General features: G+C 61.7%; 3 protein-coding genes across 12 annotated transcripts in view; 2 read left to right on the top strand and 1 right to left on the bottom strand.

The window, feature by feature from the left end:
* The first annotated feature begins 13,185 nt into the window (after positions 1 to 13,185).
* DPP9 (dipeptidyl peptidase 9) lies at positions 13,186 to 46,387 on the top strand. Of its 4 annotated transcripts, none has more exons than XR_013759938.1 (22): positions 13,216 to 13,353; positions 14,189 to 14,241; positions 16,018 to 16,104; positions 19,403 to 19,656; positions 25,350 to 25,462; positions 26,525 to 26,698; positions 26,777 to 26,945; positions 27,406 to 27,519; positions 28,386 to 28,514; positions 30,002 to 30,063; positions 31,429 to 31,529; positions 32,537 to 32,714; positions 32,820 to 32,982; positions 33,931 to 34,010; positions 36,690 to 36,842; positions 37,249 to 37,384; positions 39,246 to 39,391; positions 39,487 to 39,633; positions 42,544 to 42,696; positions 42,822 to 42,951; positions 43,257 to 43,399; positions 44,912 to 45,023. XR_013759938.1 is itself a non-coding variant. In XM_079115280.1 (22 exons), exons 3-22 carry the CDS (start codon positions 16,049 to 16,051, stop codon positions 46,365 to 46,367), a joined length of 2,676 nt encoding a protein of 891 aa, XP_078971406.1. In that variant the 5' UTR covers positions 13,216 to 13,353; positions 14,189 to 14,241; positions 16,018 to 16,048; the 3' UTR covers positions 46,368 to 46,387. The 4 variants fall into 4 exon arrangements, 3 of the variants coding, with proteins under 3 accessions (XP_078971408.1, XP_078971406.1, XP_078971407.1); XM_079115280.1 differs by lacking the exon at positions 42,822 to 42,951 and adding an exon at positions 46,275 to 46,387; XM_079115282.1 differs by lacking the exons at positions 14,189 to 14,241; positions 42,822 to 42,951 and adding an exon at positions 46,275 to 46,387 and having other exon boundaries at positions 13,186 to 13,353.
* Positions 46,388 to 51,275: 4,888 nt separating this feature from the next.
* On the top strand, positions 51,276 to 61,015 carry MYDGF (myeloid derived growth factor). The gene is made up of 7 exons (XM_079115297.1): positions 51,276 to 51,499; positions 52,176 to 52,226; positions 56,327 to 56,388; positions 58,506 to 58,587; positions 59,308 to 59,380; positions 60,397 to 60,571; positions 60,604 to 61,015. The coding sequence occupies exons 1-6, from the start codon at positions 51,329 to 51,331 to the stop codon at positions 60,474 to 60,476; spliced, it is 519 nt and encodes a 172-aa protein (XP_078971423.1). The 5' UTR covers positions 51,276 to 51,328; the 3' UTR covers positions 60,477 to 60,571; positions 60,604 to 61,015.
* Positions 61,016 to 62,521: 1,506 nt separating this feature from the next.
* TNFAIP8L1 (TNF alpha induced protein 8 like 1) overlaps positions 62,522 to 67,165 on the bottom strand; it is a 7,983-nt gene continuing 3,339 nt past the window's right edge. For 5 of the 7 annotated variants that reach the window (XM_079114029.1, XM_079114034.1, XM_079114035.1 and 2 more), the window contains exon 2: positions 62,522 to 63,120. In XM_079114029.1, coding sequence (XP_078970155.1) covers positions 62,556 to 63,116 — 561 coding nt within the window. In that variant the 5' untranslated portion in view covers positions 63,117 to 63,120 and the 3' untranslated portion in view covers positions 62,522 to 62,555. Of the gene's footprint in view, positions 63,121 to 63,718; positions 63,884 to 65,480; positions 65,797 to 67,165 lie in introns of those variants that run through there. The other 2 variants (XM_079114030.1, XM_079114033.1) reach the window with 2 other exon arrangements.

Raw genomic sequence — 67,165 nt, 5'->3', positions numbered from 1 at the left:
AAGTCCTGTACCCATGACAGTCACCCTGTCCCCTCCCCAGCCCTGCACTAAGAGGTCCACATCCTGCCTCTGGATGTCTCTTGCCTCTGGGTCACACACTGTGTCCTGTGCGTCTGGCTCTCACTGAGGGTGAGGTCCTCAGGCCCATCCACACTGTGACTGTGTCACCTGCTTCTGCTGGTGGCCGAGGAATGCTCCTGCATGAAGGTGGGGCACGTGTGTCCACTCATCTGTCCAGGGTCCCTTGACTGTCCCACTGTTGGCCATCTGAGTCCCACTGTGGTGAGCACTGCGTGTGGCTGTCTGTCTGCGCTTGCCTCCCCTGGCGTGGACCTGGGTCTCGTGGTGGCCCTGTGGGCACCGTGTTAGAAGGGACAGCTGAGTCCCTGCTGAGGTCACCATGCCGTGCTCTCCATTGCTGGGGTGGCGGCTGGCCTCCCCTCCCCTCCGCAGGGCAGGGTTTGCCTAGCTTCTCACTGCCAAATCCCAGGGTCTGGCCTGGAGCCTGGTGCACACAGGCTCAGCTGGAAACCACTGAGCTCCTCCGTCCTCCCTCCTCTTTCTTCTTCTCTCCTGTAACCCCCCCCCCCACCTCCCCACCTCTCTGTCCTGCTGTGCCAGGTGTCTCTCCCTGGATCCAGAACCAGAGAGGCCCACACCCAAGACACCACCAGCTCAACCACACATGGGGACAGACACACTCATGTGCCCATGAATGCGCACGGCCATAGACTCGTGGTTGCAAGTCCACGTGCACCCGCACCAGTGTGGCTCCACACACTGACCGTCCCGTCAGCACACACAAGGAGACCAGGTCCAAAGAGCCCTCACACAGAACATCCCAGCAACCTGGGCAGCGCACACAGCAGGGTGATGCTCCAGAGGGAGCCACCCTCAGAAGGAGCTCACTGTGGCACACAGGGCCCCGCACGGCCCACACACCCACATGGCCGGAGAGGCACCTGCAATCCCTGGGCAGCACCGTGCGCATGTGTGTACACATGGCACACCCACCAAGACACGCCCATCAGGTCACACAGAGAAGTAGACACAGACCACCACCAGGGACATGAGTAGCCACTGCCCACCTCCACATGGTCACCTGTCACCAGGGAGGACAGAACCCAGCAAGGCCAAGTGGGCCAGTGTTTTCCCAGGAAAGCTGATCATTTGGGATAAAATAGTAGTGGGCGTACTGGTTTCCCAGGGCTGCAGTATCAAGCTATCACAAACCAACCGGTGGCTTAAAAAACTAGGACCTTACTGTCGTTTTGCAAATGAGAACTCCCCAAGCCAGGAGCCCTGGGCTGGGGCTGCGTCCTGCCTCTCTCCTGGCTTCTGCGCCCCAGGCACTTCTGGCAAGCACATGCCTCCTCCAGTCTCGGCCTCCCTCTCCCCTTCCTTACGCTCTGGGGCTCCTGTGTCCTCATATGAACAGCAGGGCCAGGGCCTGGGACTCAGGGCAGGGGACCAGAGTCAGGGAAAGACAGTCAGAGAGGAAGAAGGAACCAGACAGACAGACGTGAATGGACCAAGAGGCTACGGAAGGGAAGTGCCTCAAGACATGCCCACCCGTCTCCTGGCGGGAGTGATCCACACAGACTCCAAAGACTCCAGCCCAGGACCATGTGTCCGAGAAGAGGTGAGCGGGTGGGTGCCCTGGGTGCTGTGCATCTGTCGGTCTGTGCTTCCTCATGATTCTGTGTGTGGGCAACCCCAGGGTATGCACCGTTTGGATCTGGAAAATCCCCCAGAGGCCCCAGGCCTGATCCCCAGGCTGGTGAGTTTGGGAGGTAGGGACCTTCAGGAGGTGACTTCAAAGGGATGGTGGAGCCCTGCCCACGCCCTCTGCCCTCTCTTTGGCCACCTGGGCAGGAGGTTAGGGGTTCGCTCCACCAGCTCCTGGGATGTGGGCCTCCTCAGGGGCCCAGAGCCGGGGCCAACTGGTGCGGGATGATACCCTCCAGACTGAACCGGAATAAGGAGAAAGAGGCAGGAAGGTGGGGGAGTAGCAGCGAGGTCTGCTCCCCCTCCTGTCTCTGCCCCACCCGGGGCCCCAGCTCCTGTCCACGCCGTCTTCCTGAGCCCCTGTCGACCTCCCCTCCGGGTCCTCCGCAGCAGCGCCGTGAGCAGAGGGGCGCGTGTGCATTGCTCTCGGGAGCCGGAGCGGGAGCGGGTCCCCATGACAGCGCTGGCTGCTCATACTGGGGCTGGGGGCGCGGAACCCCGGATGCACCCACGCGGCAGCAGCGGGGTCGATGTGGTCCACACGACGCCCACCTCGTCTCACCCCAGACCCGCCCCACCCTCTGACGCTGCCACCGCAAGCCCTTCCCTCGGACCCTGAGAAGAAGGGATGGACAGTAGCCCCTACCCCCGTGAAACCCCAAAACCTAGATGGGGAGAATCGCGCCCCTCCAGCAGGTCCGCCGCGGGGGAGGGGGAGGGGCGGAGGGTGGGGAGGAGCTGGGACGCCTGCTGAGAGGGGACTTCTGGGGTCTGACCTCAGGGGTAGGTCGCAGGGCGGCTCAGCGAGGGGGGCTGGGGAAGGGAGGAGGTCTCAGCTGGGACTGGAAGCCAAGGGGCTCCAGAGCGGGGCGCGGGGGAGGGGGCGGAGGAGGGAGGGAGGGAGGGAGGGCCCGAGGGAGGGGCGATCCCCAGCGAGGGGCCAGGGACGGCCCTGGCAGGGGGGCCCCCCACGTGTCCCTCCTCCGGAAGTGGGCCCCAGGGGCAGCGCTGACAGAGACCAACCAGCTGACCCTTGCTGAGCAGAGGCGCGGGAGTGTGTGGGTGCTTCCCAGGATCGTGGGGTCCCCTTCTTCCTAATCAGGCCCGGGGAGGAGGCAGGGGCGGGCCTGGGGAGACGCCGAGGAGTCCACGATGCCCCAGGGCGGGTCCGCGGAGTGGGGGTCCGTGCCGGCGTCCCCTGCACCAGGTCCCCGGGGCCCCTCCCCCTTCCCGCCGTCCTCCCCTCCCCCGCACGGTCCACCGCCCCCTGCGGTCTTATTGGCTTTCCGGGAGCCAGACTCTGACAGCAGGGGGGTTCGGGCCCGAGCGCCCGCCTCCGCCTGGCTCCCCGGGGCGCCGCCGGCAGGAGCCCCTCCCGCCCCCGCCGCCGCCCCGCTCGATCGCAGACAATGCGGGGGCCCGCCGTCCTTAAGGGCCGGCTGCTGCAATTTGGTCTAATTCAGCCCCGAGAAGAGACAGCGAGGCAGCGAGGGAGCAGAGCCCTAGCGAGCTGTCTCCCCCGCCCCCGCCTGCCACCCGGTCCCCGCCTCCCGCTCCGAGAGCCCCCTCCCCCCAGCCTGGGCAAGGGAGGACGCAACACAGGGGCCCCCGGGGCTCGGCTTTGCTGTCCAGGGAGTGGTCCCCAGGATGGGCATCCAGCTGCAGCTGGGGCTGCGCGTGGCTGCCTCAAATCGCCCTTCAGCCTCCCGGCACTAGAGACCCTCTGCTGTCTCCTTGACGTAGGGTGACAGGAAGACAGGGACCCAGGAAGGACCAGGGCTGTCGGTCAGAACTTGCCTTTCCAGGCCTGTCACCCGGATTCCTGGGAAATCCGTCACTCTACCTGTGCACTGCTGATCAGCCCCAGCAAACAGAAGAGGCAGAGAGGATGTTTTAAGAAATCTATAATTTAGGGGACTTTCCAGTACTATCTATGGATCAGATAACAGAGACCACATCAGCTCAGGATCCTCAGAATGACACCTTTCTGTCCCCACCGCTCCCCAGGTGTCCTTTGGAGAAGAGCCAGGGTCCTCAAAGCTGATCTCTCCCCCGAGATGGCCACATTCTCCCTGGAGGGTGTGTCTGCTTCTGACAAGCCTCCCCAAGCGCCTGACTGGCACGTGTGGTGCGGACATTCTCTTGTCACTTGAGTCAAGGACCCCTGGGCCTGAGCCAAGTTCCTGCTCTCTGCAGGAACTCCACCCTCCTCCTGGGACACCTCTTCTCCTCCACACGCTGGCTCTGTCTCTTCACTCTTCCTCAAATTTCACCGTTGGGGTTGGGGACAGTGATGAGGACTGGGATTGTTCAGGGTGGTGAGCCAGGGTCTTGGCAGTTGGCCTGCTCCAAACAGGACTCTGGACCTGCAGGGGGGTGAGGGAACCCAGGAGAGGCCCCTGTGAGCCCCCAACATGGGGCCCTCGATCCACGGTGGGTCCTGGGGGGAAGCAGGTGGAAACTAGGAGATAGCCACTCCACCGGCTCAGTCCGCCTCAGGTCTGGGGACACTGGGGCCACAGTGTTCTCAGCACCCAGCATCCATCCCACCCACCCTGAAGTCAGCCTCCACACCCAGCCTGGCAGGTTAGGGGAGCAGAGTGGGGCCTGGCCCGGCTGAGACTCCCTGTGTGGAGTGATCGTGGGCGTGAGCGCGGCCCCGGAGAGAGCTGTCTTTCAACTCCCGTGGACTCTCTGGAGCGACGTGAGGCCGAGTTTTCTCACCAGTGAACGGGGCATGAGCAGCGTCGTGCTTGCCGTGTGATTGCTGTGAGAGCCAAATGAACAAAGGCACGTGAGGTCCTGAGCACAGCTCACGGGGACACACGCTCCTGAGGTGGCGGCTGTTTCACCACAGTGGATTGTGCTCCCCATGTGTGTGGACAGGTGCTCAGCAAGGGAGGAGTCTGAACAGTGTGTGGGGCGGTGTCCATCCCATTTGGATGGCCCCAGGTGAGCCGTGGTGGGACACCAGGAGGAGCAGGTCCTCTATCCTCCTGAGTCCCTTCTGCCTTTCCTTGTGTGTCATCCAGGCTGGGGTTTCTCAGCCTCAGCACAGTGGACACATGAGAGCAGGTCCTTCACCGTGGTGGGGGTGCCAGTGCGCTCCGAGCACCCCTGGTCTCTGCCCAGCAGATCGGTGCTTGTGGCCTGTCCTTGTTTCCAGGTTTGACAGCCGCAGTGTCCACAGTGTCTCCCAGTGTTCCCCAGGGACCCTCTGAGGCTGGGGTGCCACTTGGTGGTAGAGGGGGTCCCGCATGCGCAAAGCCTTGGGTTCCAGCCCCAGAGAGGGAAGAAGGAGAGAAGAGCCACGGCTTCAGGGAGGAGCTGAGCTGAGAGCCTGGGGCGGGGCTGCGAGCGGGACAGGCAGCTCCCTGTGGCCAGGTCCAGCTGTGCCGCCAGCCCCGCAGCCCGCTTTCCAGGAGGCACGACTGGTTTCGGTGCCATTTACAGATGAGGAAACCGGCCTGCAGACCCAGCAGGTGCCCACGGCGTGGCTGTTCTGTTGGAGCCCAGCGCTGCAGGGGTGGGGCGCAGGCTGGGCACAGGGAGCTGCGGCTCAAGAATGTCAGCTCAAGATTCACCACGGGGCTCAGGACAGAGGCCAGGTAGTCGGGGCAGATTCTTCCTCACAGGGGCCTGGGGTGGGCGTGGGAGGCTCCCCGTGTGTGTCCCTGAGACACGTCCAGTCAGGGGCAGGACTCACTCCAGCGTCCCCCCCCACAGGGGTAGGTCTTGGGACCAAATGCTCGTCACCCTGGATATTCCATGTCAGGCACTGTTGTGGTTTGCAATGCCCCCAAAGGCTCCTGTGTTGAAGGCCTGTCCCCCAGTGCATCAGCGTCCAGAGGGGGGCTTTGGGGACGGAGTTGGATCACGGGGCTTCCAGCCTCATCAGTGGACTGGTCCACTTGTGGCCGACTGGACCTCTGGAGTGACAGGAGCCCAGGGCTGGGGGCCGCAGCTGGAGGAAGGGCCGCGGGAGGCGTGCCCTCAGCCTGTGTCTGTACCTGTCCCCAGCTGAGCGGCTTCCGGGCTGAGGCGTCCAGAGGCTGTGGTGTTCTGTTCTGCCTCACCTCAGGCCCCCGAGCCAGAGTCCAGTGAGCATGGACGGAGACCGGTGAGGCCTGAGCCCACAGAAAGCAGCACCGGGGCCCTGGGAGGAGGTGTCCCACCACCTCCTCTGGGTGGTGGTTCTCGGGCGTTTGTGGGGGTGACGGAGAGCTGAGGAGCACAGGCGCCTGCTGTGCGTTAACCCTCAGAGAGGGAGACTCATCTGCCCCACGGCACACAGCAAGGATGCACTTAACACAGTACCCGAGAGGGAGAGGGAGAGGGAGGGAAAGAGAGAAACCCCGTGCAAGGAAATCTCCAGCAGATTCCACAGCGGGTGGGCAGACATGGGGGCTCAGAAGAGAATCCTCGCGACCCATCTCTGCTACATTTAGTCTCTGCATGGGTGGCTGTTTGTGCAGAGCTAAGAATATCCCTGAAGCTCGCGACGTGGCCTTGAGATGCAGGGAGGTGAGGGGTACCAGAGGAGGCGACGGAGGAGGGAAGTCCCGCCGCACTCCGGCCCCTCCCTCCCTCAGCCACTGTACGGCCAAAATAAGAAGCCCACCTCCAGGCGTCATGGGGAGGGCCGCTTCTATATTTGCAGGCACCACTCGGCTCTGGGGAGAGACTGCTCCCCACTCCGTTCCGCGCAGGAGGCTGTCTGCAGATAGTAACGCACCCTGTGCTTCCAACGCAGGAGCGAGGGCGAGGAACATTCCACCATACAGAAATAACAGATGCTGGCGGGACAGTCCGTCTGACCTAACCTCGCGCGGAGCATACGTGCGCTGAAACGTCACATGGCAATTTTTATGTTTTTATGCAGCAGTTAAAAAATAAATCCAGGGCTGGGGTGCAGCTCAGTGGCAGAGTCTGGAATGGCCCGCGGGAGGCCTGGGTTCCTCCCAGCACCTCTCGCATACGCACATTGATTACATTTAAAAAAGAACAAAAAGCACAAACACGCCCTGGAGGAATGCAGGGTTGAAGCCCCACTCCCTGGACCAAGTCTCTGGCCTCAACTTTCCCGTCTGTAAAATGCTTAATCGCCGCACCTCAGAGGGATGGGGCAAGAGGACACAGCGCGGGGCAGGGCTGCCCTCGACCTGCAGCTGCGGGTGGACTTAGTGACCCGAAGGCAGGGAGCAGGGGAGGGTGCCGGCATGGCTGCAGACAGCGGCCATTTCATGAGCCACAGAAAGCAGCACAGGGCCCTGGGAGGAGGTGCCCGCAGGGACTTCAGACCTCCCCCTAGCTGCCCGTCCCAGAACTGCTGCGGTGGATCCAGAATAAACAGGACCTTCGCGGTTACCAGGCTGAGGGTCACACCGTTCATATAAAAGTATCTGTCCAAATGCGGTGGCCCAGGCTCTAATCCCAGCGCCTAAGGAGGCTGAGGCAGGAGGATTGCAAATTTGAGGCCAGCCTCAGTAACTTGGCAGGACTCTGACTCAAAACAAAACAAAACAGAAGAGGGGGACTGGTTAAGCACCCTGGGTTCAATCCCCAGCACCAATAAATAAAGGACTCGGCACCCCACACTTCCTTGTTGTTGACAAGGTGCTGCTGCAGGGGCGAGAGGCAGGAAGGCACTTCTCTCTTCCGCGTCCTCGCTCCCGCCTCCCTCCCCCTCCTGCAGAACACAGCTCGGGGCCATCATCCCACCACTGGTTACCAGTGGCTAACTCTCATATTTTCTTTCTTGTGACTGACTTCTGATTGCCGATTCAGTGTCACTTCACAGAAGACGTGGGGACGTAAGACGCGGGCGTAACTCTGAAGCCACAGTTGGGCTCCGCAAAGTCCAGCGCCTGGCGAGGATGAGCCCTGGAACACGAGGCTCCCTCTGCCTCATCCCTGTTCCCAGTGCTGCCTTGGTGCCATCCTAGCAGGTCCACACTGGGCCAGCCCGGGACCGCGCGGCCACCTCCGGCTACCTGACCCGCCTGGGGGAGGAAAGAGGTTCAACGTACAGAAAGGACAGGCCGCCTCCCAGGCTCCAGCCGTCCCCGGCTTCCCGCTCCACGGTCCCCTCCAGAGACGGTTGTGCACAGGCCCAGGTCCCGTGGGGACTGGGACGGGGCCATGCTACACACCCCACACTATTCCTGCAAGCAGGATGCGAAGACGCCCTGTGGGCTGTGGTCCCTCGAGCCTCGGACTTCGCCTGCACCCTTGGCTGATTCCCTTCTGCCCACAAAGCTGCCGGCTGCTGTGTCCTGCAGTACAGGGACCTGTGAGGGTCCAGGCTGGGTCTTCGAAAGGCTGCTTCAGACTCCACCGTCCTGCATTTCATCGTTACCTTGAACTTCAGTCCAGCCCAACCACAGACTTGGGCAGAACCTCTGTCTTTGAATCCTGGTTCTGCTGTTTGTGAGCTGTGTGACCTTGGGCAAGTCACCCACCCTGGCTGAGTCTCCTTGACCAAGCTACCTTCTCCCTGCGGGGATCTCCCCGCCCCTGGAAGGAGGAGGACGCTGCTGAGAGGCGGGCATGCTGGGGAGACGAAGTGACACACACGCTTCTGTCCTCAGACACAAAAGGGGACGGGGCGCTAGCGTTTGCGAGGACTGTTCCCTAGTCTGGAAACGTGGGCTCCCGCGTGCTGCCCTCCTCGGCTGGCTCCCTTCTCCCTAGACCCTTGCTGCAGGCTCCTGGGATGGTGACACCAGGAGGAGCAGCCCGCTGACCCTGCCCGCATGTCTTGGGGGAGGGAATGCTGGCTCTGGCATGGGGGCTGGGAGGAGGGAATGTGAGGAGGGGCGGCTGCACTGTCCCCTGCTGACACCTGCTGGAAAGACAGAACCTTGTCCCTTTCCGCGAGGCAGCTCCGCAGGCCGTGGCCTCCCCAGAACACCCACCTGACCAACCTCGGGCAGGCTCAGGGGGATGGAGCACCCGCGGACCACAGCGTGCGTTCCCCAGGGGTCCGGGAAGCCCTGGGGCGGCCGGGGAGGAAGCCTGCTGCAGCCCAGCGGCCATCCGCACCCCAAGGGCCATTTTGAAGGAGTGTTGTTGTTTTTGTTTGTTGGCAGCTAAGTGAGCCCCGGGTGGCTCCCAGGGAGTAGCATCAGCTCTCCTCCTTCCTGGAGAAGCCCACCGGCCTCCCCGCCCAGGCCTGGCCTCCTCTGGACCACGTTCACTGATCACTTACGGAGGCAACAGGGACGAAACAGGCTCAGCAAACAACAACGAAAAGCGTGTATTCCCGGAACCCACAGCCTGCGGAGCAACCGGAGGAAACATTCGTCAACGAAATGACTCCTTTGATTGTTTCAAAGATCAGTGACCCCTTAAAGCAATCCGGGGAACGTGACAGGGATAGAGAATGGGTGCCAAGGTGGGGAAGAGAGGTTCAAAGGTAATCGGGCTCAAGGAAGGTCCCTCTAAGGTAACAGTGAAACCAAGACTTGAAGGAGGAGAGGAAGAAGCCAGCCTTGGAAAGACCTGACAGAAACCAGAGGGTGCAGCTGTGCAAAGGCCCTGGGGCAGGACAGAGCCCAGAGTGGTGGAGGAGCAGCAAGGAGCATGTGTGGCTGGAGCAGAGTTGGGAGGCAGGGAGGAGGGAGTGGGCCACAGCAGGACCTGGGTTTTGACCCAGGGGAGGTGGGAGTCACCCGCTGTGGGCAGAGAAGGGAGCAGACCTGCAGGGGAAGCTGGACGCTGAGTCTGGAGCTGGGAGAGGCCAGGGCAGCGCGAGTCTCCTGGTCCCTCCAAAGAGCCTCGCCACCGGCCCCCACGCTGCAAAGCGCCATCGCAGGTGCGTGGCTGTCTGAGCACCGCCATGCCTGCTCCCTGGGCTCCCCGCATCCTCGTGTCTCCAGTCTCAGGACTGTCCAGACGCCCTTCCCACGCTGGCCCCCGGGGCCACTTTCTGCTCCATGACCCACCTGGCTGCTCGGCCCTCGGCTCCCGGCTTCCCGGGGTTTTATGTCCCCAGGGGCCTCAGATGCAGGGACCCCAAACCCTCGCTTCCCTGCAGCCTGCACGCCAGGACCTCGCCCCAGACCCGGCCTCCTTCCCCAGGCCAGCGCCAGCCCCTGGGCATTCCCGAAGGGCTTCACGGTGACATCCCGCACACGCGGGCCGTTTGCCCACAGGCAGAAGTTAGCTGGACTGCATAGATTCTCGGCGCTCAGGGGTGCCCACAGCCACCAAGAAACCTGTCCCAGGTCGGACGCAGCCATGCCTGGAACCCCCGCGGCTCGGGAGTCTGAGGGAGGAGGACCACGAGTTCAAGGCCAGCCTCAGCAATTTCGCCAGGCCCTGAGCAACTCAGCAAGACCCTGTCTCGAAATGAAGCATAAAAAGGGCTGGGACGTGGCCCAGAGGTGAAGCGCCCCGGGCTGGATCCGCAGTACCAGGATAGAAAAGGGAAGAAGGAGAAAGCAAAAGAAAAGAAGCCCTTGCCAGTAGCGCTGGCCCCCCGCCCCCGCCGCCCCAGCCACCAGATCCCCTCGGGTTTGCCTCTTCCAGATTCCTTGCAAGGCGTGTGCGATCTTTACGCCGGGCTCCTCACCTGTGCACAGTGAGTGGTTTCCAGCTCCGTGCGGTGGCGGGACCTGCGGTGCCCCTGGGGCTGCTCCAGAGTTCAAGGACAGCCTGAGCAACAAGCAAGACGCCCTCAAAGCCGTGTTCCCAGGCTGGCCCCCCTCGGGGGCTGCAGCGTGGCAGCCCCACCCGGGCTCTGCAGTCCCTCAGGCAGACGCTGAGCAGTGGCGTGGCTGGGCACAGGGATGGTGAGTCCACGCCTCGCGCCTTCGGGAAGGCCCTGACCGCTTCTCCAGAGCGGTCACACTGTCCGGCAGGCGTAGCAGTCGGCTGGGGCTCCGAGTTCTCCACAGCCTCCAACTGCTCGGCCTTCCGGATCACAGCCTTCCGCTCTTGCCTCTGCCCGGCCTCCCCCACCCCACCTCCTTCCCCACCCAACCCCCTGGGTGTCTCCCCTCCCCTGCCCTCCCCTCCCCTCCTCCTCCTCCTCCTTCTCTCTCCCTCTCTCAGTATGGGATGGAACTCAGGGTCTCGCACGTGCTAAAGCACTTTACCACTAAACTACAACCCCAGTCCTTTACTTTTTATTTTGAGAGAGGTTCTCACTAAGTTGCTGAGGCTGGCCTTGAACTTTCCATCCTCCTGCCTCAGCCTCCCCAGGCGTGTGCCACTGTGTTCCACCTCTACGGAGCTTCTTAAATTCACACCATCAGGACTGCTTCAGACAGAAAAAGGGCTGTTATCATGGACAAAGAGGAGACTCCTTGCCTCCGCCCTCTGCCCATGAGCTGTGGCACGCCAGTCTCCCCAGCCCTGTCCTCAGTCAGTGCCCCGCTCCTGCTCTCCGCAGTTCAGCGTAAAAGAAAGAAATGAAAAAAAAGTTCAACGATTGTGAAGGGGTGCTGTTGGAATAATGATCACCTTCCCCAGGGGTCCATGTGTCCATACCTGGAATCTACATGTGTGTTGCCTCCCGTGGCCAAAAGGACTTGGCAGTTGGAATTAAATTGAGTTTTTCAAATGGAAAGATCATCTCAGATTGTCTTTGGTATGCCTGTTGTAACCACAGGAGTCCTTGTAAGAGGGTCACAGTCAAAGATGTGAGAAGGAGGCATGAACTGGAGTGACGGGCCACAGACCAGGGCCACAGCACCCCCAGAAGTGGGAAAAGGCTGACTTCAGGGGCGCCAGCTCTGCCACTCCTGGACCAGTCAGTGAAGTCCACGGAGGACTCGCTCCTGGCTTCCAGGGGACCACAAGTTTGCATTGTCTTCCGCTAAGTGTGTGATTTTTTTTTTTTTTTATACAGCAGACTTAGAAATCTAATGCAGAATGAATGATTTCTCGCTAAGCAAGAGTATCCTGGGGTCAGAGGCAAAGGGGAAAACCTGCGTCCCTCTGGGCTTGCTTTTACAAAAATTCTTAACGATTGATTTCAAAATGCTATGGACGTGTTTGCTTCTGTTAAAGGCAGGAAAGTAAAATTATAATACATGCTTCGGTTGTGAGTTTTAATATACCCTCTCTTGATAGTTGAATCGTTTTCCAACTATATTCTTGGGGGAGAGGGGAAGAGCCATTACAACGCAGAGCCTCCCACAGAGGCGCCAACTCCAATACAGATTAGTGCTTTAGCGGAGGCGCTGTCAAACCTGATTGACAGCTTTGGTGATTTGTTCCTTATAGGGTCATCTTTCCGTTTTCTTGATTTTCACAGGTGCTGCCTGGTAAATTGCTCACCTCGGTTTCTGAGGGGCTCCCAGCTCCCCTTAGGAGCTGCATGGGGCCAATCTCTTGCACCTCCCCAGATCTCAGCCCCGGTGGGGAGAGGCAGGGGCTCGTGTTGCAGCAATTGGGTGCTAAATTATGGCCTGATTGCCGACCCTTTTGCTGTCCCTTACGAGGAAAACGAACAGAAACAACACTGGTCCAACGTTTCAACAAGTTAGCTCTGGTGCTGAGACACCAAGCCTTCTAGGTTATCATCTTTCTCCGCCTGGACTTTGGTTTTTGATTTTCCTCCCAGGTCCCCTGCACTCAGAGTGCACACACCCCACACACGCAGGGTTCTTTCCCCAAAGTTCCTTAAGAAGAGGATCTGAGCTGAAGCCCAACATTGAATCTCTGCAAACGCTTGAATGAATTTTTAAGCATCAATCGCACGTGTCAGACAAACCAATGACAGGCTGGTGTGGCTTCTGGATGGGCTGGTGAGTCATTTTTGCGTGTGTTGACGCGTGTCCACAGAGCGGAAGTCAACCGAGAGCCAAGAGCGCACAACTGGGAATTACAATGTAACAAGCTGTGCAACGCTACAGTTACATTATTGCAATGCGAGGAAAGCTGACCCCCGCCGGTTTCCGTAGTGTAGCGGTTATCACGTTCGCCTCACACGCGAAAGGTCCCCGGTTCGATCCCGGGCGGAAACATTCGGGCTTTTTTTGTGTCCTTTTCTTCTTCCTCTTTCCCTTATTATCCAGTGTTTAAAAATGTTTCAAAGCCCCTATAACAGTAATTCCAGCTTCACTTCTTTTCGTTCCTTGACTTTTAGCAATATTTATGGAATTTAAAAAGCGATTTGAAGGTCATCGATCAGATATCCTGGCTCCAGGACCATTAAAGAACTGGGTCCTAGCAGCAAAAGGGTCCTGCGTTGGCCGGGAATCGAACCCGGGTCAACTGCTTGGAAGGCAGCTATGCTAACCACTATACCACCAACGCGCCGGCAGAAGAACCCGCACCCGGAACTCCTGAAAAGCAGCAGCCCAGACTCGGGCTGTACCACCGGCGCAGGGGCGTCTCTTCTCAGCTCCCCGCAGGTCGAGCCGCCAAACCAAACTCCCCCGGCACCCGAGACCGTTGGTGCCGGCCAAGCGCTGTCCAATCGCAGGCCGCCGCCTGGGTAGCTCAACTTCCGGGTCAAAGGGGCCTGAGCCGGCGGGTCCCCCGTGTCCGCCGCCGCCGCTGTCCCCCGCGCCCGCCACTTCCGGGGCCGCAGTCCCGGGCATGGAGCCGCGAGCGTGAGGCGCCGCCGGCCCCGGGTCGCCCTGCCCAGCCCGGCCGCCGCCCCGCGACCCGGTGAGCAGCGCCCGCGCCCGTCCTGCCTCGCCCGTGACCCGAACCCGCCACTGACCGGCCCCGCCTCGGCCGCGACCCCGGCCCCGCCATTGAACGGCCGCCCCGGCGCCGCCGCCCCGGCCCCCCCGCGCCGCCCCGCCGTCTCCGCGCCCGCGCGGCGGCCGCGCCCGGCCCGCCGGCCCCAGCCGCCCCTCGCAGCCCGCCGCCGCGCCTCCCTGCCCGGCCCGCGGCGCCCTTCGCGCGGCCGCGCCCAGGACCGCCGAGCCTGGCGGCCGCCGTCGCCGCCGCGCAGCCGCGGGGTCCCCACCTCCCGCCGCGAGCGCTGAGCCGCCCGCGCCCGGCGGACCTGCGTCCTGCGCGCGGCCCCCGGCCGCCACTTGCCCTCCCCGGCCCGCCTTCTCGCGGGGCCCGGCTGTCCAGCCGCCCGCGCCCCACGCAGCCTTAGACCAGCCCTGACACGTCCCCGTCGACATCGCGGTGAGCCGTCGAAGGTGACCCGTGCCTTTGCCCCCTCCCCTAACGCCTCCAGGGCCCGGGAGCCAGTCGCCCGCCTCAGCGGCAAGAACGAACCTGCCTCCCAGGAGCTGGACTAACGCCCAGCGCCGCGGACTGTAGTCGCCGCCCGTAGCCCCTGGCTGGGGCGTAGGGAGGTGGGCGGGAGGGGCGGCCAGGCACGCAGGCAGCGCTGCGGGGCTGAGGCTCAGCCAGGGTCTAGCCGGGCAGAGAGGGCCAGCCCGCAGCCCGCGCTCCCTGGACAGCCGGCAGGACAGCGAGCCAGCGCTCGGCTGGCTGCTTCCTTGGCCCGGGGTGCTAATGGCACGTCTGTTCTGTCAAGGTGTGTGTCCCATGCCTGCAGCTGGAATGGAGGCTCCTTGGACCCTTTAGAAGGTCAGTTGTGCTGGGGTTGGGCAGCCAGGCAGGCTGGGGTGTGGACTGACTCTGGAACAGAGAGATAGACAGGAAATGACTTTCTGTGGCCCCGGGGTTACTGTCCTCAGGAACAGTTGGCTCAACTCAGGGTGATGGCTGCAGCTTTTTGTGCATCTGCTGGAGACTTTTCTTTCCTCCATTGTCCCCTCCCCATGCCTCTGGTAAGAATGCTCCCGGGCTTCAGGGAGAGAGGAGAGTGCTGGTCTAGCTGGACCACACCCCACACAGGCCGGCCCTTGGTCTGCGATTGGAGGAGTCTGGTCTTAATGGACGGTCGAGTCCTCCCTTTGGTGTGATTCTAAGTAACCTGATCAGCTGACGGCACTGCTCCCGTGTTCTTGTGCTGTGTCAGGTGCGGGATTGTGGGATCCTGTGTGTGATCCCACTCGTCCTTGCAGGAGCCCCAGCTGTAGGTCCTGTGTGGTCCCATTTTGTACCTGGGGAAAATCGAGGCACAGAGAGATTAGAAGACTTCCCAAGGTCACACAGCCCAGAAGTGGCAGAGTTGGGGTTTGAACCCACTTCTCTCTGACATAGGCACCCCGCTTTTCACCACTGACTGAGAAGGCAGCCAGCGCCTCCTTGTGGTGACACTGCTTCCACTGTTCCCGCCTCGTGTGTCTGGACACAGCGTAGGTGGGGCCTGGCTCTTGTACGGTGGTGGCAGCAAGGGAGCCAGGGCCCCCTGTGACTTTACACAGCATTCAGGAGAGGACAGCTATTTGTGCCTTCAACCTGAAATGCTGATAGAGTGCTTCTGGGTGCCAGCCCTGGTTCCAGGCATAGGGGTTGGGATAGGAACTGGGCAGCGTGAGCCTGCAGCCATGGAGCCGACCTCCAGAGAGCAGGAGGGCTTGCTTGACCGGGGGAGCCCCCTCCACACGGAGATAAGTTGGATCCCTCTGGGGTGGGGTCCTGGGCACTGCAGGGTGCCGAGCAGCATCCCTGGCCTCCACCCACTCTAGCTGCCCAGTTGTAACAGCCACACATGTCCACAGACATGGCCTGGTGTCCTCTGGGAGCAGACTCATCCCCAGCCGAGACCCCCCTCAGGAGAAGGGTTGCATCTAGTTGTTCCTCAGGCCAGCATTCTTGCCTAGGTATGGTGATGGGGTGACCAGGTGGCAGTTGTGGATCAAGTCTCAGGAAGGATGACATTTGTGGTGGTGGGGGCCCCAAGGATGAAAAAGAGCACATCACACAGAGGGCAGGCAAGGGCTTTCCATTGGAGGGACTGGCTAGTGCAAGTGCTGGGAGTGGGCAAGCTGGTGCTTAGAGACCAGTGTGGCGGAGGTCATGGTCAGGGGCTGAGAGGTGAGGCCGTGAAGGCCCTTGGGCAGCCACAGTTAGGAATTTGAGGTGGGAAGTCTTTCTGGCAAGTGCCCCTCAGATAGCATCTCTGGAGTCGTTGGAAACTGCTCAGGACCTTTCTTCCCAAGTTACGAAGAAAAGAGAAGTATTTGGGCTCATAGTTCTGGTCCAAGGTCAAGCGGCTGCAGCTGCCAATGGCCTCCTTGCTGGCAGAGTGCCAGGCTGAGTGCAGGCATCTCAAGGCAAGACAAGGAGCTCACTCCCAGGGACGACTAGCCAGAGAAGATGCCAGCTTCAGGGAAGCGCTCAGCTCCCTCTGGCTCTTCAGGGCAGGGCCTGCAGTCACCACAACCTGGGATGTCCTTGGCCTGGGAGGTGCTCTCTGCCCACCGGGCTGTCCATGACCTGTCCTCTGCCATGCAGGCCCCACCCTCCCGAGGTCAGTGAGCAGTTAATGCGGAAGGTGAAGAAGTTGCGCCTGGACAAGGAGAACTCGGGAAGTTGGAGAAGGTGAGGCAGTCCTGGGGCCTCTGGTGGGCTGGGCCTGGGCGTCCCAGATTTCCAGCAGTCCAGAGCATCTCCCTGGGGCCCGTTCCGGGTATTGCCAAGAGGAAGCAGCAGGGCATGGTGCAGGTCAGATGGGTGCTCTGGGTGTGGGGCGGTTTCCCTGGCCTTCATCCACTTGATGCCAACATCCTGCCCTTTCACCACGACCATAAATGTCCCCAGACACTGATGAGCTTTGCTGAGAACAGACTCACCCTGGAGGGAACTGGTGGCCAGGGCACGGGGTGGTGGAGTCTGACAGGCCTGGGCTCCGCTCCCCTCCCTCCCTGTGACAGGGACAGGCCTTTCAGTCTCCCCGAGCCCTGTGTTCGGCCTAGAAGTGCCCAGGCCTTGCTGGCCTCCCCAGCTGACCATGCGCTTGAAACGTGCTGTCCTGCGAGGGCCAGGGCGCTGGGCAGACCCCACGCCTCAGGGCTTGGTGGGAGGTGAGGGGCTGTGGGAGACCTGGACGAGGCGCCTGCCCTGCCGACACTGAATTCCAGGGCTTGGAGCATGTGCCCTGTGGGCAGCAGGAGGGTCCAGGGCTGCAGTTTCCCCAGATGCAGGTGCTGGAGGTGGGCAGCACCAGTGTCTTGTGGGCACATGCACTGGGGGTCCAGTGGTTGGTGGCAATTGGGCCTTCTGCACAGGCACCAGGCCCGCGGGGGGCACAGGCTACAAGCCCATGGAAGCTCAGTCACTCCGCTCAGTAGGACATGGCCTGGCCCGGGCCAGCTGCCCGAGTCTCCTGTGCAGCTCATCCCCAGGGTGGTGTGGTGGGACCCCAGCCCCGACTTGCCTCCTGGGTCCAGTTCCTTGTTAGCTTCTGCCTGCTTCTCTCATCACGGCTCCCTCGGGTCTCTGACAGACACCCAGAGGAGTAGCTGGTCCCCACCCTGAAGCAGCAGTTAGGCAGAGGCCACAGAACTCCAGTCCCAACCTCGACAGTGGCCCCAGACGTCTTAACCTTATGCTGGTGACGGGTTGTGAAGACGCCCTGCTGATTGGCGGGAGGAGAGTGAGGTGGCCTGGGCTAAGTGGCTTGGAACACACTTTCCCCTCCCTGGCTGTGTAAACGCCTCACTGGAGAGCCACAGGGCAGGGTGGCTGGAGGAGGACCCACTTCTTCACCTGCGCCTGCCCTGGCGAGTGCCAGTCCTGCTTTGGCTGGGAGAGCCGAGGGGCTAGTGGCAGGCTGGGCTTGAACTAGAAGGTTCTGGCCACGTCTGGAAGATTCCTAGGCGTTCCTCCCGATGTCTCGTTTCATTTCTCAGCTCCTGGATCGTTTCTTTGCTTCCTGGGCTCTCTGCGGTGATTGGAGGCAAGATAACGTTTGATGGTTCTTTGCTACGAAAATAAGCCATGTGATTCTGAAGTGCTTCCGCTGGGCTCTTAGACTTTGGGTCCCCTTCGGGCGATCTGAAGATCAGGACTGAACCAGGGTGGCAGGACTTGGGGAGGGGAAGCCTCTAAGCCAGTCGGAGCAGTTCCCCTGGCCGGGTATTCTGGGCTCATCGCCAGCAGCATGTGGGACCGTGTGGGTCCTGGGCCCTACCTAACACTGCCCTGGAGATGACCCGCAGCGCTGCAGTGGGCCAGGACGTCCTGTGTGTGACCCGCGGCGAGTCACCCATCCTGCCAGGGCTTGGCTTGTTTGACCCGAGGGCCCTGGCTGGGCTGGTGCCTCTGTCCATGCTCTGGAACCCCCGGGGAGCTGCTGCACAAACGGCTCCTGACCGGAGGTGGGGCTGCAGGCCAGCTTGCTCACTGTGGCCAGCTCTCCACCAACAGAGGGTTAAGCCAGGGGAAGCATTTCTCCCTGTCCCTCGTCAGGGTCCAAGCTGGCTGGGGGACCCTGGGTCAATCTCAGCAATGATGCTTGGAAGCCACCTGCTAAGGGCCCACCTCTGGGTGGCCTCTCAGCTCCCTGAGCCTCCTACGGTGCCTGCCTGCCTGCCCTGTGGGGCAGGGCACAGGAAGCCCCAGCTCCAGATTCTCCCTGCAATGGTGGCTTGGTTGACGCCTTTGTCTCAGGTCCTCGGCTCCAACTGGCAGTGAGGCCTTGACCCCTCCAGCCTCTGGCTCCCCTCCTGCACTCCCGGTGGTGCAGCCTGGGCGAGGGGACGTTCATAGGGCCTGGCTCTTCAGAGGTGCTCAGTGACCCCTCAATGCCCATCTGTGCTAGTGGCTCTGCGGGGTCTCTTCCTAACCAGGGACAAAGTCTTTGGGAACCGGGATGTACTGGAGTCAGGGGCCACTCCGCTGCCCTGCGTTCCCTCCCACGTCCTGCATGCAGGCGCTACTGCTCCTGGCCCCTGAGGGTGGGGTGTGCAGGGGGCGGGCGCTCAGGGTGCTACGGAGGGAAGCCAGGCCCCCCTTGCTGTCCCCCTGGACCATGCTGGTGCCTCTCAAACTGGGTCAGTGCGGCTGGGTGTTTGGATTTCCTTAAAACAAATATTTGCCTCACTGGCCCAGTCCAGCCAGACAGCAGATGCTAAGCAGGCGGTGAGCAGGGGGAGGGGACGGGCACTGGCTGCCCTCCAGACCTGGGGGGGACAGTGGGGTGCCCTGTGGGAGGAGGAGCTCCTTCACCCTTGCCTGGCTGACTTCCGGCCATGCTCCCTGTCACTCTGAGTCTCCCCTGCTGGGCAGCAAGCCCCCAGGCTGGGTCCCCTGACCAGGAGTGCATCCTTGAAGCCTTCGCAGGCTGGGGGTGCCAGGTCTCCTGTCGGGACACAGCTAATGGTGGGACAGGCATGCAGCAAGTGGCTGCGGTGACAGATGCTTGAGGGCGGATGGCTGCAGAAGGTTTCTGAGGACCTGCCAGATACCTAAGCGAGATCTGTTGAGAAGTTGGTCGGGCGAAGGCGACAAGGGCATGGGGTGGGGGCGCAGCCTCTGCGGGAGGCAAGGGGTGGGATGGGCTTGGGGCCGGTGGCAGCTCTGAGGGTGAGCTGAGGACTGTGGCTGGGGTATCAGCCGGGTCCCCTGGGCTGGGGGTGAACCACCAAGCCCCGCCCCAGCCTTCGGAGGGGTCTGAAGGGCGGGCTGCAGGGTCTGGGGATCCAGGCCGAGATAGTTTCAGACGCTCAGCCAGGAGGTGACTGATCTCAGAGCAGCGAGGTGGAGGGAAGGGGATGCTCTGAGACCCATCTAGGGGACAGGGAAGCTGCGCAGGGGAGGGGCCTGCTGACGAGGGGACAGCACTGAAGCCACACAGCCCTCCCTCCTTAGCCCCGCCACCGGTCCCTTTTCCTTGCAGTTTCTCACTGCGTTCCGAGGGGGCTGAGAGGATGTCCAGCGGGGCCCCAGTGACCGAGCGGGCCGACATGGGCGACACGGATGACCCGACAGCGCGCTTCCAGGTGCAGAAGCACTCGTGGGACGGGCTCCGGAGCATCATCCATGGCAGCCGCAAGTACTCCGGCCTCATCGTCAACAAGGCCCCGCACGACTTCCAGTTTGTGCAGAAGGCCGACGAGGCGGGCCCCCACTCCCACCGCCTCTACTACCTGGGTAAGTCGGCGGTCTCAGGGCACGTCACCACGGCTTCTGAGTTGGGGCCCTGCGTGTTGGCAAGGTGCACAGGGCGGGCCTTCTGTGGGGGTGCAGTCCCGTGAGGCTGTGGCACCAGGCATGGCACCCTGTCATCAGGAGGGCCTGGGCAGGTGTGGAGGGAGGAGGACAGCGGCCCATGAGGCTGACTGCAGGGATGGAGCAGAGTGCTGGCCTGCCCGTCTGCACTGCCAGGCGCTGGAGGCTCGGAGCCTGCAAGTCGTTCCCAGCACGCTCAGCGGGCCTCCTCCCAGGCCCTGGGCCCAGGCTGCGTGGGGCTCGTGAAGCAGGGTGGCACTCAGAGGCATGTGAGCCGCAGCGGGAGTTTGCTGTGCCGGGATGTGTGAAGGAGCCTGAGGCTCAGAGGCTCGTGCTTCATGTCACCGCATCTGCCATGGGCCAACAGCACACGGGTGGCTTGTTGCACATTTGCCACTCCTGCTTCAGGTTCTAGAAGAGCACGCTCATGCTTGGTGGCTTCCTCTCTAGGTGCGTCCCTTGTGAGTGCATTTTCTACGTTGTCTAGTTGTCTGTGGGTTTGTGTCTCCCCTGGCCACCAGACCCTCACACAGACCAGCCTGGTGGGCTCTTGCACCCAGAGTAGAGCCATCTTTTATAGGGGACAGGAAATATGTGTGGGATGAATGGATGTCACCCTACCTTGCCTGAAGGGCATCTAAGGAGTAGCACCTTGAAGGAGTCATCCAGGCCTATCTCTGAAAGCTGTTGGCACATGGCTGCTGACCAATGGCAGGGCTTCTCAGCCTGCTACCCTGGACACCTGGCCAGAGTGTTCTGTGTGGGTGATGCCCTGGGCACTGCAGGATGTTGAGCCAAGCCACTTCCCATTGAGAGCCACCATCCTGGGTGTCAGTGGCACCAGGGTTATTCTCCAGGCCCCTGCTCCCATCCTGGGGGCTTTCTGCTGTTAGCTCGGTCTATGAGGCCATGCCCACTCATGCCTGGGCCTCAGTAGGCCTCAGATATTGGAATGAAAGAACAAATGAGTCACTGCTGTCCTCTGCCTGTGGCTGACCACATGCTCATGACAGAGACCCTGATGGACACCTGATCAGTCCTTTAGAGACAGGCCTGTGTGGAACTCAGGTTCAGCAAGAAAGGAATTGAGAGGCGTGACCAAGAGCAGGACTCTGCCATCCTTGCCTGAGTGCCATGGGGGCTTTGAGTCATGGTGGCACCATGATAGACCACACAACCACAAAGCCAAAATTTCACAAAGGTGTTTGCCAGTGCTGGCCTGGGAATTCTTCAGGCTTCATCACAGGAGGGCGGGGTCCCTGCTCAGGAGCAGGGCCCACGCACTCCGGCCTCCTGCTTGTCCCATGGCGCCATCCCCATGTGCCCACAGTCCTGGGCCCTTGGCCTGTGCTCCAGTTCCCCCCCTGCTCTCGGGACTCGAGGTTCCTGTGGCCCTGAGGTGGTGACCTCACACAACTCGGCTAGAGTGAACAGTCCACTCTTTACCAGTCTGAGGCCCAGAGTCTGAGATCAGTGCTCAGGCTGAAACCAAGGTGGTGGTGGGATAGTCCCTCCAGAGACCCTGGGGGACGTCTGTTCACTGCCTTTCCATCTTTGGAGCCTGCCTGTGTCCCTTGGCTTGTGGCCACGTCTCGCCTCTGTGGTTACACTGATTTAGTCTCCTGTCCGTCTGGAATTTCCCTCTGCCTTTCTCTTAAAAGTCTGGGCTCGGGAGGCTAAGGTAGGCAGATTGCGGTTTCAGAGCCAACCTCAGTAACGTAGTGAGGTCCTGAGCAACCAGGCAGCACCGTCTCCAAATAAAAATAAAGTAGGCTGGAGATGTGGCTCAGTGGTTAAGTGCCCTGGGTTCAATCCCCAGTACCAAAAACAAAATCAAGGACAGGGGATGACAGCAGGCCCCAAGGGCAGCCCCGGCCCATGCCCTTCATCTGCCTGTAGCTGCAGAACCCTCCTCAACACCCATGGTGGCGTTCGTGTCTAGGTCCCGGCCATGGAGACCTGGGTTTGGGGTCCACTATTGAAACTCCACAGAGCTGCTAAAAGGAACAGAAACCCTCCAAGCTGGTCCGAGCTGCAGAGCACCTCCTACTAGAGATGAGGGGCATCTCATGGTGCCCAAGGGTTGAGGGCCCAGAGGCCTCAGGAGGCGGACTGGGAGCCTTCCAGAACCCGGTTACAGCGCTGTGTGCATGCCTCTGCCTCCCTTGTCGCATGGCCCTGCCTCCCCATGGCTCCTGGGTGCCAGTGTGCAGCAGGAGTGCAGGAAGGACCAGATTGGCTCGGTGGAGGTCAGCTGTCCAGTCTTCAGCAGCCTGTGTCAGGTGGGCGGAACGTGTAGCCGCAGGCTGCCGAGAGCACTGCCAGGGGTGGGCCTCTCCAGACAGGGGCATGCTCTTGGCAGAAACCCCAGGGTGCGCCGCCTCTCGGACTGATGGTCACCCTTCAACCGATCCTGTCACTTGACAACCAGGGCAGCCTTGGCCTCTCTTCACAGCCTATGCCCCTACGTATTTATGACATGTTTGGTGCCAGGCCATGCCTAGGCTAGCGCCAGCACCCAGCAGACTCCCGGCCCAGGCCCAGCCTGCTGCCCCAGGTTTACCACTTGGGCACGCAGGGCGAATCACTGGGGTGCTCTGGGAGCCCTTGACCTGAGCAGAGGAGCCAATGCAAACTCAGTGGCACTGTGACAGGCACGTTCCTGCTTCTCCTGCAGTGAGCGGGCAGAGAGGCCTGGGGTCCTGGACTCTTGCTGTCCACTGGCCAGTCATCACACCCTGCTGCAAACAGCGTCTCTGTCAGGAAGAGGAGGCCCTGGGGCCCTGGGCGGGTCTTGACTCCTGTGGAAGGACTTGAGTCTGGTGACCAGGGAAAGCCACGGCCAGCCACTGAGTCCACACAACTTGGTGGCTGGATGCAGTGTTTGTGCTGACCTGGGCCACCTGCCACACCTGTTAGGGGAGTGGGTGATGGTGGGCAATGGTGTGTGGAGGGGTAGGGCTGGCATGAGGGGAGGGTCAGTGGCAGCAGAGGTTAGCAGCTGCCTCTGGCCCTCTCCACCTCTTGCCTTGACTCAGGCGTCACTGTGCTGGGGCCAGCAGCAGCCCATCTAGGAACATGCTGGCTTTTGCCCCTTGGCATGGTCACTTACTGGCCAGCTGTAGAGGGAGGTGGTGCCTTGTCCTTGGTGAGCTTTACCTTCAACTTCCTGTTGGAAGGCTGTAGCTCTCCTTGAGAGTCCTGTGGACGGCTGTCCCCAGCCCAGACTGCTCCCTAGAAGACAGCCACCGGCTCCTCCCAGCCAGCCTCGTTGCCTGAGGTCTTGCATGTGCGCGCGAGTGTGTTTTCCCCTTTCAATACTGGGGATGGAACCCAGGGTGATCTCTTTCTGAGCCACATCCATACTGTGTGTTTGCTCATTTATTGGTACCAGGGAGGTTGAACCCAGGGGTGCTTAACCACTAAGCCCCATCCCCAGCCCCTTTTTTTTTCTTACCTTTTTTAAGATATTTTTTTAGATGCTGTTAGACCTTTATTTTATTCGTTCATTTTTACGTGGTGCTGAGGATCGAACCCAGTGCCTCACATGTGCTAGGCAAGTGCTCTACCACTGGGCCACAAGCCAGCCCCTCCTTTTTCTTTTTAACTTTATTTTATTTTGGGTACCGGGGATTGAACTCAGAGGCCCTCAACCACTGAACCACACCCCAGCCCTAGTTTGTGTTTTATTTAGAAACAGGTCTCACTGAGTTGCTTAGTGCCTCACTGTTCCTGAGGCTGGCTTTGCACCTGGGGTCCTCCTGCCTCAGCCTCCCAAGTGCTGGGATTACAGGCTTCGCCACCACACCGGGCTTATCCCTGTGTTGCTCTGTTTTAAAATTTGAGGTGTAATTCACATTCCTCAGCCTCATGCTGTCTAAGGCGTGGAACTTGGTGGCTTTCAGCAGTGTGTCCGCGGCATTGTGCCCACACCAGCTGTCTAGTTCCATGACATCTGAGCCCAGAGGACGCCTGTGTCCAGCACTCAGGCCAGCCTCCCTCCCCAGTGCCTGGCAGCCCTCCTCAGCCTCATCTCTGGAGCTCACATAAACAGCCACATGCCTCATGGCTTTGGTCCCACTCGCCTTGTGCTCCTGGAGAGGAGGAAGGAAGGCCCCCGCAGGCGACCCGCATGGCAGGGAGTGTCAGGCCTCCGAAGCCAGGCGTGATAGTGTGAGGGCATGCACCTGCGGCCCCGTCTGCGCTGGTGGGATCACCCAGGGATCGGGAGCAGCCTGGGCAACAAAGTGAGATCCTGTCACTTACAATAGTTTAGAAGCATAAAACTCAAGGGTCTTGAGAGAGCAAGCACGCTCCTAGGACCCGGGCCCTTCACCTTCCGCCATACCATTTCCCCCACTGCACACAGGTCTGTTTTTAAGGAGGTCTGCGAGAGGGTTCCTTGTTTTCCTGAGGGGTCTTCTGTCACTAGCCGCACTTGACAGGCACCCTGGCAGCACGGGGCCTCTCGGGGCTGATGCTGTGGACGCGTGCTGGGCATTCAGCTCTGAGGGGCTCCTCAGATCCCATGGCCAGGCGGCAGACGCAGTCTATGGGTGGGAATGTTCAGGAAGCCGGGCACGGAGGCTACACCTGTCACCCAGCAGCTCAGGATGAGAGCCGGAAATGGAAGGTTGGAGGCCAGCCTTTTAGCAACTGAGACCCTGTTTCAAAGTGAGTGGAGAGGACTGCATTGTGGCTCAGGGAGCACACCTGGGCTCAATCCCCTGGCCACACACCAGCTTTTTTTTTTCCCCCAGAAAAAAATATTGCATCTATCCTGAGCGCCCCTTGTTTTCTTGTTATTGTTTGCTAAACAACACAATGCAACAACTGCACACAGCGTTTGTTAGGTAATCTGCGTCACCCAGAGGTTGCTTCCGTCTGGGGAGGGTGTGCTGGTGCTGTGAATCTGGGCTGTTGACATAAGGGACCTGAGCATCTAGATGCTGGAATCCTGGGGTCTTGAACCAGTCCCCAAGGACACGGAGGGATAGTGCATCTCATCTACAAAGGAAGCGTCAGTCCTTCCACAGCAAGACCCACCCCAGCCCGAGACAGCATTGAAAAGCGAAGGGAGGTGCAGGTGACTCCAGGTGACACAGGCGTTGTGCTGACGGCTCCGCGTGCCATGCTTTGTTTCACCTGCACACAAGCCTTCCTCAGCAGTGGTTCTTATCAGGGGACATTCTGTCCCCCAAGGGACACTGGGCATGTCTGGGGACATCTGTGGCTGTCACATACTCTGCAGGGAGGGGGTGGGGCCGGGGTGTTGCTGCACAGCCTGCAGAGCCCCCCCCCCAAAGGCTGCTGCCGGTGCCGGTGGTGATGAGAAAGGCTGGTTCGTCCCCAGCCTTCCGTGTGGAGGCCGGCGGCACCTCACTGGCTCCTGTTCTTCCTCTTCCAAGTGCCATTACTCCAGCAGTTGTGCCACCATGTTCAGCACGGATGCCTCAGGGAGGGAAGACCCTGTTGCTGAAGTGACCTGAGGTCCTGGCTTTCTGGGGAGGGGCGCGCCAGCTGGACCCAGCCACAAGGAGCCAGAGCCCTGGCCCGAGGCCCTGTCCGTATGCTGGCTGGGTCCGCGGTCTAGGTCATTACTGTTCTCCCCACAGGGATGCCGTATGGCAGCCGGGAGAACTCCCTCCTCTACTCCGAGATTCCCAAGAAGGTGCGCAAGGAGGCCTTGCTGCTGCTGTCCTGGAAGCAGATGCTGGACCATTTCCAGGTGGGCTGGGTCCTTCTGCAGCCTGGAGGTGGGCAGGGGCCCCTCTGTCCGGACCCCTGTGCTTTCCAGCATGAGGCCATGCAGGCCACCTGCCTCAGAGGCGGGGCCCAGGCCGCAGCCAGCAGGCTCTGCCCTCAGCCCAGGGCTGTCCATGAGAGGCTGATCAGATACAGCCTTGCTAGCTGCAGGCCCCTGTGGAGCCCGCTTTGCAGATGGGTGCCTCCTGCATCCGTGTGTTTCCTGTGCTTGCAAAGCCCTCGCAGGGCGAGAGTAGAGCGACTGCATCTCCACGCACTCCAAGGCCCTCGCCGTGATTTCTCCCTCTTATCCCCAACTGGACCACTTGTATTTGTTCATCTTCTACACTGTGCCGGATGGTTCTGCCTCTACTTCTCCCTTATTTTACATATTTTTGTGATGCTGGAGATGAAACCCAGGGCTTCCATGCACACCTGGCACATGCTGTGCTGCTGAGCCACACTGCAGCCCCGATCACTTCAGAAACTGCATGCCTTCGCTGGGTGTGGCCACACTTGCCATCCAGCCGCAGCAGGCTGAGGCAGGAGGATCCAGGGCTCAAAGCCAGCCTCAGCAAAAGTGAGGGCCTAAGCCACTCAGTGAGGTCCTGTCTCTAAATAAAACACAAAACAGGGCTGGAGGTGTGGCTTGGGCCCAGCACCATCCCCACGCTCCGCTCCGCGTTGCGCTGTGTGCCGGGCCTGTGGACAGGCCTGAACATGTACATCCCCGACTGTTGCAGATGCTGTGAACATTTGCAGTTTGGTGGGTTTCCATGGAGTGCTCTTGTGGGAGGGGGCTGCAGGAGTGGCAGTGGGCACCAGGGAAGAGACCCCAATGGCCCGGGACAGGATTGGTTGGAGAGATTGGTGGCAGAGGGTTTAAGGAGCCCTCTGCCAGGCCAGGCCGCCTGGCCCCCCTGGCCCCAGGTCGGGCTCTGCCCACCTGTTGCGCTCAGCATGGAAAGTCCTCGCTGGCAGTCTTGCAGGCTGGCTGGAGGGGGCGGTCCTGCCTGGCTGCTGACCTGAGCCGTCTGTGCCCCAGGCTACGCCCCACCACGGTGTGTACTCCCGGGAGGAGGAGCTGCTGCGGGAACGCAAGCGCCTGGGCGTCTTCGGCATCACCTCCTATGACTTCCACAGCGAGAGCGGCCTCTTCCTCTTCCAGGCCAGCAATAGCCTTTTCCACTGCCGGGACGGGGGCAAGAACGGCTTCATGGTGAGCGCCCTGGCCCGGCCTGGCCAGTGGGGGAGGCCAGCTGGGACTCCTCCCTCAACCCAGCCCCTCTGCTCCCAGGTGTCCCCCATGAAGCCACTGGAGATCAAGACCCAGTGCTCGGGGCCCCGGATGGACCCCAAGATCTGCCCTGCCGACCCTGCCTTCTTCTCCTTCATCAACAACAGTGACCTGTGGGTGGCTAACATCGAGACAGGCGAGGAGCGGCGGCTGACCTTCTGCCATAGGGGTGAGGTGCTGGCGCCGCAGGCTGGGGAGGGACCGGGCCCCCCACCCTTCTGGGACAGCTGCCCTGCCACTACTCAGCCCGTGGCCTTGCCTCTTCCTGCCCTGCCCCAGCTGCTGCCCCCAGGGCTGCGGGGCCTCCAGTGCCCTGTCTGCCTGGCCTGCAGCTCCTGCCTGCAGAAATGTGCCCCCATGACCAGCGGGGAGCTGCTGCAGCCCCCCAGGGATGTCTGCACCAGGGCCTGGGGCCCAGCTGCCTGTGTGCCCACCCTGCCTCAGGCCCCTCTGCTAGACCCGTGGGCTTGGCACCCCTGGAGAAGTGCTCTTGGTGTGGAGTGGGTGCGCCAGGGACGCTGTTCAGTGTGGTGCCCAGGACGGCCACCACGTCCACATGGAGAGCAGGGCGCACAAGGCCGCCATGCGCTCGAGCTCTGGCCCCTCTCACCCGTGCTCTTTCCTCCCAGGCTTGTCCAACGTCCTGGATGACCCCAAATCTGCTGGCGTTGCCACCTTCGTCATCCAGGAGGAATTTGACCGCTTCACGGGCTGTTGGTGGTGTCCCACGGCCACCTGGGAAGGTAGGGCCTGCCTTGTACCTCCTCGGCACAGGCCTCCCTCACCAGCTGGCGTGGCCGCCTGCCATCTGTCTGGCCTGCCTTCCTGCATGCCACACTGTGTTTGGAGCTGTCGGAGCCAGTGGTGTGCATCTTGGTGACCCAGTGGGCAGTAGCTGGTGGCCTCTCAGGGAATCAGGAGGGAGCGTGGGCTCTGTCCCCAGCACCTCCCTGTGGCCTGCTGGCCAGGCTCCTTGCTTGCTGCGCGGGGCTCCAGTCACCACTCGGGGCTCCCTTTTCTCCTTGACGCTGAGCACAGCCCAGCCCTCTCCCGATGGTTCCCGTCCTCCTTTCTGGCCTCGCCCATGGATGTCTTGCTCAGGCTGCCAGCACCAGGCGCCACAGACTGGGCCTCAAACAGCAGCCCTGTCCTGTCCTGCAGGCTGAAGTCTGGCCAAGGTGTGGGGGGCCTGTTCCCCTGAGGCCTCTCCTGGGCCCTCTGTCCTCCCACGGTGTCCCTCTGTGGGTGTCTGGCCTGCCTTTCCTCAGACAGCACTCGCTGGCCAGCCACCTTGACCCCCTTGACCCTCACGCCACCTTTAGCGGCCTCCTGTCCACACAAGCCTGCTGAGGGGCTGGGCCCAGGACACCAGCGCAGTCTTGCAGGGCGCGGTGGGCCCTTCACGCCCAGTCAGGGCCATTTTGTGCTGGGAATGGCACGGTTCTCATTCTCGTCGGGAAAGCAGGCCCAGAGAGGACACGGACTGGCGTGCGTCTGGGGTGCTCCAGGTGGAACCACGCGACGTGCTGGAGCCTGGCATGCCGCCGGGCTGGGCCGGGCTGGGGTGGCAGTGGGACGTCCTGTACCCTGGCAGCCTCCCTCCCCTCAGGGTCAGAAGGCCTCAAGACGCTGCGCATCTTGTATGAGGAAGTGGATGAGTCGGAAGTGGAGGTCATTCATGTCCCTTCGCCAGCGCTGGAAGAAAGGAAGACGGACTCCTACCGGTACCCCAGGACAGGCGAGTGTCCCTCCCAGCCTCTGCACGGTAGCATTTGCCTTGACATGGCTGCTGGGCCCACAGCCCCTAGGCCCTTGGGGACCAGTGTGCATAGGGAGGCCCCTGGCCTCCCCTGGCTGGTCAGGGAGCTCGGATCAGGAGGTGCCTCTGGGCAGGTTGGGAGCAGACCCAGAGCAGCTGCCCTGCAGGCCACTTTCTGCCGCTCTGCCCCGGGCCTCTGCAGCAGCCCTGCGCAGCCGGCACGAGGGCGACCTGTGTCCACCCGCTCGGAAGGCTCGAGCCAGGAGTTCAAGGCCAGCCTGGACAGCATAACAAGACCCCATTGCTTAAAAAAAGATGGAAGTGTGCAGCCAGCTGTCACAGCTCAGAGTTGAAATGCCATTATCTCCTGTCACCTGGGATGCCTGAAGTGTCCTGTGGTCCTTTTTCGCCTGTAAAAGGGACATTCAGCCATCTAAGTCCAGGGCAGGGCAGGTTTGATTCTCGGCCCTGGCTTGCCAACACCAACTCAGCCGATGGCCAGGGCGGTGCCCTTCCCAGGCCCCTCGGCTCCCTCCCTCTCGTACCCCTTTGTAGTGTTTGTGTTTTTGTTGAGCCAGGTCACCTCTGGAGCAAAGCGAGGCCCCACTGGGGTGTGGCCTGGAGCCAGTGAAGAGCCTGGCTTGGCAGTGCTTCCCCCCAGGCCTGCAGCTGGTGGCCACTCACTGCCCGCTGGCGGCTCCATGCGGAGGCTCCACACTGCAAGCTCCTGGCCTCACCTGGTATGGGGTCTCCTCCTGTGCCACAGAGGAGGCATCAAGGCTCAGAGATGCTGACCTGCCCCACCTCTAGAGCCACGAGTCTAAGAAAGATTGGCGTTCCCCTCCGCCCAGCCTGTCCTCTTTCCTGGGCCCCGAACTGCGGCTCCTGGGAAGTATCTGGCCGCCCAGCTCAGCTGCCTGCCTCTGAGAGCTTGCCAGGCTGTCCGAGTAGAGCCACCTGTCCCATCCTCTCTCGCCAGCTCCTACAGTCTCCCAGGGCAGGGTGCGTCTGCCTCGTGGACACCACCCAGCCTCCCAGCACCAGGGTCCGGCCTGAGCCTTCTGTTTGGGTCTGTTTTTGGTACCATTGAGCTACCCCCATCCCTTCTTAGTTTATTTTGAGACAGGATCTTGCTAAGTTGCCCAGGCTGGCCTTGAACTTGAGATCCCCCTGCCTCAGACTCCCAAGTTGATGGGATGACAGGCCTGCACCTCTGTGTCTGGCAGCAGTCAGGTGTCACACCCCTGTCAGGACTGCAGTCCAGGCACTAAGTCAAAGTCCTGCCTGTGCTGGGGAGGGGACATGCTGACTGACAGACCTTTGGGCCTTGGCTGCCCACCCTCAGCCCCGCCACGCCAGCTGTGCCACCTCCCTGTGGGTGTGGTCCTGCATCCATGGCTCCAGGAAGTAGCCCCTGGCCATGCTGGTGACACCTGCTGAGGGCTCGGCTCGCTTCGTTTCCACAGGCAGCAAGAATCCCAAGATCGCCTTGAAGCTGGCCGAGTTCCAGACCGACAGTCAGGGCAAGGTGAGGGAGCCTGGCATGTCCTTGAGAAGCTTCCAGAGGAGGCAGGCAGGGGCTGGCAGGTGGCGGGACCAGTGTCTGCCCGCCTCCTTCCCCAGAGCAGGTGAGGGTGCAGGGAAGCCCCGCCTGAGCCTGAGCTTCCGGGCCCTGAGCTGCACCCCGGCCGGCAGAGCTTCTGCAGAGCCTGCCTCCCCTGCTTCCCAGGGTGGTCGTGCTTAACCACTGTGCCCATGCGGTGAGCGAGCTGGGGCGGACATCCCAGAGACGGGAGCATCGGCGCGCCCAGGACAGGTAGCTCCATGGGGTGTGGCAGCAGCCACCCAGCATCTTGGGCAGGTCCTCACAGGTCACTTCTGTGGACCCATTGACTTCACAGGGTACATGATGTCCTGGGACCTTCTGTCATGTCAGCTTTAGGGATGAGGGTCCTGGTAACCAGCAAGTCATGGTGTAGGGCCTCAGAACCATGCTGGGGGTCAGGCAGCAAGGCTTCCTCAGCCCAAAGCTGAGGGCCCTTCCTGCTAGCTGCCCTTCCTGCCCCAGGTCTTCTGCCAGGCTTGAGCTACGTGGTCCCCAGACGCCCAGGGTTCCTCGCGTTAGACAGCAGGGCTGATGTGGGCACCCAGGAGTCCAGAGGAAAGGCCAGGCATCCAGGAGCTCAGGCAAGCTGGGGAGGTGTGTGCGCATCTGCGGAGATGCTGTCCTCCCGTGAGCTGGGCTTCTGTCTTTGGCCTCACCAAGCCTCTTTCACACTCTTGACCAGACTGTCTCGCAGTTTTGAGGCAGAGCTGCCCTGAGTGACAGTGGTGTCCACAGCAGTCCACTCACCTGGTGGTTTTAAGTGGTTCTGAGGTAGGCATGGGATATGCCAGTCGAGCCAGGCGGTCTGTAGATGCAGCCGTGCCCACACAGGTGAGGCCTGCCTTCTCCTCTCCAGAGGTGCACTTGGCCATGGCCACCTGGTTCTCTGGGTTCTGCCCAGAACAGACGGCTCAGTCCCCAGAACCAGCGAGGGTGCTGTAGGGGACTCACCCGGCCCAGCAGGCCCTGTCCAGTGACCTTGGGAGTCTGCCAGGAGTTCCTTGCCCCACAGCCCTGGAGCCCAGAAGGCCAGGCGGCGCGCACCCCTGTGGGAGAGAGCCGCCTTCATGGGTTCGCAGGTGGCCATCTTCTGCATCTCCACACAATGGCCCCGTGGCGCATGTCCGCACCCTGTTTCTCCATCACGGGTGCCAGTTACACTGGGTCAGGGCCCAGGCCGTCCGATGGGAGTGCATCCTGACTCGGCACCTGCATGTCATCCTGGGCCCCACGCCTGCCATGTCCTTGGGTGCGGCGGGCGAGCCTGACGCCCATTGTCTCCCGCAGATCATCCGGACCCGTGGGAGGGAGCTGGTGCAGCCCTTCAGCTCGCTCTTCCCCAGGGCTGAGTACATCGCCAGGGCTGGGTGGACGCGGGACGGCAAGTAGTGAGTGTCCGTTTCGGGTGACCAGGGGCTCCGAGTTGGGGCTAGGGATGCTGGGTGGGCTGCCGAAGCCGCTGCTTCGCCTCTTCACGGGTCTCGCAGTCACAGGACCAGGGCAGGTGACGCTGTCCCGCCTGCTGATTTCCAGAGAAGCCCATCAATGGTGGTGGACTCAGCCGTTTGGCCTGGTTGGTGGCACCAGGACATTGTGGGGCTCAGGTGATCACAGGTGGCCCTAGAGCCCTGGTTGTCCCAGGCACAGTGAGACCCCTGTAATCCCAGCAATGCGGGGACTGAGGCACGAGGTGCACAAGTTGAAGGCCAGCTGAGAGCTTAGCAAGGCCCTGTCAGTAAGCTAAGAGGACCAGGTGTGGCCCCAGGTTCAGCCCAGCACTGAGCCACACAGCCGGGCGCTCCACTCTGCCCTCCCACCTCCCCCAGCTCCAGAAAACAACTCTGCACAGGGTACCCGACCCCGAGGCCACATCCAGTGCCCCCGTTCCTACAGCTGTGGGCACAGAGGGCTCCTGTGCTTTCAAGGGAGGGGAGCCGAGTCACATCTGCTGCAAGGGGAGCTGCCCTGCTGGCTGCTGCCCACGCCTCAGCCTGTGGGGGTGCCCCATGACCCACGCACTGGTGCTGTCCCCTGGCCCTGGCAGCAGGCCTGGCACTCTGCCTCCTGGCACTGGGCTCTCTCTCCTGTCCTCCTGGCGCCCTCTTGTAGTGGTGCTACTTCTGCACGGAGGTCCCAGTGGTCCCTTTGAGGCCAGCTGTGGAGTGGAGGTAGACTGTGGCCTTGGCTGGCCAAGAGGGAAGCCGGTGGCATTTGCAAAATGGCACCCAAGAAGCCGTTTCCTTGGACAACGGGGTTTGGCCAGCATGTGCCACAGAGGTCACCAACTTGGACATGGGGCCAAGTGGAGGCCAGGGGGCCGAACTCAGGCCTGGGGCTTGAGAAGGCGGCAGCGCTGCCCAGCAGCACTGAGGCTACACTCCCTCCCCCCCCGCAGTGCCTGGGCCATGTTCCTGGACCGGCCACAGCAGCGGCTCCAGCTGGTCCTCCTCCCGCCTGCCCTGTTCATCCCGACGCCCGAGAGTGAGGAGCAGCGTCTGGCCTTCGCCAAAGCTGTCCCCCAGGACGTGCAGCCCTATGTGGTGTACGAGGAGGTCACCAACGTCTGGATCAACGTAAGGGGCGGGGGGCTGGGCCCGCAGCCCCTGGGCGGCCCCAACTGGCTCTGCCCCGCGTGGAGAAGAGCTCAGGCCCCCCCTGATGCGCCCGCTCTGCCACAGGTGCACGACATCTTCCACCCCTTCCCCCAGCCCGAGGGCGCCCAGGAGCTCTGTTTCCTGCGCGCCAACGAGTGCAAGACCGGCTTCTGCCACTTGTACAAAGTCACCGCTATCCTGAAGCCCAACGGCTACGACTGGACCGAGCCCCTCAGCCCTGGCGAAGGTGAGCAAAGCCCTGCTCGCTGGTGGTCATCGGTGGAGCAGCTGCTCAGTGGGGACCTGGCTCTCCAGCATACCAGTACCTTGGTGGCATCCTGGTCCCAGGTCTGTGAGCCCAGCGTGCCCAGCCACACCTGCAGGGTCCCAGCTCATGCCTGCTGGATGGCGACAGGACTGCTAAGCAGAGATGCCCAAGTCAGGAGTGGGCACCTGAGCGAGGTGGTGGTGGGCACCTGGTGGCCTGCAGAAGGTGGGGCTCCCGAGGGCCTGGGAGCCCGCAGGAGGAGGGGAGGCATCTAGGAGGAGGCAGGACTCTCGGGACCAGAGAGGTGGGCTTACTCTGGGGCCTCAGGAGTCTCCTCGGGCAGGGGCGGAGCAGAGGCCCAGCCAGGCTGAGCAGTGCCCGGGCTCCTCAGGTGTCAGGAGGTGGATCTTGGGCCAGGAGGGGCCCAAGTGTGACTCACGCCACCAACCATGGGCCTCAGCCAGCCAGCATGGCAGGACCCGGCCAGGGCCAGCGAAGGCCGGAGTGCCTCTTGTGAGAAACAGCCCGGCTCCCCGTGTTGCCGTGTGCAGAGCCTCGCCACGGGTGTGTGCTGGCTTCAGGCCCAGAATGATTCCAGAGGAAAGGGAGCCGGCACTGCTGAGCTCGGTCCCTTCCTGTGGTGTCAGCAGCCGTCCTGCATCGCTTCCCTGGCGATGTCTACCCCACAGAAAACAGGATAGCGAGTCTGGAGCCCTGGCTTTTCTTGGGAAGGGCTGGTCCTGCTGCTGCTATCCACCCAGCAGGCACTGGCTCCACAGTCCCCTGGGCCACTATGACAGGTCCCCACCCCTCCGGTCAGCCCCTGTGGCTCCGTGGGGAGTTGGCTGGGTAGGATATGGCCCCTGTGCCCCTGGATACCTGTCGTGGTGCTGTGGTCTCTTCACCTCTTCCTTTCCTTACTTCCAGATGAATTTAAATGCCCCATTAAGGAGGAGATCGCTCTGACCAGCGGTGAATGGGAGGTTCTGGCCAGGCACGGCTCCAAGGTACCGTCTCCTCCCAGGCCCTGCACCCCTGCACCCCTGTGCGTGCGGCTTGTCCTGCTCCCTCCCAGCTCTGCCGCTCTCGCTCTTCCCTGCCTGAGCACCAAGACCCGAGGCCCCGGCCAGGTCCCACAGTGGGCCAAGCCCAATCTCAGTGTCACTGGGCGTTCAGGTGGCCTCCTTCAGATCCCAGGAGCCACTCCCCTGCCTCCAGGAGAGCAGTCTTCAGGACATCGCACATCCCATTGAATTAGAATCGCCAGGCAGTATCCCCCACAGCCACCCCACATTAGCCCCTGAGGTTCCCAAACCGAAGTGCAGCCACAGAGACGAGACAGCCCCTTGTCTTCACCAGGGTCCAGTACTACAGCTGCCATGTTTACAGAGGGTCCTGGTCACACTGCTGGGTCCCTCCCTCTCAAAAACAAGCGTGTCCCCTACAGGTGACCTGCCATAAAGAACGGGGCTGCACAGGTGGCCTGCAGGAGCAACGCAGAAGCCAGCCCACCCTGCCCAGGCTGGCAAGGGAAGGGCAGCAGGACCCCGGGGCGCAGCTGAGGCCCAGGGCTCAGCCCCTCTGAGGCAGAGGCCACTTGTGTGATGGCATCAGCGTGAGTCATGTCTGAGCTGGCGCCCAGTGGGCACCCAGTGCTAGGCATGGACCCACAAGGTCACCCCAGAGCTCACTGGCGAGGTCTGCATGTCATTGACAGCAGAACATGGCCCTCAGTGCACACCTGCGTCAGCGAGGCAGGAACGGCCAGGCTGGGTCTGGGTGCGTAGGTCGCAGGAGGGCTACACGTCTGGCCCTTCGCTGACCTGGGACGGTGTCCCCTAGCCGTTGGGACAGATGCGAGTGGTAGCACCGTAGCAGCCCCTTTCTGGACAGCTGCATGCCTGCATCTTTAGGATCAAGCCTGAGGGTCAGAATGCCTGTCTCCAAGAGGTTGATTGGTGGCCGGTGGCCACCGGTTCATTTCCACCCAGCCAGGTTGCCGCTGACCACTTGCCCGCCCTTCCCAGGCTGGCTGGGCTCTGGCTCGAGTGCTGGGCAGTGCATGGCTCCCTGGGCCCTGCAGCGCCCCGAGTGTCGTCCCAGCCTCCACTCACTCCATGGCAGGAGCAGCCCAGTCATGACAGCCACAGGTATCCCCAGATGTCACCCAGGTCCCCTGAAGGGCACAGTCACGTGTGCGCATGCACGAGTTATAAGGCTCTGCTTGAACTGCGACTTGCAGCGTGTGGCTGTGCGGGCGGCATGGACGCAGTCGCTCTGTGGTCTCTGCTGTCCTCACCCCATGCCCCCTCCTGTCACCCTGGGATGGAGGGCAAGGGCACCAGCATCTTCAGATGGAAGGAGAGCCTGGCACGTGCAGGCCCTGGATTTGAACCCCAGCACCACAAAACAGAAATCACACGGGGCCAGGCTCTCCGAAGTGCTGTCTGCCCTGCTCAGCGTCACCTGAGCCAGGCCTTGCTGGGGACAAGCCGTGGCAAGGGCCGACATCCGCTGTGGAATCGTGCAGCACCTGAGGCCTGGGTGTGGGCAGCACAAAGCGTGCACGGCTCCCGTATCCTCCCGACAGTGTGCAAGGAGCCCGGCTTGGGTTTTCCACCAGCACCCTCTGCATCTAGAAAACCTGCTTGTAAAACGTAGACACCAGGCACACACTGTGATCCTAGGGAGGCTGAGGCAGGAGGATCTCAAGTTCAAGTTTGGCCCTGGCAACTTAGTGAGACCCTGTCTCAAAAAGGTCACAAGGGTTGTAGGTGCAGTTCAGTTGTAGAGCACTTGGGCCACTCCCAGCACCAAAGAAAAACCAAGCAGGCCGGCTGGGGCCTGTGGAGTGCTGCCTGGTGCGTGCAGAGCCCCGCGGGGGGCGAGGGCAGCACAGGCTTGGTGAGGCCAGTCGTTCTGTAGGACAGAGTCAGTGGCCCCTTGGAGTTCACCCCGTGCAGCAGCCGCGCCTCCTCCAGGGGAACCTCGGCCGCCTTGCCCATCTGCAGGAAACGTCACCATTGTCCTTGGGCCTGCGCGGGGATCACAAAGTGGCGCTGCTTCTCCAGCCCTAAATGCTTTGGCAGCCTCAGCCCCAAGTTCAGGCCTGTGCCCTCTGGGAGGACTTTTGCCTGCAGGGTGCCAAGGAGACCCCAGTGTCCCCCCTCCACACCACCCACCAGCCTACCCTGCCCCCACACTCGGCCTGTCCCCACCTGGTCTTCTCTCTTGGGGTCTCTGGTCATCATCCCCGGCTCTGGCCATTTCCTTTGGCCTCTTGGGCTTGGGCACAGGCAAGGAGGAGTCCTGAGCAAGGATCAGTGGGGCTGCCGCTCTGAGCTCTTCCCGGGACACCATCTAAGAATGTGGGTCTTCTGGTGGCCGGGAGGGGCCTTGCTACTTCTGAGCCTCTAGCACCTGGGCCAGAGAGGTAGGCCAGCCTGCCCAGGATCTGGCAGGCCCCGGGGCCCTCGCAACCTCTCCCAGGTCTGATGCCCCCACAGTCCCAAGGGCCACCCAGGCCTGATGTTGATTTCAGCCCCACTGGAGGACGTGGGACCAGACAGGCATAGCTCAGAGGCCGCTGTGCAGCGGGTGTGGGCAGAGCAGGTCCCTGGCTGCAGGTGGCTGATTCCACCAGCAGATGGGCAGGCTGGCCACATGCAGCCCCGTCCTCCCTGCAGATCTGGGTCAACGAGGAGACCAAACTGGTGTACTTCCAAGGCACAAAGGACACACCGCTGGAGCACCACCTCTACGTGGTCAGCTATGAGTCGGCTGGCGAGATCGTGCGCCTCACCACGCCTGGCTTCTCCCACAGCTGCTCCATGAGCCAGGTGCACAGCCATGGGGGCCCAGGCAGCACCATGTCCACTGAGGCTCGGTGCTGCTGCTGAGTGGTGTGGGCCGTGGCCCTCAGCTTCAAGCCTTGCAGAACCTGAGGCAGGGGACGCACACAGACCACTGCCAGCACAGGCAGAACTCGGCTGTCTTTGGCCACTGTCGGAGCAGCAGGGTGAGCAGGCCCGTGGCTACAGCCCCTGGGCACTGCACCAGACAGTCCAGGCAGCCCGCTTCCTCATTGGCAAGTGGGGTGTTGGCACAGGTGGGTGGGGTGTGGTTTGGATGAGCAGGAGATGGAGGATGCCCCAGCGATGGCCACAGGGAAGAGGCACGGGGTGCCCAGGCCGGCAGGGCGGTATGCCTGCGTTCCCTGGAGGTGAGCGCCTGTGTCCCCTGCAGAGCTTCGACATGTTCATCAGCCACTACAGCAGCGTGAGCACCCCGCCCTGTGTGCATGTCTATAAGCTGAGCGGCCCCGATGATGACCCCCTGCACAAGCAGCCCCGCTTCTGGGCCAGCATGATGGAGGCGGCCAGTGAGTAGCCCCCCGACCTGTGAGTGCGCTGGCCCGTTAGCCCGGGGTACGAGGGAGCACCCCAGCATGCAGAGGCAGCAGCCAGGTCCTGTCCTTGCAGGGGCCCCAGGAGGTGCCACTGACCCCACCCTGAGGTGGTCTCAGTGGCTCTGTGGGAGCTCCATGCCATCTGCCAGGCAGGAGCGCACAGCACACAGACCTGGCCTGCATCTCAGGGCCCGTGGGGGGAGCAGGCGGGCCAAGGTGGGGGCGGCCTGCCCAGCCAGCTCTCTTCTCCACCCACCCTCCAGCCAGCTTGGCAGGCGCACTGCAGGGTCCTCTGCTCAGAGGTAGCCGCGGGGACAGCAGCTGCACCTGTGCAGAGCAGGTACTCTGAAGCCATGGTTTCTGAAAGGAGCAGGGGATTGGTCACCTAGGGACCTCAGGGAAATAGGAAGTGTCTCACAGTTTGCCCAGGAGCCCAAAGTCAGTCAGGACATCAGGGTAGTCCCGGGGTGCCACATTCTGGCGCCAGTGGAAACAAGCTATGGAGCCTCGGGCATCTGTGGGGTGGTCTGTGGAGCAGGCAAAACAGTGCTCCGTGTGGCACCACGAGACTGACCACAGCCCTGACTCTGCATGCTGCTGATTTCCAGAACATTCCAGAAAACTGAAGTCCCTGGCCTGCGGGGATGTTAGGTGGCTTGGCAAGCGTTTTGCCCTGCTGCACCTCCTGGAGCATCAGTAGGTGAAAGGGCCTCTGCACCCACCAGCTCTACCCTCACTGTCCTGCCCGCTTGGAGGCACCCTGGCCAGAGCAGGGGGGCAGCACATCCCCAGGCAGGGGTGGGAATGGGTGTACTGGGTGTGCCACAGGTGACTGAGGCCGGCTTCCTGGGCCTCGTAGTCCGTACCAGGTTGGAACCTGACCATCTGAGATCACTTGTAATGCCCAGGCCACGTTCGAGCCACGGCAGCAGTTGAGCAGTGGGGCACTGAGACAGTGGCCCTTTGCAGCGGACTGCCAACCCCAGATGGGTATCAGTGACGGTTTTCCTTTACAGTGATGTCTGTGCCCTATTTTCTTCTTTAATTTTCTGTAGTGGTAGATGGTGCTGAGGATCAAACCTAGTGCCTCATCACTGTGCCACTGAGCCATGCCCCGGTCCTTTGTGTACCCTGTTTACCTAAGAAAACATACTACAAGAAAAGCCTCTGCACCTGGGAGGCCAAAGCAGGAGGATGGCAAGTTTGGGGACAGCCTCAGCAACTTAGTGAGACCCTGTCTCAAAAACTGAAAAGGGCAGATGGGTGCAGTGGCCACACCTGTAACCCCATCAGCTCGGGAGGCTGAGGCAGGAGGGACGCAAGTTCAAAGCCAGCCTCGGACGGCGAGGCACCAAGCGACTCAGTGAGACCCTGTCTCTAAACAAAATGCTAAACAGGGCTGGGATGTGGCTCAGTGGGCGAGCACCCCTGTTGTCAATCCCGGTAACCCCGCCCCCCAAAGGAAAGCCCTGCCGAGGGCCGGGGTGAGGCCCAGTGCCACAGTGCTTGCCCACATGCAAGGCCCGGGGTCGCTGCAAAGACTACAATGCGACCACCGTGGTGACTGGGCAGTGGGGCCACTTTGCCAGCGTCAGTGGGCAACAGCCTGCAACCATGTGTTTCTTGCGTTCTGGGGGCAGCGTCGGGATCCCTGCCAGGGTGGCACAAGGAAGGAGAGCTGGAGGTCGCTCGCTCACCTGGGCCACTGTGTAGCAGAGCTGTGCCCCTAACCATCCACAGGGCTTTCCTGGCCCTCAGGAGCCCCAGACGGGGGTGCTTTGGGTCCCCTGGAGGCAGCCAGCCTGAGCCGAGCAGTCACAGGGCTTTCCCACAGGCTGCCCCCCAGACTACGTGCCTCCGGAAATCTTCCACTTCCACACGCGGTCGGACGTGCGGCTCTATGGCATGATCTACAAGCCGCACACCCTGCAGCCGGGGAAGAAGCACCCCACTGTGCTCTTTGTGTACGGGGGCCCCCAGGTGGGTGTGGACCCGTCCCTCGCCCTGGTCCCTGGCCTCTGACGACCCGCCTGCCTGGGACTTGCAGGCGCTCACTGCAGCCCTCCTGGCCGCAGGTGCAGCTGGTGAACAACTCCTTCAAGGGGACCAAGTACCTGCGCCTCAACACGCTGGCCTCCCTGGGCTACGCCGTGGTGGTGATCGACGGCCGGGGCTCGTGCCAGCGAGGGCTTCGCTTTGAAGGGGCCCTGAAAAACCAGATGGTAACTTCTTGGTCACTTAGGGGCCCCTCCCAGGTTGTAAAGGGCGCTCTGGGTTAGCTGCAGGACACCACTCGACCACGACAAAATAGTGAGGTGGCCTCCTAGGACCAAGGGCACTGTCCTGCTCCACCACTTGACTCTGAGCCAGGGACAGGTAGCTGTCCATTCCACGTGCCCCTGAGCACCTGGCACCTGAGAGACCGCAGGCCAGGGCCACAGGAAGTCCTGAGGCCTGGACCACAGAGGCAGGTGGCTGTAGAAGTGTTAATGGTGATGGTGGTGGTGATGGTGGTGATGGTGGTGGTGGTGGTGGTGGTGGTGATGGTGGTGATGGTGGTGGTGATGGTGGTGGTGGTGATGGTGATGGTGATGGTGGTGGTGATGGTGGTGATAGTGGTTATGATGATGGTGGTGATGGTGGTGGTGATGGTGGTGGTGATGGTGGTGATAGTGGTTATGATGATGGTGGTGGTGGTGATGGTGGTGATAGTGGTTATGATGATGGTGGTGGTGGTGATGGTGGTGGTGGTGATGGTGGTGGTGATGGTGGTGGTGATGGTGGTGGTGATGGTGGTGATGATGATGGTGGTGATGGTGGTGGTGATGGTGGTGGTGATGGTGATAGTGGTTATGATGATGGTGGTGGTGGTGGTGGTGATGGTGGTGGTGGTGATGGTGGTGGTGATGGTGGTGGTGGTGATGGTGGTGGTGATGGTGGTGGTGGTGATAGTGGTTATGATGATGGTGGTGGTGATGGTGATGATAGTGGTTATGATGATGGTGGTAATGGTGGTGGTGATGGTGGTGATAGTGGTTATGATGGTGGTGGTGGTGGTGATGGTGGTGGTGGTGGTGATGGTGGTGATGGTGGTGGTGATGTTGGTGATAGTGGTTATGATGATGGTGGTGGTGGTGGTGATGGTGGTGGTGGTGATGGTGATAGTGGTTATGATGATGGTGGTGATGGTGGTGGTGATGGTGGTGATAGTGGTTATGATGATGGTGGTGGTGGTGGTGGTGATGGTGGTGGTGATGGTGGTGATAGTGGTTATGATGATGGTGGTGGTGTTGATGGTGGTGGTGATGGTGGTGATAGTGGTTATGATGATGGTGGTGGTGGTGGTGATGGTGGTGGTGGTGATGGTGGTGGTGGTGGTGGTGGTGATGGTGGTGGTGATGGTGGTGATAGTGGTTATGATGATGGTGGTGGTGGTGATGGTGGTGGTGATGGTGGTGATAGTGGTTATGATGATGGTGGTGGTGGTGATGGTGGTGGTGGTGATGGTGGTGGTGATGGTGGTGGTGATGGTGGTGGTGGTGGTGGTGATGGTGATGGTGGTGATGGTGGTGATGATGATGGTGGTGATGGTGGTGATGGTGATGGTGGTGATGGTGGTGGTGATGGTGATAGTGGTTATGATGATGGTGGTGGTGGTGGTGGTGATGGTGGTGGTGGTGATGGTGGTGGTGATGGTGGTGGTGATGGTGGTGGTGGTGATAGTGGTTATGATGATGGTGGTGGTGATGGTGGTGATAGTGGTTATGATGATGGTGGTAATGGTGGTGGTGATGGTGGTGGTGATGGTGGTGATAGTGGTTATGATGGTGGTGGTGGTGGTGGTGATGGTGGTGGTGGTGGTGATGGTGGTGATGGTGGTGGTGATGTTGGTGATAGTGGTTATGATGATGGTGGTGGTGGTGATGGTGGTGGTGGTGATGGTGGTGATGGTGGTGGTGATGGTGATAGTGGTTATGATGATGGTGGTGATGGTGATGGTGATGGTGGTGATAGTGGTTATGATGATGGTGGTGGTGGTGGTGGTGATGGTGGTGGTGATGGTGGTGATGGTGGTGATAGTGGTTATGATGATGGTGGTGGTGGTGATGGTGGTGGTGATGGTGGTGATAGTGGTTATGATGATGGTGGTGGTGGTGGTGATGGTGGTGGTGATGGTGGTGATGATGATGGTGGTGATGGTGGTGATGGTGATGGTGGTCATGATGGTGATGGTGATGATGGTGATTGTGGTCATGATGGTGATGGTGGTGGTGATGGTGGTGGTGATGGTGGTGGTGATGGTGGTGATGGTGGTGGTGATGGTGGTGATGGTGGTGGTGATGGTGGTGGTGGTGATGGTGACGGTGATGGTGGTGATGGTGACGGTGGTAATCATGCTGGTGGTGGCGGCGGTGATGCTATCTGTCTCACCCATTTTTATTGCTGCAAAGCACCATGCCCTGGATAATTTGAAAACCAGAAATTAGGGCAGCCGTAGTGGCATGCACCTCCAACCCCACCTATTCAGGAGGCCGAAGCAGGAGGATTGTAAGTTCAAGGCCAGCCTGAACCACTTTGCGAGACCCCATCTTAAAATAAAAGTGATGGATGCGGCCTAGTAGTGGAGCCCCTGGCCTCAACCCCAGTACCCCTCCAGAAAGACTACCTACCACACTGGGGCTGGGAGTCCAGGGGCCGGCAGGACAGGTGCCTGGTGCGGGCTGTGCCGCCTCCAGCATGGCTGCGGTGCCTTCTCTGGGGAGGAGCTCACTCCCTGGGCAGCCATGGGACAAAGTCCCTTCCTAACGGCCACCTGAAGGCTGCCCTCGCAGGATGCCCTCAGCACACTTCCCTCATGCCCACTGTGAAACGGGTCCTGGGCACAGCCATGTCCCCAGTCAAGCACGAGGCGTCCAAGTCCCCAAGAGGGAACGGGACTTCCTCTGTGTCACTCGGGAGGCATGAGCAGAGCAGGGGGGCGGGAGTAACGTCACCTCCTCCCAGAGCAGGTGGGCTGTGGCAGGGCCTGGTGAGGCGGAGCTCCGGAGAGCCGCTTCCGCCTGGGGAGGAGCCAGGGTAGACTCCAGGGTGTGCCCAGAGGAGGCCACTGAGGTGCCCGGCCTCGCCCCCAGGGCCAGGTGGAGATCGAGGACCAGGTGGAAGGCCTGCAGTTCGTGGCGCAGAAGTATGGCTTTATCGACCTGACCCGGGTGGCCATCCACGGCTGGTCCTACGGGGGCTTCCTCTCGCTCATGGGGCTGATCCACAAGCCCCAGGTGTTCAAGGTGGGTCCTGCCCCCCACCGCCACACCACCAACCCTGCCCCACCCTCCTGCTGGCCGCCCACTCTGCCTGCCCCCCGGAGGCACCTCGGCAGGGGCCTTGCCACGTGGCTATTTCCTCCCTGCAGCAGCCCCCGGGGCCGAGCCCCCTCCTCATGCCCGCCACGCTGACCCCAGGATGGCAACCGGCTGCACAAAACCCCGCCAGCAGCTCTCTGTGGGAGGCTGAGCCCGGGACCCCGCCTCGGATGGGCAGAGGTGGGGCATGGTGTGAAGAGCGTCGGGAGGGCCCAGGCCGAGGCACTGTCAGGGCACCGCGGCGGCCGTGCGGAGGAGGAGGCGCAGGCGCAGCCTCACCCACCCTCCCCCTCCCACGGCGCCCCGCCTCCCTTGGCAGCGCACAGTCCACGGGGACAGACGGTCTGAGGGCCCCGCCCCGCCAGGCCCTTGCATGACCATCCTCATGCCCTCCAGGGGAGGCCCCGGGACAGCCGGCCCCAGGCTGGCGCCCGCGACCCACACGTCTCTCTCTCTCTCTCCACCCATTGCCCTGCACCCTTCAGGTGGCCATCGCAGGTGCCCCCGTCACAGTCTGGATGGCCTATGACACCGGCTACACGGAGCGCTACATGGACGTCCCAGAAAACAACCAGCATGGCTACGATGCGGGTTCCGTGGCCCTGCACGTGGAGAAGCTGCCCAATGAGTGAGGCCCTGCCACCGCCTGCCCACGTGCCCTCCTCGCTGCCTGGCCCTCTCCTCCCGCCTGCCCACTTGCCCTCCTCGCTGCCTGGCCCTCTCCTCCCGCCTGCTCACGTGCCCTCCTCGCTGCCAGGCCCTCTCCTCCCGCCTGCCCACGTGCCCTCCTCGCTGCCTCTGCCCTGCCCGCCTGCCCACGTGCCCTCCTTGCTGCCTGGCCCTTGCCTCCTGCCTGCGAACTGGGCGCTGAGGCCTGGCCAGGGGCGCTGGCTGTCCTGGCTCTGCACGCTTGCATGTGGCCTCCTGCTGGCCTCCCTTCCCAGCAGGCCTCACGGGAAGTGGGTACCCGGGGTGCTTCTGGGGGTGTCCGTTGACTGCCTGGGCACAGCCTTCCCTTGGGGTCCGCCGCAGAACTTGTGGCTGCGAGGCAGGGTCTTGCCCTGAACCACGTGCCACAGGCGCCAACCCCAAGTCTGGCCTGTAGCTGGCCACTGCGGTCTTCCTGTTAGTCTGGAGGCTTGGGTGTTGTGGTCACACTTTGGCGTTGGCTGCCTCCAACAGAGAGGGCAGTGTGGCACCTTGTGGGGCGTCTGCATCTGGCTGTTGTCCCAGGGCCTCGGTGTCACTGGGGCTGAGAGCCACTGGGTGCCCAGTGGTGCTGATGTGCAACTGGATTGACTGTCCTGCACTTGACCCTGCCACTGGCTCAGGGCTGCCCACGAGCATTGGGGCCAGCAGGTCTCTGAGCACAGACAGGCGCTGCCAGGGTCTGGTGCAGTTGCTGAGGGGGGCTTTACCCTGAGCCAGAGAGGGCGGGGGGCACACTGCACTGCAGAGGCACCAGAGGTAGCCGGATTGTCCCCTTCAAAATGGTCACCTCGCTGGGGATAGCTCAATTGGTAGAGTGCTTGCCTTGCAAACACAAGACCCTGGGTTCAATCCCCAGCACACACACACACACACACAAAAAAATGGTCACCTCTGGGCTAAGTGAATTTTAACTCAGGAGACAATTTATAGAATTAAAAAACCTAATTCTTGCCGTGCGTGGGGGCCACGCCTATAGTCCCAGCAGCGTGGGAGGCTGAGGCAGGAGGATCTCAGGTTTGAAGCGATTCAGTGAGGCTAAGCATCCTCGCTAGACCCTGTCACAAAATACAGACTGTGAAGGGCTGGGTGTGGCTCGGTGGTGCAGTGCCCCGCATTCAGTCCCTGTCACCCAAAAAAAAAATTCTTGACCACTCCTGCCACTTTCACATGCTTAGTAGCCATAGGTGACCCGGTCACCCGGTGGGGGCAGCACAGCTCTAGAGCATTCTGTCACTCCAGAGTGACTGAGGAACCTGAGCTCCTTTCCCCTCCTTGCCTGGAAGCCCTGCGACTTGTGACTGGCCAGTCCTGCCCCAGCCTTCACCTCTGTCCTAGGGGCCACGCTGGGGCCGGGAGGGACCCTGAGCCACTGGTGTGTCCTCCCACCTGGGGACCCTGGTCTCAGCCTGCTGCTGGCCTTGTCTTCCAGGCCCAACCGCCTGCTTATCCTCCACGGCTTCCTGGATGAAAACGTGCACTTTTTCCACACAAACTTCCTCGTGTCCCAGCTGATCCGGGCGGGGAAACCTTACCAACTCCAGGTGTGTAGCTCCCAGCACCTGTCTCCACCCCAGGCGGGTCCTCTGCCCCCGCCCGCCGTGCCCAGGGCCTGTCCCCGCTGCAAGGCCCCAGCCCACCTTCCCCTGCTCCTGCAGCCCAGCCACCCCCAAGGACCCTGGGGGGTTCCCCCAGTTATCGAGTGGTTGTGTATGGTCCCTACCACATCCCACGCCACCGGTAGTGCTGCTGTCCAGGGAGGCGCACGGCTCGGACATTCCCAGATGCAGGGTGGACTCAGATCCCTGCTGGAAAGAAACCGCTGGATGCCACAAGCAGCTGCAGGGGTGGGGTGCTGCCAAGGGCCAGGGGCCCAAGGGAATCCCGAGTCCTGTGGAACTGGGCCTGGGACCTTGGCCTGTAGGAGGAAGGAGATTGGGGATGAGTGTCCAGCCAGCCGAAGCGCAGAGGGGGCGCCGCCAGCTGGGTATGGCCTTGGAGGCGGGGATTCAGTGACGGGTGGGGCGGGGAGGGCTCCAGCGACAGGGCGCAGTCTCAGCAGTGAAGCCGGGGTGGGAGGGCCCATTGGGGAGCCGGGCCCCAGAAACAAGGGTTGTGTCCGGCTGGCCAGGAGGACAGTGTGTTGGGAGAAAGAGGACGAGAATCTGCGAGGGCCACAGAGAGGAGGAAGGCTGAGAGCCGATGGGCTCCCAGTCCATGTCGCCCAGGCCTGGGCCAGCTTGAGTGGCAGGTGGGCAGCCCTTGCCCAGGTCTTAGTTGGTGATTCCCCCGGGGCTGGACTAGAGAAGGCCAGGGTAAAGGAGAGCAGGCCATGGGTGGCTAGGTGGCCACTGAGGACCTGGAGAGGGATGGCTCCGAAGCCCACTTCCCTGACAGGAGCAGAGGCCAGCCCAGTGTGACTCTGAGCTGGCTCCTCGGTGTGGCACCGCCTTCTGGCCCCTGGGGCAGCAGGGAGCGGTTGTGAGGCTGCTCATGGCAGGGAGGAGACCAGTGTCCCTGTCTCCACCTGCACAGGGCGGGCATGGGTGGCACAGGTCACGGCACCTGCTGGTTCTTGGGGGGCCTGGTACCAGCACATGGTGAGCTTGGGGTAGTTGAGGGTGAGGCCTCGCCCAGAGAGGGGAGGGCAGGGGCCCCTCTCATCCAGGCAGGCGCCCTGCCAGCCTCACCCCTCGGGCCTTCCTAAGGAGCCAGGGAGGCCCGCTCCTCACTGCACTTCAGGAAGTGCCGAGTGCGGGTGGCAGGCGCCCCAGCTGTGCACTCTCTCCTCGCAGATCTACCCCAATGAGAGGCACAGCATCCGCTGCCCCGAGTCGGGGGAGCACTACGAAGTCACGCTGCTGCACTTCCTGCAAGAGCACCTCTGAGCCTGCGCCCGCCAGGAGCCTGCACACCACAGCACAAGGGCCACGGGACGGCCTGGGGGTGCCACTCCCTCAGCCCGGCCGTCCCTAGCCGAGGAGCTGCCGCCTGCCGCCCGGGAGCCTTGGTCCTTGTTTGGGCTGCTCCTGTTTCTCTGCTTGCTGCTTCTTGGTTGCCAGGACAGACATGGTGGCCTGTCTCCACGAGGCACTGCCTCAAGTTGTCCCCTCCCCGCCCTGCCTCCTGGGAGGAGAAGGCCACGTCCCCACGGCCACTGGAGACGCCAGAAGAGACTCACAGGCTCTGGCGGGGAGGCTCTTGCCCGCCCTGGGCCTCTACGCCGCTGGCTCTGGGCCCCTCTTCCCTGACCCAGCCAGCCACCGTCCCCAGCACAGGAGCATGCGAATGCCTGTCCTCCCCGCCGGCCACCCACTTCATATCTGTGTTGTGTCTGGGGGCATTTTAAATAGTTATTTAAAGACAGAAAGCAAGGGGCACCTGGATCAGAATCAGGTGTGCGCTGGCCAGTCGGGACACCCCAAGCCCGCTCCAGCCCCTCCCTCGTGCCTGGCCCCCACTTGCTGGGGTCCCGGGGTTGGGAGCAGACCTGGCCCCGCCTCAGGGTCACACTGTCCCTTTCCCTCCCTGCCAAGAGTTCGGGCAAAAAAAGGAAAAAGAAAAGGAGAAAAGGAAAACCGACCACCCACCTCTACACATTATGGAAAGAAGATATTTTTGTCGATTCTTATTCTTTTATAATTACGTGTGTGAGAAGTAGACTCATTAAACAGTCCCTCACGGAAGCCTTGCCACCTGCCTGAGGCGCCTGGGCGGGAGGGCGGGGCCACCGAGACCAGCAGCACAGCCTGCGGCACTGCGGGCCAGCCAGGGACCGGGGCCCCTGACCAGTGCCTCGTCCGCAAGGATCCGGAGACCAGCTGGCCTGTGGCCTTGGCCAGGCAGTGGGGCCTCCCCACCTGGCACCCTGGGCTCCCCCAGGGCGCAGCACAGTCAGTGCAGCCTCCCTCCTCCGGCTTGGCCACCAGCTGTCCTTCCCGTGGTACCTATACTTGTCCAAAGGATCACAGGTGACCAGGCAGGACGAGCTGGGCCCTTCTGCATGTTTGTCCTGATAGCCAAGACAGGGACCCTGTTGATGGTGCGTGGGCCTTTAGCTTGTTTCCGACAGCAAGGACAGACTGCCTGCTCTGTCCCCTCTCAGTCCTTTGGGAAGCCCAACTCTTTAAAAATGAATCAGAAACAACTCAGCAGGCTGAGGCAGGGTCGAGGTCAGCCTCAGCAGCTCAGTGACACCCTGTCTCAAAAAATAAGCTCTGGGGTGTGGCTCAGTGGGATGGCACTCACCTTGGTTCCATCCCCAGCACAAGAAGGCACATTCACATAATCTGAGGACTTGCCAAACTGCCTCCCAAAGAGAATACCTCAAAGTCCACTCCCCCCGGGAGAAGCAGAGCATGCCCGTTTCTCTTCCTCTACCAGTGCTGTGTGTTACCAAATAGCTTTGTCTCTGCCAGTCTTGAGTGGCATCTCTTAAGTAAACTCCATTTCTCTTTCATGTGGTGATCTTTTCATATTTTAAAACGTCTGTTTTCTAGTAATCATTTGTTCCTGTCCTTTGTCCACCTTTCTTTTTAACCTGTGGGTCTCATTGATTTGTGGGTGCTCTTTATATATGAAAGAAAGCAGTCCGCTGTCATACATGTTGTCATTGTCAATGTGTCCTACTGGTAAGCTCAGCCAGAGTCGTCAGACCATTCTGCGGGAAAAGTAAACTGCCCCTGGGGCAGACTCAGAACTTAGAAGGCACAGGATGCGGTGCAGCTCTGGCTCAAGATGGCAGCTCACAGAACAAGCCAGCAGGGGAGGGTGCTGGGGTTGCCCAGGGAGGCCTGGCCAACCGTCTGCCCCACTAGGCAGGGAGAAGGTGGAGGTCAGCTGCACCCACAGCTTCTCGGTGCGGCCAGGGATCCCATCACCAGAGGGCCTGCCCTCCCACACTGGGTCCTTTTCAGTTTGTGGCTTCTCTCCTGATTGGCAAGGAACTGGCGGAGGCGAGCCCACGTGCACCAGCTGCAGGTATCTGCCTTGTTGCTCATTTGCTTTCCAAATAGATTTGTTATTTGAAAAAACAAAATTAAAAAAAAAAAAAAAAAAAAAAAAATCCGGGCCGGGATGTGGCTCAGTGGCAGAGCACTTGCCCGGCCAGAGGTAGTCCCTGGGTTTCATCCCCAGGACCACACACAAAACGCATGACCACAGTTGTAGGCTGGGCCCTGGCTCATGGCAGAGCCTGTGCTGAGCATGGGCGAGGTCCTAGGGTCCAGCCCTGGCACCGCTAAAGACAAAAACAAACTGGAGAAAAAACTGCCCGTAGACACAGGAAGCTGAGAAAGTGGTGCAGGAGCCTCGGGGCTTGTTCGGGCTTCACTCCTGGGCGTGTACTTCGCATCTGCTCCGTTGTCACTCAAAGATTCCTGCAGCCAGCAGCGGCTCCTCCACGCTGCCCCTGAGGGCCACCACAGGGGAGCTTGGGGCCAGAGAACTGAGATGGGTTTGCTACCATGATTCAAGGGCAAGATCTTTGGGATGATAGGGACCTTTAAATTCCTTCAGTGATTTATTTTTCATTTGTTAGTTAGAAACAAAAAGGAAAACAAAGTTGCTGGGGACTTGGGGTATTTCCACAAACCAGACACAGGGAGACGTATAGAAAAACCTACCCATGTCAGTAGGAGACAAGCAGCTCGGCGGAGACACCTTGCTGGATGCACAGAGCTTGGCCACTAACTGAATCCTTCACAGTGACAGAGTGAAGGTGACACGATGAATCTGTCAATGGAACCATGCTGTCTGATGCCCCTGGAAGAGAGCTGTAGTCTTCCAGCTTCTAGTGGCAGGAGGGCCTCTCCCGCTCTCCCTCTGTGCTGGGATTGGAACCCAGGGCCTCAGACATGCCAGGCAAATGCTCTACCAATGAACTACACCCAAACCCTTTTTTCTTTAATTTTGAGACAGGCCATCACTTAGTTGCTGAGCCTGGCCTGGAACTTGCCATCCTCCTGCCTCACCTTGTGGCAGGGACAACAGGTGTGCACCACCTTGCCTGGTTGAGAAGGGCAGGCTGCTGCAGGTCTCTTGCAGGGCCCTCCACAGCTCCACAAAGCCAACCCCTGTCCTCATGTTTGCGGGGTAGAGTGATTCGGTCCTCTAAGGGTGCAGTAGGGCCTGGCCTCAGAGCTTCACAGGACAGGTTCCTCCTGGATTGCTCCTCTTCTCCAGAAGCACTAGGAATACGCTAAACTCCAAGCAACCTGTAATCAATAGAATGATTTCCTTCCAAAGTCAAAAGCCTGGAATCTCTTTTACCTGCCATTATTTAGAGAATATTAGTTCCTGTCATCAAACCCAAGTAGACAACACTTACGCATTTGATACAGTGTGTTACCCCTGTACAAATAGGAAAAAAATGACTGTTTCTAGACCAATATGAAAGCACAGAACTTTTTTTTTTACTTGGTACCAGGGATTGAACTCAGGGGCACTCGACCACTGAGCCACATCCCCAGCCCTATTTTGTATTTTATTTAGAGACGGGTCTCGCTGTGTTATTTAGGGCCTCACTTGTGCTGAGGCTTTGAACTCAAGATCCTCCTGTGCCAGCCTCCCTAGCTGCTGGGACTGTAGGCGCAGCAGGGCACCGGCTTAGCCGGGAACTCCTTAATAGGCATCTGTTCCTAGTAACAGCTGCTATCAGAGTTCTCGCTGGGTGCCAAGGGCTGTGACAGGAACTGGACCCGCATCCCCTCACTTAGCTCTCCTGTCAACCCGAAAGGTGGGGGTCATCTCCTTCCTTATTAATTTCGGAGTAATTTTAGGCTCTGAGAAGTGCAAAAGTCGTAGAGGCCAGACGACCTGCATCCAGCTTTGCCTGGGGGTAGCACCTCAAGGAACTGGAGCCGGACACCAAGAGGTGACCACCTACCTAACTGTTCCCATCCACCGCCCTGCGACTGCATCGACCCTGTGTCCCTCCCGCGAGGGCCCCACACCCTGTCCCCTCAGGCTGGTGTCATCCTGCGGCGTTCCTGTCTGTCTGACGGGACACACTCCCGCAGACCGTCGGTGACTTGGTGGAACGTCCTTCGAGTCGCGTTCTTCCAGTGAGGAGCCTGGGATCAGCGGAGGGCTCACGGTTTCGGCAGGAGCCCCTCCGGTGCGGCCTGCCCCGGGCGCCCCGGCAGGCCCGGGACGGTCTGCTCGCCGTGCCCGCCGGGCTGTGCTGTCTGCACTACAAAGTGCCTCGGTCCGCGCCGCCGTGCGCGGCACCTCGGGGTGCTCTCGAGGCTAGGCCCACACCCTGCGCGCGTCCTGCCTCCCCGCACTCGGTCTCCTACTCGGTCAAGAAAAGGCTCCTAACGCGCGGCACGTCGGGGTGCAGCCCTCCTCTGACCCGAAACCGTCGTCCAGGGCGCAGCGGAAGAAAGCCCGACCCAGTGCTCGTACATCAGCAATGCCGCCAGGTCCTCGGCGACACGTCCGCGGCGTCTGCACCACGGCGACAGTCGCTGCAGCGTCCCGAGTGGCACCCCGTGGACGCGCAGGCAGGAGACGCTTCAATTACGAAAGAGACACAGAGACAAGACCCCCGTCAGCCGCAGACACTCCCTCCAGCGTCCCGCACATATCCGGCGCGTCCCTGGCGGACCCGGCTGCACCGCGCGAGCCGACCCGCCCCGGCGCACGTTTCCCCGGCGCCCCGGGCGGAAGCGCGCCAGCTCCGGCGCCGGCGCCCCACGCTCCGCCCCAAGATGGCGGCGGGGCGCTGGAAGGGGCGGGGCGCGCGGTCACGTGGCCGCGCGGACGCCGACGTGACCGGCGTCGGGCGCCGCACGTGTCCCTCGCCGCGCTCCGTCCGCCCGCCCTGAGCCGAGGACCTCATCCCAAGATGGCGGCGCCCAGCGGAAGGAGGGACGGCGGCGGCGCGGGCTGGTGGGCCGCGCTGCTCTTGGTCGTGGCGCTGAGGCCGGCGGAGGCGGTGTCCGAGCCCATGACGGTGGCGTTTGACGTGCGGCCCGGCGGCGTCGTGCACTCTTTCTCCCAGAACGTGGGCCCCGGGGTACGTGCCCCGCCGCCCCAGGCGTTTGAGCGAGGGGTGGTGCCGGCTGGGTCGAGGGGCGCCGTCCGCTCGGGGTCGGGTGGTCACTGAGAACCCAGGGGGAGGCGGGGCTTCGGGGCTCGGCGCCCCTGAGGGGCGTGGCCACAGCCTGGCCCCGTCCCACCTGTCACCTGCACGCGGCGTCTGGGCAGCTGGCGACCCTGAGGTGGGGAGAGCGGCGGGAGGCCGAGGGGCAGGCGCTCTGCAGGGCCGCGGGAGGTCGCCGGCCGGCCCCGTGTCCCCGCTCGCTGGGAAAGCCTTCTCCCTCGGCTTTGCCTTCTTGCCTACAGTAGCCGTATCCCCAGTTCCCGTCCGTTCAGTGCCTCCTTATCACCAAGTCTGTGCCAGCCCCGTTTTACCGAGGAGGAGGCAAGTTTTCACTTGTCCAGGAGCCCGTGTCCCTCGAGGCATGGTTGCTGGAGTGAGTGTGACATTTCCCCCGTGGATTGTTTGAACTGACCTGGGAACCCAGGGGTAGGAGGGGAGGCGATAGAGGCAGCTCCAAGTCAGCAGCCACTGGGGGCATTGCAGGGCTGGCCTCCAGGGACTTCAGCGGAGGGATCTGGCCTCCACATCTGAGACCCTGTGCCTCTAGGCCCAAGGATTGCTTCCTACTAATGCGCTTTCTCTTTTCTAGGACAAGTACACCTGCATGTTCACCTATGCTTCTCAAGGGGGTACCAACGAGGTGAGTCCTTCAGAAGTCCACATAACTTGTTATACAGAGTTGCTCTCCAGGGGACAGTGAGGCTGGGTTATACGAGGCTCAACTTGTGGTCATTGGGCCACAAGAGAGATTCTGCTCTTCCATCCCACAGAGCAAGCAAACTAGACAGAAGGAACAGTGTTGGATGTGACTTTGCCATTTCATTGGCCTCTGCCAGAGGTGTTGCCTCGTTTTCTGTGCTGAATAACAAGTCACTACAAATTCAGTGACTTAGACCACTTATTATCTCTCAGTTCTATGGAAAGTCAGGGTTGGCTCAGCAGGGCACTGCATAAAGCTAGAACCAAGGCTTCCCTCCTGGGCCCTTATCTGCAGGATCTGGGAAGAGTCCTCCTACAGGACCATTCTGGCCTTTAGCAGAATTCAGCTCTTTGCTGTTGGAGGCCTGAGGTTCCATTTCCTTGCTGGCTGAAACAGGAAATAGACCAGAAGTTCACTAGTTGAGAAGGACACAGTGTACCGAAACTGGCTTTGAGGAGGGGACTCCATGGGAAGGAGCACAGGTGGCTTCTGAGAGCAGAAAGCAAGGAAATGTGGCTTCTGTCCTGCACCTGTAAGGAACCCAGTTCTGCCATGACTGGGAGTGTGGCAGAGGACCTGAGCTCAGTGAGACGTTGCCTGGCCGATACCTTGGTTTTAGCTGCACGAGACAAAACAAAGGGCCCAGCTCGCCTGCCTGTCGTCCCAGCTGCACGGCAGGCCTGGCGGGAGGACCACAGTTCAAGCCAGCCTCGCAAACATGCAGCCTGTTCGAGACTGAGAAGAAGGACTGGGGTGCAGCCGCGAGGTGGCGGGCCTGCCTAGCGCGTGCAGGACCCTGGGTTCAGCACCTGGCAGTGGTGGGGGTGGCGAGCTGCCCCATTTGTGGTGGTTTGTTAATCAGCATAGAGGGCTGAATGGTGTTCTCAAGGAAGATGGGTCTGTGCCTGGAACTCACGAATGTGACCTTATTTAGAATGTGTCTTTGCCAACGTGATTAAGTGAAGGACCTCAAGATGAAAATGGCATCCAGAGTCCAGGTGGGACCTCAGTCCAATACAAGTGTCCTGATAAGGGACACATGGTGGAGATTTGCTTGATAGAAGAGGGGGACACAGAGGAGAAAGCCATGCAGCGATGGAGGCCCAGGGACCCTGGATCCGCGCAGCTGGGAGAGCAGGAAAGCCCTGCCTGACCTTGGGGAGCTGGGAGCCCTGCCCACACCTCGATTTTGGACTCTGCCTGCAGAACTGTGAGAGCGTCGCTTTCTGTTGCTGTGAGCTGTGAGTGTGTGGCAATTAACAGCAACCACAGGGAGTGGTACAGTGAGTGACAGGCCATCAGGCGTGGGCCCCGCTGGAGTCTAGTGGAAGCTGCCATGCGGCTTTCTCTGGAGGGAAAGCAGACGCCTTCTCGGATAGTCAGGGCAGCATCGCTGCTGTGGCAACTCGGGAAGCATCTGGTATCCTGTGAGAGACTTCCTTCTCCTCGCCTGGGCTTCAGAAACATGCTCTAATTCCAGAACTGTCCTCTAAGGACCTCGCCTGGAGACGGACGCTGCTGGGAAGCCTGTCGGTGGACCCGAGAGCCAGACCAGCTCGCAGCAGGCAGGGTCCTCACCCTCACCCAGTCAGGAGAGCCCCTGGAGGGGAGAGCAGGCCTCTCCCTCTGCACTGTGGACACAGGCTGTCGTCCTCTGAGTGGCGTCTTGGGCACTGCAGGGTGTAGAGCAGCGTCCCTGGCCTCTACCCGCTCCAGGCCTAGAGCACCCTGAGTCCTGACAGCCACAGATGTCCCCAGACAACTGCCGGGACTGGCGACACGTGCTTGATGGTGCATCTGGGCTGTTGACTGACAGCTGGGCAGCATCCACAGGCTGCTTCCGCCTGCTGCCACGTCCTGGGCAAATGCGCAGACGGATTCCGAATAAATGGCAGAAACTGGTTGAGGTGACCTGTGGTGTCCAGGGAGACAGGCCGCGGAGAGGCACAGGTGCTGTGGAAGGGCAGGCCCGCGTCCTGAGGCGGGAGACGCTCTGAGCACTGGTCACGGGCAGCGGGCAAGAGAGCCCAGGGCCAGGGCAGTGGCATCTTCGCCCTCCACCATGGTTCGCTGGCAAGGGTGTGGAGCCACCAGGAAGCGTGGTCACGGGCACAGCCAGCTTGGGAAACGCCACAGCTTGTGAAGTAGACCAGCGCCACCACCCACCCCACCCCGCCTCCCAGGTCTGTTCCCTGTGGTCCCCATGGTGACGTGACGTGCAGCCCGCAGACAAGCCACCTGAGTGTCCACCACCAGGCGAGGCAATTAGTGTGCACACGGTGGGCCTTCGTGCCAGGAGCAGGAGGAGGTGACGTGCTGTGGCAAGGGTGGACCTCTAGGACCTCGTGCTCATGGCAGACCTGAAAGGCCACAGTGTGTGACTCCAGTGACAGGCAGTGTCCAGGACCAAAGTCCAGCAGCAGAAGGTGGATTCACGGGTGCAGGGCTGGGGAGGGGAGGTGACTTCTCACTGGGGCGGGCTTCCTTTTGGGGTGATGCAAATGTCCTGGGGCTAGGCAGGAGTGACGATTAGGCGGCTGCACGGGCTGGACGCCACTGACTTCTGCGTTTTCCTTTGGCCCCGGGAGGAGCCCAGGGCCTCGCGCTGTGCCGCTCACCTCCACCCGCACCCTTTTAATTTTATGTTGAGTCAGGACCTCACCAAGTTGCTGAGGCTGCTCTGGAACTTGTGATCCTCCTGCCTCAGCCTCCCCAGTCACGGGTGACAGGCAGGGCCACAGCACCTGGCTTTTGGGTTTTTAAAAAGTCTGAATATCCGACGCGTCTTCAGGACCCCTGTGAGAGGTGGAGAGCCTCGCAGGTGCTGCAGGAGGCTGACGGGCGTCTTCCCTGGTGCCTCGAGTCGGGCTGCGCGGGTGTCCAGAAGCCGCAGAGGCGTCGACAGGTGTTTCAGGATAGAAGAGACGAACACCCGCCCAGTGGCCGCAGGGCTGAGCTCCCGGGCAGGCGCCTCGGGGCATTGGTCCCCACCGCAGTTGGCCTGTAGATGGCCTCGCCTCTAGGGACGAGGACCAGTGATCACACTGGAGGGCTGTGGACGTGGGAACAGCAGGAGGGCTCTGTTGCCATCTGCCCAGGAATGGAGAGGCCTGGAGGCCTCTGGCTCCCTGCAGCGTGTCCTCTCTGGTCTTCCTGGGGCTCGGGAGGGGGGGCCAGGGTGGTGCTGGCAGGCAAGTGCCCCACCACCCAGCCGCCAGCCTGGGCTCCTGGGGCCGCCTGTGCTGGGCGCCCTCGTCCCCACCCCCGGCTGCCGGCTCCGTGGCTGGCACGCACGTCGGGGTGCTTCAGGCCCGCTGGCCCCCAGCTGCCGCGTCTGGGAGAGCGCCCAGGAGTGGGGTTCCTGGTGCCGTCTCTTATTTTTCTTTTTAAATCTCTTCTCTGACTATCTTGTTTTAAGAATTGTTTTTAGATGTTGATGGACCTTTGTTTTATTCGCGGATTTGCGCTTGGTGCTGAGAACAGCCCGGTGCCCCCACGTGTGCCCCAGCGCCGTGCCCCAGCCCAGCCTGGGTGCCCTTTTCAGAAGTTGACGTTCTCCTTTAAGGCGTTCCTGGGTTCACGCTCAGCGAGAGACCACAGGGAGAGGCAGGCATCCCGATCCAGCCGTGGTCACCGTCGCCCGGCTGCCCGCCTCGGTGCAGCCAGGCCTCTCGCCACCCTTCCCGGCCACCCCAGCCCCTCCCTCTCCTCAGGTCTTACATTTCCCCTTTTGATCGTGGCTGTCACAGCCCGCGACCTAGGTCCACCCCTGTGCGCTGTTAGCCGGCTGGAGTCCAGCTGGCTTTTCCCTGGAAGCCTGGACTTCCTCTCCTGTATCCTGGAGCCGGCCATGGCTCCTGTACGTGGGACCTGGAAGTGGAAGACACCAAAGCCCAGAGGGAAGGGCAGGGGAGGGGGAGCAGAGGGAGGCAGCCCTGGCCCGGGAGTCTGGTGCCAAAGAGGGTCGCTGGCTTTACAGAACTCAGCCCGCGGGCGGGGCGTGTGTCCTGGGCTGACCTGTGCCCGCCTTCTCTCCCCAGCAGTGGCAGATGAGTCTGGGGACCAGTGAAGACCACCAGCACTTCACCTGCACCATCTGGAGGTGAGCCTGCACCAGCGTGGAGTCCCTGCTGCTGGCTTTGCCCGCTGCAGGGAGGGGACAGCCAGACACAGCAGTGGGGTGCATGCCCGCCAGGGCGGACCAGAGGCGTGTCCACGGTGGGGGTGGGGTACAGGTGGTGTGGCGGGGACAGGAAAGCCGCGTGGGCTGTGAGAACTGTCACCTTGCCCCAGGGGTGGCAGGGAGTCACTGCAGGGTACTTTGGGCAAATTCTAAAGATGGAGATAGAAGTCAGCCTTCTAAAGAATGGGCTCAGTGACATTGAGCACCTTCACAAGGTTGTGGAGCTGTCATCTCCATCTAGTTCCAGAACATTCTGTCACCCCAAAAGAGAAACCTTGTGCTCATGAGCAGTCAGCCTGTGCCCTCCACAGCCCCTGGCACCCAAAAACCATGTCTCATCTCTAGACTCTCCTATCCTGGATGTTTCCTGTTACTGGGTCACACACTGTGGCCTTGTGCCTGTGATTCACTGAGCACAAGTCCTCAGGTCTGTCTATGCTGCAGCATTTATCAGAGCCTCATTCCTTTTCATGACTGAGTAGTATTCCTGAGGGCTCAGGCAAGACAGTGGTATGGTCTAGCTGAAGGAGGCAAGGAGGCCTCAAGGAGGCCAGCTAGAGTAGAGACGTGGGGGCGGCCCAGCTGTTGAGCAGTGAGACTGCAGTGTGGGCAGTTGGCCATCCGTGGGACTGGGGAGGTGCCGGCATGGCACTTGGCAGGGTGGGGCCTGACTGGGGGTAGCGTGGGTTCTGAGCCTCCAGCACCGGGAGGAGCAGGGCTGGGGGAACCCTGGGCTTTGGCATCCAGGTAGACATGAGGCAGTGGGAAGCCATGGCCTGTGCAGAGAAGCACCAGCAGTGCCTGTGGGCCAGCCTCCTCCTGGGCCTGCCCATCTGCCCCCTGGGCAGCTCTGAGCTGGACACTCCCTCTGGTTCCTGACGTCTGCAGGCCACAGGCCTCCGGGAGTCAGACAGCTCGTCCTGCGTCCCTGCCAAGCTGCCACACGCCCACCGCCCTGGGGCGGCTCACGCCCTGGGCTCCCTCCCAGTGATCTCGCCTTTCAGACTTCCTTGTGGCAGGGGACAGGTGGGTGCTGACCCCTGGGGGCCTTGGAGCTCGTGTCCCCACCCTTTGCCCTGGGCGCCTGGCTCAGGCAGCCGGCACTTCTTGGCCTGTTTTGTGCCCGACCCCAACATGCTTTCTGACCTGGGTACAGGCCGTGCTTTCCGACCTGGGGTGCTGGCCTGCAGCTCCTGGAGTTCACTGGGCACCTGAGGACCCTCACCCACTCCAGAACGGACCCTGCTGCGGGAGGCAAAGCCCCATGGCCTCTGCCAGCCGCTGAGACCCGGTGGCGCAGCCTCCAGAGGTGCTGCAGAGGGGCTGGGGCAGGCGACCCTCTGCTTCACGACGCCTCAGCCCGGCCTCTCCCTGGCCCCCAGGTGGCACGTGGTGGGCAGGGCTGCAGCCTCTGCAGGCCGGAGCCCGTGTCCTCTCCCCTGACCCCTCTGGCTGCTCGAGGACACACGCAGCCCAGAGACTGCGGACCGTTGTGCTGCCGCCCGGCCAGCGGTGCTCAGGCCTGAGTGGGCCTGGCCTGAGACGCGAGGGGCTGGCAGTGGCCACCGGGGCCCAGGGAGTCACCCAGGAGCCCCTGCGGTGCCTGATGCTCCTCAGTCCAGGTCCCCGGCTGCGGGCAGTGTGGCAGCCGGGACCTCGTCACCCGTGGCCTGTGTCCCTGAGGACCTGCCCTGCTCCTGCCTCCCCTGGCCATTCCTCCAGCACCCTGGTCGCACCCTTCTGGGGCCTGGGCAGCAGACTCCCCGCCGCAGAGTCCCTGCCGCGCTGCCCTTCCGCGTGGCCCTGCGCAGAGTTGCCGGGCACACGAGTCAGAGCCCCAGCCCCACCGTGGCTCACTGCCCGGGGCGAGAGGCCTGCGTGAGCTGGAGGGACGTTCCAGCAGAGCGGAGCGAGGTCTGGCTTGGACGCACACCGTCCGTCCTTCCTGGGGCCCGCAATCCGGGGACAGGCCTGGCCGCTCTCCCGGGGCTCAGCTGGCCCCAGACTGGGTCTAACCTGCGCCCGCTCCTCCGCAGGCCCCAGGGGAAGTCCTACCTCTACTTCACCCAGTTCAAGGCTGAGGTGCGCGGCGCGGAGATCGAGTACGCCATGGCCTACGTGAGTACTGCTGCGGGGACGGCGGGGCCCATGGGGACACGGGCAGCTCCACCACAGCCCCCTTGTCTGGGTTAGAAACTGTGGAAACTGCATCCGGCTCAACCAGGATGGCCGGGTGCCTCCTGCCCTCCAGGTCAGCCCTCGTAGCCCTGCCCCTGACCCACTCCTGGGGCCTCTCTTGGCCGTCTTGAAAGAAACGATCTAGATTTTTCAATTAGAAGTTCGCTTCAGTGCTGGGGATGGCACCCAAGGGCCCTGTGCCTGCTGGGCAAGAGCCACACCCAGCCCAGGAGTGGTCACCGACCCTGGTGCTCTGCCACTGAGCCCCGTCCCCAGCCTGCCTTTTCATTTAGCGGCAGGGTCTCCCTGAGCTGCTTAGAGCCTCTCTAAGTTGCTGAGGCCAGCCTCGAACTTGTGACCCTCCTGCCTTGGCCTCCCTAGTCCCTGGGGTGACAGGCATGCACCACTGTGTGAGCCTAGCAATTGTGATTTTTTTTAAATTACATTCAAGAGAGTATGTCGTCAATATCGTTTCTGTAAATCACTTTAAAGTCCCTTAATTACCATGTTGGATTCAGTGCTGGAAGTTTTGGCCAGGTGAGGCCCCACAGGTCCCCAGCTGCCCCGCCGGTCCCTTTGCAAACGCGCGTCTCTGGACGCAGACCAGGGCCTTCCCTTCCTGTCAGATGCTTCTGGTAAAGTCTGCTTGTTCCCTTTCAGTCGAAAGCTGCCTTTGAAAGAGAAAGCGACATTCCTCTGAAAAACGAGGAATTCGAAGTGACCAAAACAGCAGGTGGGTGATTGGAGAGGGAGCCTAGGACGGGTGACTGCGTGTCACTCGTGTCACTCCTCGAGCCTTGGGGACAGTGTCACAGCACAACACCTCCTCAACTTGGGTCCAGAGATGCAGTCCAGCCGTAACAGGTGCCCGAGCAGCTGCTGCACAAGGAGAGGGGTCAGGTGGCTCAGTCTGGAGGCCAGGCTGGCACCTGCCTGGGCCTGACCCTGCGAAGGGAGAGGCGGAGCCGGGCCATGACCTGTGACCCACGCCCTCTGGACTCCACGCCCTGTGCAGGCGGTGGTCTCAGCCCTGGGGGACGCACTCACGGGCACTGGGTGGGCTGGCTGTGTGCCTGCTGGCAGCTGCGGCTCCGGTGCTTCTCAGGAGCCTGAGGCAGGAGGACTGCTTGAGCCTGGGAGTCTGAGGCCAGCCTGGGCAGCACCGTGAGACCCCAGGCTGTCGGCGGGCCTTTCCTTTGCGTGTTGGTTTCTGTGGGTGCCAGGGTGGACTGGTGCCTCGCGCCAGCTCGCCTCCACCCGAGCCCAGCCCCCTTTTGTCCTTTAAGGCTGTTAGGAACGTCCACCTGCCCTGGGTGCACAGGACATGCTGTGCTTCCTGAGCCCTGTTGCTCCGAGTGCAGAAAGTCACCCTGCCATCAAGGGGCCGGGGCTGGGGTCACGGGCAGCCTGGGGTCCTCCAGGGTTGTCAGCCCCTCCAGGGGGCAGGTGCCACGCCCAGGGAGGGACAGAGGGTCCACCTCGGGCTCCGAGCTCACTAACAGGACAGGCAGGCAGTCAGCGTCCTGGCGTGTTGGGAAAGCGTCACGTGGGCCACGAATGGCAGGTGGTGGCAGCTCAGTCACCCGCACCTGCTCACGCCTGGCCCTCCCCAGGCTCGCCCCTGCGGCCTTCCTGCCCAGCACACGGCAGCCCCACCCGGGGCCTGCACCCTCCCTGCCCCCACAGCACCCCCGGTTCTGGGGCCTCGGGTGGCACTGGCCGTCCTGACCACGTGCTTGTCTCTTGCAGTGGCTCACAAGCCCGGGGCCTTCAAGGCTGAGCTGTCCAAGCTGGTGATCGTGGCCAAGGCCGCCCGCAGCGAGCTGTGACCTGTGACATGCCCCACAGGCAGCGTGGCCTACCCACTGAAGAAGCCCGGGCAGGGGCGACGGCATGGAGCTGGTCCTGCAGGGGGCTTGGGCGCGCTGTCTGGGCCTGGCCGCTGGTGCCGAGCGCCCCCTTTCCCCACACACTTGGACCCTTGGGCACTTTGCCTGCCTATGACCAGAGGGCACAGGCACACGGGGCGGGAGCAGGGGTCCTCGGCTTTTCTGAAACCAGCCTGTGTCCCTGTGCGCCCCACTGAGCCCAAGCCGGGCACCCCTGCTCCCGGGTCCTCTCGTTAGTTCACCCAGGACACCTTCCAGACGTGGAGAGAGAGGCTGTTCTTTTGTATTTAAATAAATAAAACAAATGAAAAGCAGCCCCGTGGACGCACCCTGGGCACCTTGGCCACCGCCTGGAAAGGCTGCCCCTTCCTCCCCGCTGGACATGGTCCACCTGAGCCTGTGGCATCTCCAGAGCGGACGCTTCTGCATCCTGGACTCCGGCTCTGCCCATGCTCCTGCAGGTGGACGGCAGGACACAGGCTCCCGGCCCAACCCCTGGCAGCAGGGCGTCCCACAGCGGGGCCGGAGCAGAGGCACCCCAGGGCTCCGGCGGGGCCTGCGCAGGATAGGCTGGGAGTGTGACCAGCTGGCCCTTGAAGAGGTCACCCCGGGACTGATTTCCTGGCTGCCCCCAGGGAACCAGGACAGGTGGTGCCCTGTGCAGGGACGTGACACAGCCTCTCAAGACAGAGGCCCCCTCTGCCCTGTGACGTGGCCTGGGGGAGCCAGCGTGCTCTGCAGCTTGGCACCCAGCAGAGCAGAAGCGGAACCTGTCACCCTGGGCCACAGACGTGGCGTTTACGGCAACCTCAGCTTGAAGCGCTGGCTGCACGTCCCAGACAGGAGGCGCACTATCCCCACTCACGCTGTTTGTTTTAATCGAATTCCACATGTATGGAGTCTGGATGGGGATCAGGGATGGGTGTGCCGTGCTGGCCGGCTCAGCCCAGGGCTTCTCGGGACAGCACACCGGGCCCTGGCCTGGGGTGGGCAGAGTGTGCCCAGGCAGCACGTTGCCCCGGGACAGGGCTCTAGGCCCTGGTGCCGCCTCCTGCTTCAGTGGCGGCAGCAGGTTCTGGATTTCCCACAGGCCAGGCAGGGCCAGCCCAAACCTCTCCTGGACTCGCAGGGCCCAGGGTGGCCTTTGCCCCAGCGCCAGACTCGTCCCTCCCGAGGCACCAGACGGCTTGCGGGCCACAGCCTGGCACAGGCTGGGCCGCCCCACACGGCACACTGCAGACACCCGCACCCCTGTACCCAGCCAGCTGCGGGTCGGGGGTCTTGATGTCACCGAGCTGTGGGGGGCTTCTGTGCTAACCGCGGCCCTGCGCCTGCTGCCTGCTGGGCAAGCGCTCTGGTCCTGGCCCCGCCCAGCCCTGTGTCTCAGGAGGAAGACGGTCGATTTTCCAGTGAAGCCCTAACAGTGGACACGCGTCTCAGATGGTTTTGCCCCACTCGAGTGGGGAACACGCTTTGTCCCGCCTCTGGTGGTGGCCGGTGGTCCTCGACAGCTGGTTTGGTTGAAGTGTGGCCTGGCTCTGCCTCCTGGTCACCTGTGTCCTTGCTGTGTCTGGGTCCCCACTTCCCCTCAGCAAAAACAGCACTGGCCAGGGCCGTCTGCTCCCCCTGCCTCTTCCGACTAGAATCCGCCTGCAACGCCCCCTTTCCCAAGTCCGGGGCCTGGGGAGGCGCACAGGGGCCCCGGGGGGCTTCAGCCTGGAGCACCCCTTCCGTGCATGGCCGCCTGGCCACCAGGACGGGGGGCGCACTGCTTCGGAGCTCCACGTAGTGGTCTGAGGGGAGCGGAGGGGTAGCCTGGGGTCAGCCCAGGCCACAGAACAAACAGGGACAACAGGTGACCCGGTCGACAGTGGCTTTGTGCGGGGAGGCAGCTGGGCCTGGCGGGCACAGGAGACGGAGCGTGGGTCCTCGGAGCTGCTAGAGCTGCGGACCGGGCGCCCCCGCCAGCTGGTTCGGCTGGAGGGATGGGTGGAGGCCCCGCTGGGCAGCGCCATGGGGTCAGATGCTGTCCTCGTCCAGCATCCTGCCGAGGCCCTCGCAGATCCTGCGGAGGTGGGAGCGGTAGGGCTCAGCCGGGCCGTAGAGGGCCGCCAGGAAGTCGCAGTCGGCCACACGGCCGAAGACGTGGTTGATGCGGCGGTGGGACTTGGCGGTCAGGTGCGGGCCGGCAGCCTGGTGCAGCAAGTCGCAGCACTCCTGCAGGCCGGCGGCCAGCACGCGCCGGTCGAAGGTGAAGTCCACCTGGTGGAAGCTGAGCGCGGTCATGGCCAGGCTGCGGGCCCTCTGTCGCAAGCGCCCCAGCTGCTCCAGCTCCCGGCCGCCCAGCTGCCCCGCACGCAGCAGCACGCCCAGCTTCACGGCCACCTTGACCAGGTTCTTCACCACCTTCTGCGCCTCCTTGCGGCTGCGCGTGAACTCCTTGGTGGCCCGGTACAGCTCGTCCAGCACCTGGCTGCTGGCGTCGTCCACGAGTATGGCCACCACGGCCTTGGGCGCCATCTTGCTCAGGACCTTCTTCTGGGCCTGCAGGGCCAGACTCTTGGTGCTGAAGGTGTCCATGGCCCTGTGGGGGCAGACGGACCGCTCGTCAGTGCCCATGCCCAGTGCCTGCCCCTCCCGCCCGTGGAGGCCCGGCCGGGAAGGCTGTGGACACAGCTCGGGCTGAGCCGGCAGCCGCAGGCCCTGCGGGGCGTGGGGCTGTTTATTCCCCTGAGAGAGGAAGAGGTGTCCCAGCCGCCCTGTCCCGCCCCCCACTCCTCTCCCCTGACCAGTCCCCTCGCCCCCCCCACCAGGGTCTACGGCAGACACCATGGAGGCCATGGGGCAGGAGCCGGGCAGCGGTTCACGGGGCATTCGCTGCTCCCAAGCTTCCCGCTCGGGAACACGGGGCTGGGACAGCTCCTGCCCAGGAAGGGCCCGGGAGGGCCAGCAGTGCCCACAGTCCTCAGCCTCGGTCCTTCCCGCCCACGCAGCCGCCGGCCCTCCCCCTCTGCCTGCCTCCCTCCGGCTGCAGAGCCTCTGCTGAAGACCCCAGGCCCACCGCTCACACCAGGCCCTGCCTGCTCCTGCGTGAACCCCTGCCGTCCCTGGAGACCACCCCCAGGACGCCATCCTGACACCCAGCCTCCACTGAGCACATGTTGCCCCAGGTGTCCTCTTACCCTGTGTCCTCAGGGGCTCCGGAGCCCTGTCCCTGGAAGAACCAGGAGGAGGGGCAGCGTGCCCCCGCCCACCCCAGTGCCGGTCAGCCAGGCCAGGGTGCCAGGCAGGCCCCGCTCACCTGGAGTCCCCACAGAACACAGCGTGAGCGCCGACCCGGAGCCATCCAACCTGGAGCCGCCTCTGCCTGCCCTCGGAGGTCAGGGCGGGCTCGGGATGCCTGCACAGGCCTTCCCGGCCCCACTGGTCACTGGACCCTGCTCTCCACAGCCAGGGCCAGGATGGTGCCGCTGACCCAGCGCCATGCGGTGGCCGCGTGCACCATGCGCCATTCCCTCCAGTAGCTGGGCTGGGAGCCCATTTTTCAGAACCTTCTCTGAGCTTTTTTCACAGGCTCAGAGAGGCTGAGCTGTTCACCCGAGCGCACACAGCAAGACACAACTGGCTGCCCCAGACCTGCACCCCAGTCCGCCTGTACTTCCTGCCTAATGCCCACAAACAGTCCCAATGCTGCCCCTGCTGGCCTCTGGGACCAGCCTTGTCCTGGGGCAGAGGCTGCACCGTGGGTCTCTGAGCACAGGCCATCCTGCAGAGTGCAGCAGGGCTTTGAGCTGCCGCCTGGCCTGAGAGCCTGCCCCTCTCCCGCCGCCGCTGCCTACTCCACAACATTTTATTCCCTCCACCTGGAAGTCCCTCCCCACCAGCCAGCAAAGAACAGCTGGTGCTCAAGTCTCAGCCTCACTGTGCCTGTGCCCAGGCTGTGCCACCCTCCCCGGGGCCCTGGTGTCCGAGTGCCTTGGTTTGGTGTTCCTCTTCCTTGCCGGGAAGGATGCAGGAGACAGGATGCCTGCAAACACCGGAACCGGGGCCGGGAGGGCGTTCCCAGGCCCCTGGGCTGCGAACAGTAGGCCAAGTGAGCCAAGGAAGGAGGCCCAGGAGCCCCCACTTTGCTGCCCATCTCAGAGGCTGCGTGACCCTGGGCAGAGCTCAGTCCTTCTCTGGGCCTTCACTTGCCTGTCTGCAAGTCTGAAGTTGGTTCAAGAGGGGAGCTGAGCCTGTGCACAGGCTTCAGGAGGGGCCTGGCTCCCAGAAGCTCCCCTAACAGGAAAAGGCCAGGGACAGAGCAGCTGCAGCCTCCCCTCCTGGAACATTGGCTGCCCTAGACCTGGGACACCTGGGGCAGCCAGCTGTGTGACTGCCGCTCGCTCCTCTGGGACCCATTGTTCTAGAAAGTCCCCCATCCACACCACCAGACGGGGAACATGACCACTCTCCCAGGGGACAAGGCTTCAGACCAAAATAACCCAGGACTTCCTTCCTGCAGGACGCAGGGAGGCTGCACACCAGTCCTTAGGGCCCGGCCTCCCCAGGGGCCAGCACCCAATCCTGCTCCTGCCCACCAACGCCCCACATCCTCATGAGCCAAAGCAGCCTATGGAGCTTCAGGAACTTGGCCCAAATGCTCATTCTGTCACTCAAAAAGCCTCTGTGGAGTACCAGCTGTGCACCAGGCACCAGGAACACAGCAAGCACCAAAGGAGACCTGTCCTGCCTTCCCACCGTCCCAGCCTCCAGACAGGCTGCACGTGACCTCCCCACTGTGTGACAAGTCGGCCGTCCTCCACCCCAGGGGGTCCCTGGGCAGCAGCACCTGCCCACGGCCATCTTAGGGTGAGGCCAGAAGGGCGGAGCTGGCAGGCGCACCTTGAGGCCCTCGTTCGTCCCCGTGAACCCCGGTGAAGGGACACAGACTGGCCCCCACACCTGGAGCGTCCCTCGGCCACCTGCAGCGGGAGGAGGTGACAGCTACAGCGGGAACAGACCTGAGGACCTCGGGCTCAGTGAGAGGCAGATATAAGGCCAGTGTGTGACCCAGTGACAGGAGTCCAAAGGCAGCTCACGGACCCGTGGGTACAGGGCCTGGGGCGTCGGGGGCTGCTCTTGGGGACAGGCTCCTTTTGTGGTGGTGGAATGTTCGGGAACTAGACGGAGGTGGTGGCTGCACACTCTCGTGAACCGTCGAGCTGTGGGCTAAAATGGTGACTTCCACAGTGTGTGAATCAGGTCTCACTGAGCCGAACACGTGGTGGTCTGGCCCTTATTATGTGTTTTACACATTTCCTAAAATGATAAATCTAAGGAATTAAAAATCAGAGTCTGGCCCAAACTGTAATACAAACAGAAGGAAAACAACTATCATACCAACTGAGAATGTACACCATCGGCACTCACTGTGTGCTTCGTTACGGGGGGTCCCCCGTGCGGGCCCTCAATGGGGAGGCCCCTCCGTCTCAGGAGCTGCAGGGCAGGGGTTCTGCACCACCAGCCCAGACCCTGTGGCCTTAGCTACGCCACCAGCAGGCCACGGGCTATTGGTGGGAGCCAAGGGGCTGCTCCAACCATGGCTGGCCGCCCAGGGTCCCTGGCCCCTGCCCACCAAATGCTAGAACAAACACCCTGTTTTTTGCACAAGCAGAAAGAAAGAAACCCTGCAGATTTTTTTTTTCCATACTGTGGACTGAACCCAGGACTGTTCAGCCACTGGGCCACCTCCCCAGCCCTTTTTATATTTTAATGCATTTTTTAAATATTCTTTTACTTGTTGATGGACCTTTATTTTACTTATTTATATGCGGTGCTGAGAATCGAACCCAGGGACTCACACATGCAAGGCAAGCGCTCACCACTGAGCCACAGCCCAGCCCCACTTTTGTATTTCGAGACAGCTCTTGCTACGTTGGATAGGTGTGCGCCACTTCTTCACTGTCATTATTAACATTTTCTTCATCACTAAGTTATAGTAAGAGTTGGCCAAGCTGAGGAGGCAGCTCGGGGATAAGGTGTTTGCCTCGTATGTACAAAGCCCTGGGTTCAATCCCCAGTACCTCAAAAATAAACAGTGGCTTTCCAGCAGAAACAGGTGTGAACAACACACCTAACTTAAAAAAAAGAGCTGGCAAACTGTGGCCCCCCGGCCTGTTTTTGTCAATCAAGTTTTATTGGCACACAGCCACGTGCCTCCATGGACATGCTGCCCGTGGCAGTGCGCACACCAGCCACAGAGCTGGATACAGACCGTGGCTCGCAAAGCTGGGAATCTGAACTACCTGGCCCTCTAAAAAACCTGGTCCAGGCAATCAGCAAAATAATAAACCAAGCCCTGATTTATCACCTGCCGACCTCCATGTGTAGTTACCACCTCTGCCAAACGCACGCTGCTGACGGGTGTCAGTGGACCCTGGCTGGGAAGCGACGCCCCTTCCCACTGAGCCACGGGAGGGGGTCCTGAGAGCACAGAGCAGCACTGACCTTTGCTCCTTCGTGCCAGCATTGTCCATGAAACCCACTCACTCAGAGGCTTTGACCCAGTGGGTCTCACAGAGCTGTGCAAGCGGGACTTCTATCCAGTTCCAGAACATTCCGTCACCCCCAAAGCAGCCCATCTGAGA

The sequence above is a fragment of the Sciurus vulgaris genome (assembly GCF_902686455.1).
Source record: "Sciurus vulgaris genome assembly, chromosome: 16".
Lineage (NCBI taxonomy): Eukaryota > Metazoa > Chordata > Mammalia > Rodentia > Sciuridae > Sciurus > Sciurus vulgaris.
The sequence above is the reverse complement of the archived record's forward strand: the minus strand, read 5'-3'. Positions and strand labels throughout refer to the sequence as shown.

What these genes read in the sequence shown, in the direction of transcription:
- DPP9 (XM_079115282.1), top strand. Translation starts at nt 16,049, where the DNA reads ATGCGGAAGGTGAAGAAGTTGCGCCTGGACAAGGAGAACTCGGGAAGT. An exon ending in AACTCGGGAAGTTGGAGAAG is followed by an intron (nt 16,105 to 19,402) that starts GTGAGGCAGTCC and finishes TTTTCCTTGCAG; the next exon opens with TTTCTCACTGCGTTCCGAGG. An exon ending in CAGCATGATGGAGGCGGCCA is followed by an intron (nt 37,385 to 39,245) that starts GTGAGTAGCCCC and finishes GCTTTCCCACAG; the next exon opens with GCTGCCCCCCAGACTACGTG.
- MYDGF (XM_079115297.1), top strand. Translation starts at nt 51,329, where the DNA reads ATGGCGGCGCCCAGCGGAAGGAGGGACGGCGGCGGCGCGGGCTGGTGG. An exon ending in CCCAGAACGTGGGCCCCGGG is followed by an intron (nt 51,500 to 52,175) that starts GTACGTGCCCCG and finishes TCTCTTTTCTAG; the next exon opens with GACAAGTACACCTGCATGTT. An exon ending in CGAAGTGACCAAAACAGCAG is followed by an intron (nt 59,381 to 60,396) that starts GTGGGTGATTGG and finishes TGTCTCTTGCAG; the next exon opens with TGGCTCACAAGCCCGGGGCC.